This window comes from Schistocerca gregaria, chromosome 7 (genome assembly GCF_023897955.1).
Source record: "Schistocerca gregaria isolate iqSchGreg1 chromosome 7, iqSchGreg1.2, whole genome shotgun sequence".
Classification (NCBI taxonomy): Eukaryota; Metazoa; Arthropoda; class Insecta; order Orthoptera; family Acrididae; genus Schistocerca; species Schistocerca gregaria.
This window is the reverse complement of record NC_064926.1, coordinates 242,526,317-242,598,405: the sequence shown is the minus strand read 5'-3', so window position 1 is coordinate 242,598,405 and position 72,089 is coordinate 242,526,317. Positions and strand designations below refer to the sequence as shown.

The 72,089-nt window shown below is 43.0% G+C and overlaps 3 non-coding genes across 3 annotated transcripts; all 3 read left to right on the top strand.

Moving 5' to 3' along the window:
• The first annotated feature begins 26,823 nt into the window (after positions 1-26,823).
• LOC126282688 (U6 spliceosomal RNA) lies at positions 26,824-26,930 on the top strand. Its single transcript, XR_007551373.1, has one exon. It is a non-coding gene; the product is annotated as a U6 spliceosomal RNA (small nuclear RNA).
• A 7,483-nt stretch (positions 26,931-34,413) lies between these two features.
• On the top strand, positions 34,414-34,488 carry Trnas-cga (transfer RNA serine (anticodon CGA)). Its single transcript has one exon. It is a non-coding gene; the product is annotated as a tRNA-Ser (tRNA).
• Positions 34,489-34,713: 225 nt separating this feature from the next.
• Trnas-cga (transfer RNA serine (anticodon CGA)) lies at positions 34,714-34,788 on the top strand. The gene has a single exon. It is a non-coding gene; the product is annotated as a tRNA-Ser (tRNA).
• Positions 34,789-72,089: the final 37,301 nt, after the last annotated feature.

The following is a 72,089-nucleotide window of genomic DNA, read 5'->3' as shown; positions in this document are numbered from 1 at the left end:
CCACATTGTCCGAACATCCCGCTTTAGCTATTTGACATATACAGTGACTGATGTGAAGTCAGATTTCGCGCGTCCACCTACCGTGTTGTGCATTTTGGGACATTAATCTCTATTGCACAGTCAACGCAGGCCGTATATCATTTTCTTGTTTGGAATAAGCCCGGTGAGCCATAAAACTCAAGCCCCGCGCACGCCTGTGGAAAAAGCATTAGCTTTTCAGTGTCAATACCAGCTTGCTGCGAGGGTGATCGGAAGGCAGGTGATCAGTTTAATTCTGTCTGTCATTATGTAGACTATCGCCATCGCCCGCCGCATTCCCGATATTTCTTTATGGTTCCTAAATCAAGGCATACGGACTGTGACACTTGAAATAAATATGCATCTTTATTGATCACATTTCCGAAATCCAACACTGTCAGCCAGGACACGACCTAAATATCGTGCATAACGGACTGAGACAATGTTATCCTGATACCTGCATTCGAAACATTTTCATCTGACGTCCTTGTAGTCGGAAAGTTTCAGATTTGACAACGACACAATCGTTAATCATTGTTTCACCAGCATATAAGCGTTATGTACAGCATTGATCACACGTGGGGATGTTGTAAGTAATCATCAGAAATGTTCTTGGAATGAACTCTGCACATCTTAAACCTATTATTTTTTGTGTTGATAAATGGAACGTTTCGTATGAGCCGATAGATTGTTCTAAGAAGTCCAGAAAATATCTTAAGATGTAACAGTGATAAACGTGGATGTCACCAGTACAGATTATTTGAAACAGATGTAAGTATATATCATTTTCGGCAGTTAAAGATTATTTAAAACAATAAACACTTTTTTTCCAGTTGTTTTATCATGCCAGTGTACATCTCATAAATCTATTTTCTGATCTTTATTTAACCTATTGATTATCTTAAGATTTGTGTTCATTGGTGGTTGTCCAAGCTGTGTTGAATGACTGCTGCAAATTATGTATGTCAGTTGCAGATATTATACATCAATGTTTTCAGTTTTATTTGTATCAAAAGTTTCTCCCAGTTTACTATGATGATATGTTTCTATTCACAACCTGCCACTCTTTGTAAAATTTATACCTGCAAGTTGAGAATAATTATGAACTCGGTTTCGCACAGAAATTCACTCCAAGATATTGAACAAGACTACTGATAACGCAATCTCGTATATACCTACTTCCGAGATTGCAGAAACTTTCGCATAGCAACGAAGTCGACTGATCTTAAGTAATTCTGAATTATTTATATTTTGATACTGTTTACCACCCATGTATATTTGTTGCGAATGAAACAGTGCCTTATAAACGAGACGAGTTGCGACCTTTGTGCTTTCCATTTTTGCCTACACTGAATGAAAAGCCTATTAAACTACAGAATGTCGAAGAGAAACACCTTTCAGCCCCAAAAATTTCCAATTATTATTTTACTTAGGAACCAAGTTCTGCGATATATTACGCCATCTTCACGTCCCCTGACGGATATGTGGGTAGATTCCCACCTCTGGTCCTGTCAAAACAGGGCCCAGCATTCAGTGACTCGTATCCGTAGATTTGTGGTTCAGCCATCCCTTCGATTATCACTTGCCGATGGTTACCTGAAGACGGTGTACTATATAGCCGAAACTGTTTGCTCAATAAAATAATAACGGGAAATTTAGGCGGCTGGAAGATGTTTTTTTGATTCGACATTCTGAACTGAGCAACCGAGATCATGCAACCATCTGTACAGAAATGAACATACAGAGACTATTGAACTATGAGCCGATGTGATTGGGAAAATGATATGTGGTTATATCTGTGTAACAACATGTTTTGCAGTACTGCACTACATACCTGAAAAATTTTACGGAAGTCAAACAGTAAGAGCGCTGCGTTACCTCTAAATAACCTAAAAATATATTTAAATGGGCACACCTACATAAAGCAATTTTAAAAATGCACGTAGGTAGGTGAAGGACACACGGTATCATGACACAAAACAAAGTATGTGAATATTAAATTTGACTAAGACCTGAAGCACTGTAAATTTAGTATAATAATTAAAGAGAGAGTGTGCAGCATGAGTTACCCTTCACGGCTGATCGCAACGTAGCAAATAATTATATTTTCAACTTACCAGATTCACATCGCCATACAGAACAAAAACATGATATTATCAAGTGACAGGTCGCGATTTTATGAGTCAGAAAGAATGGATATATGTCACCAGAAATTGTCAACGTTCGAAATTGAATCAGATTCTGAATTCCAGGTGCTCTGCTGAAACAGAATGATTATAACTGCACCAAGTTTCCCAGGGAATTCGAATAAAAAATGGACAGCGTTGAATGACAGTTTTACATGGGTTGAAGCATAAGCACGCTACAGAAATGCAAAGAAACACGCGAACGCACTAAGCAAGCTGAGACTTCACCAAATCCTTCGTAGCAGCAGGTTGAATGCGCCCATCATTATCACGCAAGACAAGCATCTAGAACAACGAACGAAGCGGAGTGCAGCGGAGAGCAAAACAGAATCCAGAATACGGAATGCAAATTTATAATGCTCCTTTGTCCTCTGTCGTCCGGTAACTTTGGCGGCCTGCTACCTCAATGGCTGTGACGGGTCGAAGCTCTGGAGCGACGACTACAATTCACCGACAATTCACTACAGTCTGCACAAAGACACTGCACTACCAGATGGTGTTGCCTAGCGACAGATACTGTCTGCGAGCAAATGACCTTCTTCTGACGCTAAGTTGCGTATGATTTAAAGCAAAGAGAGCACGAAATCCGCCATGTTTCACTACATATGGATCAGTTTTGCAGTTAGTGTGCCTGTCAGTGTCTGCCGCAGCTTATTTCTAATCGAGAAAGGTATTCTGGCTTGTTTGCGGTCTTGAATGAGAAATAATCTACCAACAGAATGCTAAATGTGTTTATATCCTACTTTGTCTTTATTATATGTGTCTGGTTCTATTTTATACTTCACTTTATGTAGCGTAGTCTCACATAACCAACTACCTCTAGTAACTTCCTTAACTATGTTTATTTTAAGCTGGCCTCTTTCTTCGTTTGCACGCAGTTTACTCAAACTGTCAAGTATTTACTTCCAGGGTGGCAAAAATAGTTACATGCTTTCCATGACCACTATATTTTTAATGTTTGGAGCTCTGACCTTTAACTATTTAATATACAATAGCAGGCTGATGAAAGAAAAACAATATATACTGGAGGAGTGCTTGCAGAGAGGTAGGTGCTATTTACTTGCACGGTAAGTTGTCCAGATGTTACATATGGTAACTGGATTATGAGAATCATAAAGATCAATCGTTTACAAGGCACTTTACTGAGGAGCATTTTAATTTTGTCACTGTATCTGTGACTAGTCACCCAAACAAGAAACAAGCAGGCCCCTATAAGTACGATTCTGTTAAAGAAACGATATAGCCACAATTGGAGGAGACTTCATGCAAGGAAATTTAGGAACAAGCAAGGTGGGGTAGTAGTTAGTGGCCAGTTATTCTAGCGATGTGTTCAGCAGTAGCATACGCCTCCTCAAGTTTACGTCACGTTCGGAGGTCTCCTGCGCACCTTCAGCAGAAGCCAAACCCAGTGGCTTCCCACACTTTGATGGCAGAAGTAACACTGCTGTGTCTCTCCAAAACATTGTAATATGACCTCCACTGAAGTAGCCTCAATATTCACCGACTTTTGTCACTGGAGGTTGTGCATAACTCAACACAATGCGCTATTCATTCATATTTCTTAGCCACGGTACTACACCAGACGCAGTAGTTTGTATAGTGTTGACTGCAGTTTACGCGAAGTACCATAATACCCTAGTTGGGCTACTGCTAGTCTCCGACGAATGGTGCGGGGGGACACAGGCTGTTGGAGGCAGTCCATTAGTTGTTCCGAATCACGTGCACAGATGTAAAGCGTTTAGCACACAATATGGCCATCTTCTCTAGCGGTAGTCAGAAATTATCTACAGGAGACTTCACGACGGATGTATCTGCCCTAAAGTTTCCATGCTGTCCAACATCAGACAACTCTCAGATACGTTTGCTCAACAAATATGGATACCGCACGTCTCGACCGTAGTGTAGAGATATGTCTGGAGTAAGCATTCAGATCCGCAGAATAGATGTTGTGTTGCCAACAAAAATTTCCAGCCTGGTCCCGTAGTTCACTGTAGGGTTTTCCGTAACGCTCCCTGTAAATTTTAAATTTCACTACTTTGCTATTACAGATATATTACCTTCTAAGGCGTTATGCGTTTATTATAGACGTTTTGTATGTACCATAACCATTTGTATTTTATGCTTAGAACAAACTGCGCTTTTAGCTTGTTTTGAAGAGCAAAATAAACGGGCATCTCTTTTCTTGCGGCAAATACCACAGGTCAGACGTTGCTACTTTTTTGGTTTCCGGAGAGCAAACGCCATTTTTTGGTTTTGTATGAAGCTTTATTGTATTTCCGAATATGTTTTAATACACTTATTTGTGATGGCATCGCGAACGACCTCATAGTAAGTCTTTCCCTTTAAAATGCCTCAACAACAAAAAATCAGAATTGATGATGATACAATTTTATTCTTCATCACTATATCTCGATTTTTTGTATCTTTGTCTTTTTTTAGCCCAGCGTATAATTTTGCCAAATGGAGATCCACAATTTGGGCACTTTCAAACTCCGTGATGTGCTGACAATGCTGTCTCACATGTGTATGCGGTATCTCCGTGACCTCCACAGTGATTAGTCACCAGCTGACGCTGTTCACATGGCTTTTATATCCCATCAGCCCTGGTAGCTACACTAAAGACGGCAACCGATGATGCACTTTGATGACCGTTCTACGTGTCACAGTGAACAGAAACTCTAATCATTTACACATCTGTTAATGGCGTCTTACGTGTACGAAGTTAACTCTCGACCTTGTCTTCAGTGTCGAAGATGTAGTATGGTTGCACATAACAAGTCTATAACAGTCGGAATACTCCATAAGTTAACACTAAAGCGTCACTGTAAAAGTGTACGCAACTGCACAAAAATGGCAACGTTGATACTGATATTAGTAACTTTGAGCAGGGCTTCACGCTCACGCATCACCGGCCCTGTCTCCTTTTCTTCGCGATGCTCTATGATCTGCTGCTAGATTTATCCAGTATAGTTCATTAAACTTGTTGAATGTGTATTCGTGTGAATCAGCAATGTGACCGCACATACTGACACTCTCGCCAGTTAGGTGCCCGCTACAGCTATTTTGTACTGCCGTCTAGCACAAACACTCGTAATCTCAGACCAGAGAAGGTTTCGTGGTGTTACGGGAAATCATCTGAAAACAGGTCGGCACTGAAATCCAAGCGTGGTATTCGCCGTATTCCGTTCCACTTTATCAATCTCATATGAAGTCACTCGTACTTCTTACCTATTTCTTCTCGTGGTTTGCGTCTCCCCTTCTCCGAGACGTTTTGTCGAATGATATCATTACGACCTTAATTTGGTTGATTGGTCGGTTTGGGAGAGGAGACCAAACATCGAGGTCATCGGTCCCATCGGATTAGGGAAGGACGAGGAGCAAGATTGCTGTACCCTTTCAAAGGAACCATCCCGGAATTAGCCTAAAGCGATTTAGAGAAATCAAGGACAACCTGAATCAGGATGAATGGACGCGTGTTTGGAGCATCGTCCTCCCGAATGCGAGCACCAGCACCAGTCCATGATGGGAGTGTCAGCTGGGTGGGAGTAAGGAGGAGACGCGTTTCAGAACCTCAAAATGAGCTGTGTACTGATGCTGACGGTTGACCCACCGTCTCCATACTTTGTACAAAGGTTTTTCTTTCCATGCCTCATGATGGGATGTCCCAGAACGGCGGAAATGAATAAAAGTTTTTGATCAAGTGACGAATGATCCCAGTAGCCTATTCACCAACGGCATAAATTTCATCAAGTATGACTTCAACTCACAGCTGGTAGCGATTGACGGCACTTTGATAGCACAGTGGTACATTGCAGACATTCTGCATCCTCATGTGTTACCTCTCATGCGAAGTATTGTGTAGTCAGTTTTGAGCAGGACAATTTTCGTCCACCATGACACGTGTCTCTATGAATGTGGTTTGAGGCACTCCCTTGGTCTTTGACTGAGTGCGTGCGGGAAACAGAATTTTTTCCGTTCTATTTGACAGCAATGAATACTTGAGCGCAATGTAGGCTGAAAACGACAACGTAGTACTGTATTCTGGGAATGAGTGTTGCAGAGCAGATTCAGGAAACCTGCATTGCTGTTCTAGGCAAGTTCCTTTCGAGGTGGTTTGCCTTTGGCTTCCTCCAGATTGTTATGAAGTATCAAGAATGCATGTGTTACATGCGGATGACTGATGAGTGCTTCGTGAGGACAGTGGAGGATCTGCGTTGTTGTGGATGAAAGAAAGCGAGAGGGTGTTCCCCGAGTGGCACTTAGCCTACTAATCTAGCACAGCACGAAACCAGTAGCCGAGTTTAATGTCCCCATCCGACGCACGCATCACCAACAGTAACAAATGGTCTCGCTTTATTATACTCAGTGGAGAGGTTTGCAATTTACCTTACACCATACATCACCATATCTCTTCCCCTTGGCGGCCAAATACTGGCAGTCAAAGTTTTTCACAACAAGTATTGGAATAGAAGTACGTACGTTCCAATGGTTCAAATGCATCTGAGCACTATGGGACTTAACATCTGAGGTCATCAGTCCCCTAGAACTTAGAACTACTTAAACCTAGCTAACCTAAGGACATCACACACATCCATGCCCGAGGCAGGATTCGAACCTGAGACCGTAGCGGTCGCGCGGTTCCATACTGAAGCGCCTAGAACCGCTCGGCCACAACGGCCGGCGACTACGTACATCGAGAGCCACCACTCAAGCATGTGTTCGGTCGCAGAGGTTAGTTATGTGTATGTAGCACACTGAAAATACACACTTGGTTAGCGAACATGCTAAGGAGGAGCTAAGCAGCATGTTGGTGCTTCTCGACCTCGAGACCGCTTCCACAGGTTGCTGCTTTTGAAACATACGCTACATGATCAAGAATAATTAGCTTACGAAAATTTGTGATAACCAAATGCAGTTACATGAGTTACTGATTAAGCAATTGAAATCAGAAAATGTTAAGTTGCTGGCTGACACAATAATCATGCATTGTTGTTATAGAAATTTCGTAAAGAATTTCATGACCTATTGCTAATATTTTCGAGTAACGATTTATAATTATTCTGGAATGGCATTACCTGAGTGAAAGTAAGAATTTGTTAACTGGCATCTATGGTTTTTTTCAGCATATAGGCTATTATCTTGTCACTGTAACTAAAAAACAAAAATAAACTGAAAGCTCATTAAATTAACTTTTGGTTCCTGGTTTATTTTATTAACTTACTCCTATAAGTCAATTGAAACTCAGCAACAATGAAGGATGAAATCACGTTGTGTTCGCTAGTGCTGCATGTGAATTAAAAATATTAGTTTCGTCCAAAAACGTTTTGTTTTGGTGTGACTCTGCAAGATGTCACACCTTCCAGGCTCTTCATACACTTATTAGGGACCATCAAAACACCCTACCCCAGCAGTAACAAGAGTAGAAGAATGAACCAAGGCAGAAACAGGAGTAGGAACAGCTATAGCAACAGGAAGTCAAGAAGACAAAGGAATCTGAGCTCTCTTAGTTACAGCAGCAAAAACAATTAATATAGTAATCAGCTTTATTTCAAAAGAACTCGAAATGAAGTCATAATAATAAATATACACTCCTGGAAATTGAAATAAGAACACCGTGAATTCATTGTCCCAGGAAGGGGAAACTTTATTGACACATTCCTGGGGTCAGATACATCACATGATCACACTGACAGAACCACAGGCACATAGACACAGGCAACAGAGCATGCACAATGTCGGCACTAGTACAGTGTATATCCACCTTTCGCAGCAATGCAGGCTGCTATTCTCCCATGGAGACGATCGTAGAGGTGCTGGATGTAGTCCTGTGGAACGGCTTGCCATGCCATTTCCACCTGGCGCTTCAGTTGGACCAGCGTTCGTGCTGGACGTGCAGACCGCGTGAGACGACGCTTCATCCAGTCCCAAACATGCTCAATGGGGTCAGATCCGGAGATCTTGCTGGCCAGGGTACTTGACTTACACCTTCTAGAGCACGTTGGGTGGCACGGGATACATGCGGACGTGCATTGTCCTGTTGGAACAGCAAGTTCCCTTGCCGGTCTAGGAATGGTAGAACGATGGGTTCGATGACAGTTTGGATGTACCGTGCACTATTCAGTGTCCCCTCGACGATCACCAGAGGTGTACGGCCAGTGTAGGAGATCGCTCCCCACACCATGATGCCGGGTGTTGGCCCTGTGTGCCTCGGTCGTATGCAGTCCTGATTGTGGTGCTCACCTGCACGGCGCCAAACACGCATACGACCGTCATTGGCACCAAGGCAGAAGCGACTCTCATCGCTGAAGACGACACGTCTCCATTCGTCCCTCCATTCACGCCTGTCGCGACACCACTGGAGGCGGGATGCACGATGTTGGGGCGTGAGCGGAAGACGGCCTAACGGTGTGCGGGACCGTAGCCCAGCTTCATGGAGACGGTGGCGAATGGTCCTCGCCGATACCCCAGGAGCAACGTGTCCCTAATTTGCTGGGAAGTGGCGGTGCGGTCCCCTACGGCACTGCGTAGGATCCTACGGTCTTGGCGTGCATCCGTGCGTCGCTGCGGTCCGGTCCCAGGTCGACGGGCACGTGCACCTTCCGCCGACCACTGGCGACAACATCGATGTACTGTGGAGACCTCACGCCCCACGTGTTGAGCAATTCGGCGGTACGTCCACCCGGCCTCCCGCATGCCCACTATACGCCCTCGCTCAAAGTCCGTCAGCTGCACATACGGTTCACGTCCACGCTGTCGCGGCATGCTACCAGTGTTAAAGACTGCGATGGAGCTCCGTATGCCACGGCAAACTGGCTGACACTGACGGCGGCGGTGCACAAATGCTGCGCAGCTAGCTCCATTCGACGGCCAACACCGCGGTTCCTGGTGTGCCCGCTGTGCCGTGCGTGTGATCATTGCTTGTACAGCCCTCTCGCAGTGTCCGGAGCAAGTATGGTGGGTCTGACACACCGGTGTCAATGTGTTCTTTTTTCCATTTCCAGGAGTGTAATTCCAACTACCGAAAATTAATATTCAAGTAGTAGAAATCGAAATAGCAACATCACCAATCAGATTAGAAAAAGCAGTTAATATGCCACCACTGTAAGACTTTACATTTTGATAATAAATAACTAAACAATTAATTTCACTGAAAAACTTTTTCTTTTGGTGTGACTCTGTAAGACGGCAAACCTGCCGGTCTCTTTATACATTTATTAGGAGCCATCGAAACAATGTATCTCGCATTTCAAAATTTGCATACATGCGAATTAATGTCATTTTGCTAATATTACACTATGATGCAAAATAGATAATCGTGTGCTATGTACCGGCATGTATATGATCAGGAGTAGGATGCATGTATAACGTATTTCTGTCATTTCACATGAAAGATGAGCGGGAACGTTTGGGCTGTGAGGAGGCCAACAGCTCATAATAGCAGCGAACGGTGAGCAGTGGTGGGGGGATGGGGTGGAGGGGAGACATCTGGTCACTGTGAATTGCGGAGTGAGTCCCAATCCCTGGCTGGCGGCTTTCTCTTTTGATGTTGGGTCTCACGGGTCAGAGCGATGGGCAGGAGCGCGTCTACTCGGCGCCATGACTATCCTATCCTTTCGGACATCGCCTAGTTTCACGGAATAGCTGACAGAACGGCGTCACAAGAAGCATCTCAATTATCCTATTCCGTTGGCGCCCATCGCTACAGAGCTTCCCGTACAATGTCTGATGGAGCCTATGATAGGCTGCTCGTATGTTACGTCGGCACACGTTTGCAGTCTCCATCGGGATTTGGCGGGATGGAATGGTATAGTCACATGGGTTGACGGAGTACTACAGTATCAGTCAGTATGAGTCTTGACGTATTTGTTAAAAGGCCATAACTAGCGAAAGGTTTATTAATCGGCGACGATTGGCCGATTTCTAGCACAGTGGAGCCGTCACCTCTGGGCATTGGGAGTAAGAGAATTTGAGGATTGATTCCCGGCCGCCACAAGAGTCGGTCGTATACTTTGCCGCCCCCACTGCAGAGTAACTTCATTCGCAGATGGAACTTATCGGCCACCCGGACAAACAGTTTTTCTCGCGCTCGCGCTGCGAGCGATCTCCTTGGCAGAGCCCACATCCATACAGAGGAGCCGACCACGAATAGTAGCCGTCATCAGCACGCCTCCTTGCGCCGCAAAGTATGCAGCCGAAGCCTGTACGATTTCAGTTGATTTTTCAGCTGCCCAGTATTCGAATTGAGATTTCTCAGCCGTGGTATCCTAGGACCAGTTTGCCTCCTTACGATATATCGTGGTACTGCAACTGGTTACTTCCTTGCTTACCGATTGTACGTTTCTCCCGTTCATTTTGCTTCTCCCTCGAAGTAGAGAAGGGCACTAGATCTCATGCAGTAGAAGGGTACTGCCAAAACGTCTAGCAATTGAGTACTGTTTACATGTTTGGCACACGTTAATATACGTCAGTGTTCCTTGTACAAATCCTTGATAAATTTTGTGCTCCATTTAAAGAATATAAATGTATTATTTTTATTATTTTGAGCATTTCCTCATTACAGAGGCTTATCTCCAACATAATAATTTATTTGTAAATTACAATACAAACAATAACCGTTCTTAAACTATATTCTCAAAATATTTCTCCAGGTGTTTCGATCTTGTGTCTCTACTTCCTCTGCGCCCATTCTCCTCATTGTGTGCTGTACATTTTGGATCCAGGTGGTCATAGGGCGTCCTCTTCTTCTTCTCCCCTCCAGTTCCCACTCCAGTATCAATTTTGGTATTCTGGTTTTCTCCATTCGTCGTACATGCCCGTACCACTGTAATTTCTTCCTGTCCATTACGTCATATATTCTTTCTTTTATTTCCATTCTCCTTATTACTTCGGTGTTCCTTATCTTTTCTATCCTGGAGATTCTTGCCGATCTTCTCCAAAAGTCCATCTCTAGAACTTGTAATTTTTTAATGTGCTTCATGTTAATTGTCCAGGTCTCCGTTCCATACAGAACCACACTCTCTAATATGGATTTGTGTATCAATATTTTAGTTCTGCTCATTACGTTCCTGCTCCATAAGACTGAGTTAAGCATCCCAATGACCCTCCTTCCGCTACTAATTCTTTTATTGATTTCTGTGATTTTCCCTCGATTTCTAAAATGGATCCCAAATAACAGAAAGTGTTTATCTTTTTGATTTTCATTCCTTCAATGTATCGCTCATCTAAATCATTAGTCAAGTATTCTGTTTTTTGGTAATTAATCTTCAAACCCCAAGTTTTGTATGCTACTGCTAGTTGATTGCACATATAGTCAGCATCCTCCCCATCTTGTGCTACGACTAATTGATCATCAGCAAATAATAAATGATGTAGGTAAACTCCATCTCTTATTTCTAATCCCATACTATTACATTTACGAGACCATGTTCTAAGGCTAATATCTATATAGATTTTAAATAATGATGGTGACATGGGACAGCCCTGTAAAAGGCCTTTGCTTGTTCTAAATTTCTGTGAAAGTTTATTACCAACTTTCACTTGGAAAATGTTATCTTTATACATCTGTTGTATTATTTTAATCAAGGAAGGGTTTATGTTCGCCATATGTAGTGGTCTCCAAAGTAATTTTCTTGGAACAGTATCATACGCTTTTTCTAGATCTATGAAAATTTATCCTATATTTTTCCCTATGTTTCTCCAGAATCTGTCGTAATGTGACAATATGGTCTACACATAATCTCCCAGCCGTGAATCCACATTGTTCTTCTTGGGTCCTAAAATTTTTTTCCAGTTTGTTTTTAATTACTTTCGCAAAAATTCTCATTAATGTGTTTTTAACACAAATTCCTAGATAGTTTGAACAAATTTTGCGATCCCCTTTCTTAAATATTGTATTAATGTAACCTAGCTTCATCTCATTGGGTATTGACTCTCCATGTATCATTTTGTTGAAGAGCTGTGTTATCAGTTTCACAATTTTGTCACCACCATATTTCAGACACCCTAGATTGATATTGCCTGATCCGTGTGATTTACCATTCTTTCCTGTTCTCAACGCCTGAAGTAATTCACTTTCGAAAACCTGGATCTCATCATCTTCATGTCCTTTATCTTTCCCTGTTCCTTCTTCTAGACATTCTTCTCTGTCCTCATTTAACAATTTTCGGAAATGCTCTTCCCATTCCTTTTGTGTTATCAGTTGGAGATTAGTTTTGCTTTTTGTATCTTGTTGAAGCCCTTTCAATACTGACCATGCTTCTTTAGCTCTCCCAAAATGCTAATTTGCTATTCACCTTGGCACATGTTCTTTCCCATGCTTCATTTTTTTTGCCATCCTTATTTTTTATCATCACTTCATTCTTCATTTCGTTGTACATTGATCTTGTTTCTTCTGATTTATCATTCAACCACTGAAGGAACGCATTTCGTTTTTCTCTGACGAGGACCTCTAGTTCCTCTGACCACCACTCTGATGCACGGTCGTAGTTGCTATCTTTTTTTACCCAACACCTCTGTTGCTATGATTTTCACATTAGCTTTTATATAGTCATATATTTCCTCTAGTGGTACCCGTGGTCTAGGGGTACCGTCTTAGATTCATAATCAAAACGTTTTCGGTCCCGGGTTCGGTCCCCACCATTGCCTAAATTTCGATAAATAATCAGCATTGGCGGCCGAAGACTTCCCGCATAAGAAGTCAGCCTCATTCTGCCAACGGCCTTGTCAAAGAGGGCGGAGGAACGGATAGAGGTTCAGGGCACTCTCTTGTCCTAGGGGTGGGAAATTGCCCCTAAAGGCGGAAGAATCAGCAATGATCAACGACATGAGGATGTAGAAGACAATGGAAACCACTGCATTAAAGACACGTAACGTGTATCCACAGGACATGTGGCCTGTAGTTGAAGAAGTGTCATGATCATCTCTCCATTGGCAAAAGATTCCGGAATAGTCCCCCATTCGGATCTCCGGGAGGGGACTGCTAAGCGGGAGGTTACCATGAGAAAAAGATTGAATAATCAACGAAAGGATAATGTTCTACGAGTCGGGGCGTGAAATGTCAGAAGCTTGAACGTGGTAGGGAAACTAGAAAATCTGAAAATGGAAATGCAAAGGCTCAATCTAGATATAGTAGGGGTCAGTGAAGTGAAGTGGAAGAAGGACAAGGATTTCTGGTCAGAGGAGTATCGGGTAATATCAAAAGCAGCAGAAGATGGTATAACACGTGTAGGATTCGTTATGAATAGGAAGGTAGGGCAAAGGATGTGTTACTGTGAACAGTTCAGTGACCGGGATATTCTAATCAGAATCGACAGCAGACCAACACCGACAACGATAGTTTAGGTATACATGCCGACGTCGCAAGCTAAAGATGAACAGATAGAGAAAGTGTATGAGGATACTGAAAGGGTAATGCAGTATGTAAAGGGGAAAGTTGATTAATGAAAGGAGGAAGTACAAACATGTTCCGGGAAAATCAGGAATGCAGAAATACAAGTCGCTGAGGAATTAAATAAATAGGAAGTGCAGGGAAGCTAAGACGAAATGGCTGCAGGAAAAATGTGGAGACATCGAAAAAGATATTATTGTCAGAAGGACAGGCTCAGCATACAGGAAAGTCAAAACAACCTTTAGTGACATTAAAAGCAACGGTGGTAACATTAAGAGTGCAACGGGAATCAAACTGTTAAATGCAGAGGAGAGAGCAGATAGGTGGAAAGAATACCTTGAAAGCCTCTATGAGGGTGAAGATTTGCCTGATGTGATTGAAGAAGAAACAGGAGTGGATTTAGAAGAGATAGGGGATCCAATATTAGAATCGGAATTTAAAAGAGCTTTGGAGGACTTACGGTCAAATAAGACAGAAAGTATAGATAACATTCCCTCAGAATTTCTAAAATCTTTAGGGTAAGTGTCTGGCGACATACCATCTGACTTTCGAAAAAGCATCATCCAAACAATTCCGAAGACGGCAAGAGCTGACAAGTGCGAGAATTATCGCACAATCAGCTTAACAGCTCAAACATCGAAGCTACTTACAAGAATAATATACAGAAGAATGGAAAAGAAAATTGAGAATGCTCTAGGTGACGATCAGTTTGGCTTTAGGAAAAGTAAAGGCACGAGAGAGGCATTTCGGACGTTACGGCTAATAATGGAAGCTAGGCTAAAAAAAAATCAAGACACGTTCATAGAATTTGTCGACCTGGAAAAAGCGTTCGACAATATAAAATGGGGCAAGCTGTTCAAGATTCTGAAAAACATAGGGGTAAGCTATAGGGAGAGACGTGTTATATACAATATGTACAACAACCAAGAGGGTATAATAAGAGTGGACGATCAAGAACGAAGTGCCCGTATTAAGAAGGGAGTAAGACAAGGCTGTAGCCTTTCGCCCCTACTCTTCAATCTGTACACCGAGGAAGCAATGTTGGAAATAAAAGAAAGGTTCAGGAGTGGAATTAAAATACAAGGTGAAAGGATATCACTGATATCATTCGCTGATGACATTGCTATCCTGAGTGAAAGTGAAGAAGAATTACGAGGGTCAGTCAAAAAGTAATGCCTCCTATTTTTTTTCTACGTTTAATTGTCAGGAAATTTAAATGCAATTACATAGGTTGAAAACCACAACATTGAGGATCATTTTGTCATTTTTCAATGTAATCTCCGCCCATCTCTACAGTTTTGGTCCATCTTTGAACAAGGGTATGTATCCCAGCACGGTAAAAATCACAGCTCTGCTTCCTAAGCCATTGACGCACGGATGTTTTGACGGCCTCCTCATCTTCAAAATGAATCCCACGATGAGATTCTTTTAGTGGCCCGAACAGATGGAAGTCTGATGGTGCCTGGTCAGGGCTGTATGGGGGATGAGGCAAAACTTCCCATCCAATTTTGACAATCTCGTCAGAGGTGTGCGACTGGTGTGTGGTCTTGCATTGTCATGCAAAAGAAGAACATCTGCCATTGATTTTGTTGGGCGAACTCGCTGAATACGTGCTTTAAGTTTTTTGAGAGTTGTGACGTATTGAACAGAATTTATTGTGCATCCCTGCTCCAAAAAATCAACCAGAATCACACCCTCTGTATCCCAGAAAACTGTTGCCATAACTTTCCCTGCCGATCGCACAGTTTTGATTTTTTTCTTCCTCGGCGAGCTTGTGTGACGCCACTCCATTGACTGCCTCTTTGATTCGGGTTCAAAAAAATGCACCCATGTTTCGTCCCTGGTCACAATTTTTTTCAGAAACTCATCTCCCTCCAAACGGAAGCGCTGCAAGTGTTGGGAGGCTATTGTTTTCCTTGCCTCTTTATTCTGATCGGTTAACATTCTTGGAACCCACCGTGCACAAACTTTTGAGTACCCCAATTGTTTAATAATCGTGATCACACTGCCTTTACTAAGAGAAATAATGCGACACACTTCATCTGCAGTCACCCGACGGTCACCACGAATGATGTCATCAACTTGCTGAATGTTGTGTGGAGTCACTGCACTCACCGGCCTGCCGCTCCGCTTTTCGTCAGTCAACGGTGTTTGCCCTTCAGCTTCCTTACAACGACGAACCCATCGTCTAACAGTGCTGACATCCACTGTCACAACACCATACACTTTCTTCAGTCTTTCATGAATGCGTATGGGCGTTTCACCTTCTGCATTCAAGAATTCAATCACACAACGCTGTCTCAAACGAACATCGATGTCGGCCATCTTACAAACTTCTGCTGTGCTGCCACCTGTTGACACAGAAAGTTACTACTGCAGTGGATTGCAGAAGAAGGTTTGAGGAATGGCGCCAAATTCAAATTTTTCACTTAACTTAATTTTTTTAAGTAGAAAAAAAATGGGAGGCATTACTTTTTGACCGACCCTCGTAAATGATCTGCTGAACGGAATGAACAGTCTAATGAGTACACAGTATGGTTTGAGAGTAAATCGGAGAAAGACGAAGGTAATGAGAAGTAGTAGAAATGAGAACAGCGAGAAACTTAACATCAGGATTGATGGTCACGAAATCAATGAAGTTAAGGAATTCTGCTACCTAGGCAGTAAAATAACCAATGACGGACGGAGCAAGGAAGACATTAAAAGCAGACTCGCTATCGCAAAAAAGGCATTTCTGGCCAAGAGAAGTCTACTAATATCAAATACCGGCCTTAATTTGAGGAAGAAATTTCTGAGGATGTACGTCTGGAGTACAGCATTGTATGCTAGTGAAACATGGACTGTGGGAAAACCGGAACAAAAGAGAATCGAAGCATTTGAGATGTGGTGCTATAGACGAATATTGAAAAGTAGGTGGACTGATACGGTAAGGAATGAGGAGGTTCTACGCAGAATCGGAGAGGAAAGGAATATGTGGAAAAACACTGATAAGGAGAAGGGACAGGACGACAGGACATCTGCTAAGACATGAGGGAATGACTTCCATGGTACTAGAGGGAGCTGTAGAGGGAAAAACTGTAGAGGAAGACAGAGATTGGAATACGTCCAGCAAATAATTGAGGAGGTAGGTTGCAAGTGCTACTCTGAGATGAAGAGGTTAGCACAGGAAAGGAATTCGTGGCGGGCCGCATCAAACCAGTCAGTAGACTGATGACCAAAAAATATTTCGTCTGTACTTCCTTCAAATGATTCAACCAGTTTCCTTTCCATCCTGGCCGCAAAGAGTGTTCTCATACTTTCGTCTTGTAGGCTGTCAATTTTAAAAGGCAAATTTTCATCTTTCTCACTCTGGTTCGTTTTATTTATGTTATTTGTACCACTCCTTGCATTCTTCCATGGCCATAAAGACTTCATTTTAACTAGATAGTGGTCTGATTCACACTGAGCTCCTCTATAAGATCTGACGTCTACTGCTTTGAAACCACTTGTTTGCCTAATGATAATATAATCTATTATAGAACGAAGTACTTCGGTGATCTTTTGCCAAGTATATTTATTAATGTCCTTATGTTTGAAAAATGTGTTGGTAATTTTTACATCAATTTGTTCACAAATTGCAATCAATCGTTCCCCATTGTCATTATATTCGTCCTCTCCATGTTTTCCTATTATTCTACAAGATTCTCTAATTCCTACCCTTCCATTCAGATCTCCCATTATAATCAGTTCCTTTCTTCTTGGGATTTTTTCAATAGTCTCTCTGAGGGTGTCCCAAAACGTATCCTTCTCCTTATCTTTTGTGTCGTTCGTGGGTGCATATACGCCAATAATCACAACTTCCCTAGCAAATAATGTCATTTCAACAGTTATAATTCGTTCATTGATGAATGTCCAATTTATGATTCTTTCTTTCCATGATTTATTTATCATAATGGAGACTCCTGCTTTGGCTCTTACTGATTTTGATACCCCACTCCAGATATGTACATAATTATCCAGTTCTTCTTCTCCTTGGCCTTTCTTCTTTGTTTCAGAGAGTACGACCACATCCATGTTGAACATGTCAAGTTCTGCAGGTAGTAAATTTATTTTAGTGGAAATACCTTGCACATTCCAGCATCCAAACATAATTTTCCGTTTCTCATCGCCAGTTCGTCGTCCAAAGTTCCAATTTTTCCGAGGCATATTATTAGGTTTTTTAGCATTTTTATGTTTTTATGTGAGTGAGGTGCTGGCCCACTGCACAACCCCCAACCCGGAGTACCAGGTAATTTTTACTCAAGGTTTACTTCCTTTAGCCTTTGATAAGCCAATATCATACTACAAGGCAGCAGTTGCTAGTTTTGGTCCACCCCGAGTATTTTATTTCCCCGGTACCCACCATATCTGGTGAGCATTCCCCTATCCGCCACCTGGAGAGGCGCCCGATGGGAGACCAGCCAAATTGTCAGTTTTTAGGATGACTTTCCTGTATTAAACACGCTCACCAGAATCCTTTCTTATATCCTCTTTGGAGGGGAACTTTCATCAATTAATTCAATGAATAAATTAGATGACAGGCTAGCCACCGCACGTTTGATATTTATAAGGGCCTTTATGAGCTTGAATCACACACCTTGTACAGATTCAGTATAAATCCACCTAGGTGTAATCTGCATAACATCGTGATTCTGCCCACTAACTTGCATATGAGTTAAGAGTCTCACGATAGTAAACAAGCGGCTAGTTTCCAACTTCCTGTTTCTCTTGCCTTTGAACTATTATGACTAGGGTTTTTCTTTGCTGTGGTTGTCCACTGGATAGCCAGGAACCATTTGCTGTTCAAATGGAACCTACTAGTGTTGTATTCTTCCGTTCCAATCGTGAGACCTGGGAATAAATGAGTGTGTAAACGGATTGTTACGGGCTAGTGAGATGTAGTGCCTGACTTGTAGCTATGCCAGTTGTCTCACAGGTAAAGGAACGACGGCCTCTTACTGAAAACTATTTAGTTAATACAATAATGCAATAAATTGATGCAGACCCTCTGATCCGCTATTGCTTTAGCAATGATGGTTCCTTTGCGCGGTGTAGTGAGACAGCTGGAGCACATGGATTCCAGCACTGACATGCTTTAGCATTCTCGCGCAGCTAGGAAGTCGGTGAAACCCGACTGGTTCCGCCTAGAATAGTTTCATTGATGATCTCACATGAGGCTGTCCTGTCTTACCCAACGAGACACGCTGATATAGATAGGGTCCTGCCACAATCTAATACATACAGTGTGTGACACTCGCCGTTACTAAAGTTGTTATCGCTTGATACCTAGAGTGATACTGGTGTTCCGGTGATGAGAAAGCAAAGAGTTCCATGCATCATAAGGATATTTGCAAATGCCTCAATCCCTTTATACGTGATTTAGAAAATTATCTTCTTCTTTTTATTTTTTTTACTTTTTTTATTTTTTTTCTCTGCAGGAGTTTGTGTAATATCGGAAGAAATGGAAGATTCTAAAGTAAGCTGTAATTGTGGTATCGATAGCTACGATGCCACTGCTTAGGTGCATGTTCTTAGGTTGGCTCTATGACGGACACCGACGATAGCGCCCTCTAGGCGGCGCTGTGCAGCTCTGCTAGGGCCGGTCCAGATTCAACCCATTTGATTCCGAGCCGACGACCAAGCAACTTAGCTTCTACTTCATAGGGGGCTAGCCATTACGGACTTTGTTCTTTCAGTTTCTTTAATGATAGTTTGTTCTGCTAGTGGCTATTAACGTTGATGCCTTTCCAGCTTCGCACCTACGTGGTCTTCAATGCATAGTTACGTATGTCATTTTCTACTATTCTCTATAAAATATTCTGTTAAGTTAAACGCAGTACCGAAGCATTTAACCTTTTTCTTCTCCAACTCACTTCCTACATTCGGCCTACTCTTACAGGAGCAGACCCACGCGCCGCCTTCCAGGCGGGATACGAAAGCAATAATGTTAAAATTCGTGAATCCAGTGGAAACCTACGATGTATTTCTGAAGAAATACTCGTACAAGCGACGTTGAATAGAACTTCAATCCACTGCATTCATACCAAAATAACATAAACTCACAGATTCACGTGTAAGAAGCACGGACATATACCAATAAAACTATCGGAAGAGCTGTCATGTGATAAGTTTGTCACGAGACATAATGACACATTGACATATTGAAGTATTCATCAGTGTCAGAGAACTGCTATACCTTATGCTTTAAAATGTGGAAGATACTATCACTAATACAACATTTCATTTGTACTCCTTCCTTAAGAGTCCAGGGGCATGTAAGGGAAGCAGTGGTTGGGAAGGGAGTGAGACAGGGTTGTAGCCTATCTCCGATGTTATTCAATCTGTATATTGAGCAAGCAGTAAAGGAAACGGAAGAAAAATTCGGAGTTGGAATTAAAATCCATGGAGAAGAAATAAAAACTTTGAGGTTCGGCAGTGACATTGTAATTCAGTCAGAGACAGCAAAGGACCTGGAAGAGCAGCTGAATGGAATGGACAGTGTCTTGATAGGAAGATATTAGATGAACATCAGCAAAAGCAAAACGAGGATAACGGAATGTAGTCGAATTAAGTCGGGTCATGTCGAGGGTATTAGATTAGGAAATGAGGCACTTAAATTAGTAAAGGAGTTTTGCTATTTGGGGAGCAAAATAACTGATGATGGTCAAAGTAGAGACGATATAAAATGTAGACTGGCAATGGCACGGAAAGCGTTTCTGAAGAAGAGAAAATTTGTTAACATCGAGTATAGATTTAAGTGTCAGGAAGTCGTATCTGAAAGTATTTTTATGGAGTGTAGCCATGTATGGAAGTAAAGCGTGGACGATAAATAGTTTAGACAAGAAGAGAATAGAAGCTTTCGAAGTGTGGTGCTACAGAAGAATGCTCAAGAATAGATGGGTAGATCACATAACTAATGAGGAGGTATTGAATAGAATTGGAGAGAATAGAAACTTGTGGCACAACTTGACTAGAAGAAGGGATCGGTTGGTACGGCATATGGTGAGGAATCAAGGGATCACCAATTTAGTATTGGAGGGCAGCGTAGAGGGAGATCAAGAGATGAATACACTAAACAGATTCAGAAGGATGTAGGTTACAGTAGGTACTGGGCGATGAAGGAGGTTGCACAGGATAGAGTAGCATGGAGAGCTGCATCAAACCAAGTCTCTGGGCTGAAGACCACAACAACAACAACAAGAACAACCTTCCTTAATGTACACAGTTACGGGTGCATGAAGTATTCTGGCAAAAATCTGTATGCCTCAGCTCTGTAATATAACAAATTTAGAGCAAACACTCTATTTTCGTCTATCCGCCTTGCGCGACTTTCTCCTTCAGTGTCATGCTGAGCTGGCTTCATACATACACCAAAAAAAAGTTTTCCATCACCTCGATTCCGGAAACTGTATAGAAAATTGTAGTAAAGATTAACATAAACATCATTTCCGCCCTTTTTATTGCTCATGCAAACCACACATTCCATGTAGTACCTCCATACAGCATCTTCAGAGATGATGCTTCAGATTGCTGTACACGCCGGTACCTCTAATACTCAGTAGCACGTCTCTTGCACTGATGCATGCCTGTGTTCATCTTGGCATACTACCTACAAGTTCATCAGTGCACTGTTGGTCCAAACTGTCACACTCCTCAACGGCGTTTGGGCGTAGATCCCTTAGAGTGGTTGGTGAGCCACGCCGTCCATAAACAGCCCTTTTCAATCCACCTTGCTGCACTCTCTGGGCAGTTTGTCTAAGGTATTCCGCCTGACCAGGTTGCCTTCGTCTCCGACGATTTCTAGTTGAAGGCATTTGCGACACTTATCGATGAAGAGAACGTGATTCCAGTCTTGAGCGGTCCATTCGGCATGTTGTTGAGTCCATCTGTTCCGCGCTGCATGGCATCGTTGTTGCTTTTTAAAGATGGACCTCGCCATGGACGACGGGAATGAAGTTGCTCTTCATGCAGCCTATTGAGCACAATTTGAGTCGTAACACGATGTCCTGTGGCTGCACGAAAAGCGTCATTCAACATGGTGGCGTTGCTTTAGGGTTCCTCCGAGCCATAATCCTTCGGTAGCGGTCATCCACTGCAGTAGTTGCCCATTGGCGGCCTGAGCGAGGCATGTCATCGACGTTTCATGTCTCTCTGTATCTCCTCCATGTCCGAAAGACATCACTTTGGTTCATTCCGAAACGCCTGGACACTTCCCTTGTTGAGAGACCTTCCTGGCACAAAGTAACAATGCGGAATTGACCGTCTAGGCATGGTCGAACTACACCGAGCTGTTTACCTCCTTCCTGGTGAAATGACTGGAACTAATCGGATGTCGGATCCCCTCGTCTAATAGACGCTGCTCATGCATGATTGTTTACATCTTTGGGTGCGTTTAGTGACAACTCTGAACATTCAAAGGGACTGTGTCTGTGATGCAATATCCACATTCAACGTCTATCTTCAGGGGTTCTGGGAACCGGGGTGATTCAAACTTTTTTGATGTGTGTAGATCAAATAAATCTCTTTTTTTAATTATCAGGATCCAACAGTCTTCAATATTTGTTTGTCCTTCTTCGCTTGGTTCTTCTGATATATTTTCGGTTTCTGTCTGTTCGTACAATGGTAGGCACTCTCCTTCTTCCATGAGAGCTTTTCACCAAGTCTGAAGATTTGTACATTCTTACAGCCACACACTTTTGCAAGATACGACTAACTCCCTTAATTTGATTATTTTATCTTCAAAGCAAGTCTATGTTGATGGATCTGGAGTGACAGGCACTGATGTAGTGAGAGTTGGCTGCTTCTGTGTCACAGAAGCGAAATGCTTTCGACAGATTATCTTATCTTTTTGGTAGCTGCCTCACCATGGATAGATTAAGTGGGTTATTGTGTATGTCATATAATATGGGTACTGCATCCCATATGAGATTATTCTTTTCTTATATACTTACAGGGTGTTTCAAAAATGACCGGTATACTTGAAACGGCAATACAAACTAAACGAGCAGCGATAGAAATGTACCGTTTGTTGCAATATGCTTGGGACAACAGTACATTTTCAGGTAGACAAACTTTCGAAATTACAGTAGTTACAATTGTCAACAACAGATGGCGCTGCGGTCTGGGAAACTCTATAGTACAATATTTTCCACATATCCACCATGCGTAGCAATAATATGGCGTAGTCTCTGAATGAAATTACCCGAAACCTTTGACAACGTGTCTGGCGGAATGGCTTCACATGCAGATGAGATGTACTGCTTCAGCTGTTCAATTGTTTCTGGATTCTGGCGGTACACCTGGTCTTTCAAGTGCCCCCACAGAAAGAAGTCACAGGGGTTCATGTCTGGCGAATAGGGAGGCCAATCCACGCCACCTCCTGTATGTTTCGGATAGCCCAAAGCAATCACACGATCATCGAAATATTCATTCAGGAAATTAAAGACGTCGGCCGTGCGATGTGGCCGGGCACCATCTTACATAAATCACGAGGTGTTCGCAGTGTCGTCTAAGGCAGTTTGTACCGCCACAAATTCACGATGAATGTCCAGATAGCGTGATGCAGTAATCGTTTCGGATCTGAAAAATGGGTCAATGATTCCTTTGGAAGAAATGGCGGCCCAGACCAGTACTTTTTGAGGATGCAGGGACGATGGGACTGCAACATGGGGCTTTTCGGTTCCCCATATGCGACAGTTCTGTTTATTGACGAAGCCGTCCAGGTAAAAATAAGCTTTGTCAGTAAACCAAATGCTGCCCACATGCATATCACCGTCACCAATCCTGTGCACAATATCGTTAGCGAATGTCTCTCGTGCAGCAATGGTAGCGGCACTGAGGGGTTGCGGCGTTTGAATTTTGTATGGATAGAGGTGTAAACTCTGGCGCATGAGACGATACGTGGACGTTTGCGTCATTTGGACCGCAGCTGCAACTCGGCGAACGGAAACCCGAGGCCGCTGTTTGATCACCTGCTGCACTAGCTGCGCGTTGCCCTCTGTGGTTGCCGTACGTGGTCGCCCTACCTTTCCAGCACGTTCATCCGTCACGTTCCCAGTCCGTTGAAATTTTTCAAACAGATCCTTTATTGTATCGCTTTTCGGTCCTTTGGTTACATTAAACCTCCATTGAAAACTTCGTCTTGTTGCAACAACACTGTGTTCTAGGCGGTGGAATTCCAACATCAGAAAAATCCTCTGTTCTAAGGAATAAACCATGTTGTCCACATCACACTTGCATGTTGTGAACAGCACACGCTTACAGCAGAAAGACGACGTACAGAATGGCGCACCCACAGACTGCGTTGTGTTCTATATCTTTCACGTCACTTGCAGCGCCATCTGTTGTTGAAAATTGTAACTACTGTAATTTCGAAAGTTTGTCCGCCTGAAAATGTACTGTTGTCCCAAGCATATTGCAACAAATGGTGTATTTCTATCGCTGATCGTTTAGTTTTTATTGCGTTTCAAATATACCGGTCATTTTTGAAACAACCTGTACATTTTCTTTGAGACATGTAGGTCTCAACGTTATCTGCTATAATGATAGAAGCTGAAGAAATAAATTAAAATCTATGCCACGGCTATGACTCGAACCGATGTATTCTGCTTGCTAGGGAAATGTGTCAGCCATTGCTTCACAGTAGCAGTGTAGATAACTTATCTGCACAGACTGCCTGCTGTGACGCAGCATGTGAAAGTTGTTGTATTTGGACGGGTTACTCCTGTAACTGAAATATCATATCTGAAGATGGTTCTAAAGGAACCGAAACCGGTCATATAAATAAACATTTTGCAATCAAGACGGATTAAAAGTTATACTTGACATTCCAATTGAAAATGGGACTTTTTGTGTAAGAGATTCCGTCACGTGTCCACCTTGACTGGAATATCGGTACATACTATTATCATTCATGGTCATGTTACCTTCTAAAACGCCCTGTAGGTCATAGCATGCCTGATAAATTATTTGATATAATTTTTTAATGTACTGTAAAGTAATGAATCTCTTTTCTATTCAGTGTGAATTTCGTTGTTGATTCAGAAGGTTCTATATACGCCTGAATACCATACAAAAGAAGACTTTTTTTTGTATAGCACTTCGTTTACAAGTCTAGTGTTGATTTACCTGTTTCTTTTAAACATTTCTTTTTCCTTACGCAGGCACATGGTTATACACTGAGGTGACGTGCGATATCGATATGTACAGATAACATGGCGGCAGTATAGAATACACAAGGTATAAAAGGGCACTGCATTGACAGAATTGTCGTTTGTGCTAAGGTGACTCGTGTGAAAAGATTTCCGACGTGGTTACGGCTGTACGACGGGAATTAACAGATTTCGAACGGGGAATGGCGGTTGGAGGTAGACCTGTGAACATTCCATTTCCGAAATTGTTAGCGGATTCAATATACCAATATCCACAGCGTCAACATCGTGCCGAGAATACCACATGTCAAACTTTACCACTCCCATGGACAATGCAGTGGCCGACGGCGTTCACTTAACGACCGAGAGCAGTGGGGTTTCCATAGAGTTGTCAGTGCTAACAGACAAGCAACACTGCGTGAAATAACTGTAGAAATCTACTTGGGACGTATGACGAACATAACCGTCAGAACAGTGCGGTAAAATGTGGCGCTAATGTGCTGTAGTTGCAGACGAGCGACGCAAAGTGCCTTTGCTGATAGAATGACATCGCCTGCAGCGCCTCTCCTGGACTCGTGACCATATCGGCTAGACCCTAGACGACTAGAAACTGTGTTCTGGTCAGATGAGTCGTGATCTTTGTTGGTAAGAGTTGAAGTCAGGTTTCAAGTGTTGGGCAGACCCCCACAAAGCCATGGATTCAAGTTGTCAACAGGACACTGTGCAAATTGGTGGTGTCTCCATAATGCTGTAATCTGTGCTTACAGAGAATAAACTGAGTCCTCTGGTGCAACTGGCCCTATCACTAACTAGAAATGGTTATGTTCCTCTACTTATAGAGAATTTGCAGCTATTCATTTACTTTATGCTCCCAAACAACTATGTCATGTGAGACGACCACAACGGTTCGTGATTAGATTTTAGGACATTCTGGACAATTTGAGCAAATGATTTTTGGTCACCCAGATCAAAGACATGAATACCATCGAACATTTATGGCGCATAATCGAGAGATCAGTTCGCACACAACGTCCTGCACCGGCAACACTTTCGCTATTATGGAAGGCTATAGAGGCAGCGTGGCTTAGTAATTCTGCAGAGGACTTCCAAGGACTGGTGGAACCCAATACCACATCTATCTGCTGAAAAAAGTGATTCGGCACGATATCAGAAAGTATCCCATGACTTTTGTCATCTCAGCTTATGTGCTCACTGTCTGCAACAGGCCACATAGTGACTGAATTCCCTGTTTAATTGCCTTGGCACTCAAAACTTGGTGGTACATTTCACTGCACCTTGAGTATTATTTTATATTACTTGATTTTTAAGCAATTGTGGATATGTACATCTACAATGTACTGATGGCAAATGTAGAAGTACGTACAGCACACGCTGCAAATCGACATTCGACAAATACTCAGAGGAAAGCTCTCTTTTGTGTGTTCAGAAGTCAGAGTATTTTCTCATTACGTAAGACTGAGAGTTGTTTCACGTTATGCATATTGCATTAACATATGCACTGCACGGTAAATCGTCTACGAGGCGAATTTAATTACACCAACGGCCTCATAATCTTTGCTTCGCCTTAGTTACGTTTATTCCTCTTCCATTAATGACTAGTTACCCCTTTCTCGTACGTATGACTTGGTTTCCGTTGCAGTTGCGAAGGATAAGTGTTGTCGACATAATTTATAGCCAGATGCGTTTATATTAGGGCATTTTGCTCAAAAGGCTGTAATCAACAGTATGGTTCAGTGGCCACGTGGCAACTCGAATTTTTGTAAATTTTTATGTTTATAGTACGTGACGTTTAGCACTCAAATGTCTGTTACCTAATGGTGATCGATACAACTCTCAAAAATGTCGAGTACGTCGATTTTTAAGTTTTACGAACGTGGTTAACATTCCCAAGGACGGTTGCATTAGCACTCAAATATCTGTTACCTAATGGTGATCGATACAACTCTCAAAAAATGTCGAGTACGTCAATTTTTAAGTTTTACGAACGTGGTTAACATTGTCAAGGCCGGTTGCATTTTTCGGCAGACAGCTTGCTCCTCTGGTTGCATCCGCTTCGGAGGTACATCTACCAAAACTAAAATGATGCAGAGAGGATTAGCATGGTCCCTGTACCTGAATGATATACAACGACATGAAAAAAGTGGTATAATGCTCGCCTGGTATGTGGCCATGTAAGGTGAAGCGATTTTTCATAAAAATGGCGGATAGATAGGAATTAACTATCACATATTTGATGAATTTTGTGTTTAAATTACGTAGGTATTCCAACTGAACGAAAAAAATTATGACAAACGAGACTCGAACCAGCGGTCTAGGGATGACTAGTTTCGAGTACTAACGATTTTCTTCCATCTTTATTTATTTTACACTTCGCTTAAAAGCTTATAGAACATGCATGTCTGTTTAAAGATCTGCAACAACAGGTATTCGTGCCCTCCTCCCCCAACCCCCCCACCCTCTCCAGGGCAGACAATCATTTTACTTTAGAGTGGGCTACACTGCATGTCGAAACATCAGCCAGAACTTTAGGGTATTAAAGACGCTCTCGGATCGTCGAGGTCTACATTCTCGAGAATTTTTTAGAGTTGCATCGAACTGCTATAGTCGATTGATATTTGAATTATGAACTGCAGTTACTATAAATATTAAAGATTAGAAAATTTAGATTGCCATGTGGTTTTCTTGTCACTGCTAAGCGTGATCAGTCATTAGATTGGTAATTATGTGTGGTAAATGAACTTAGTGAAGTTTTAAATCGTTGGAATTTGAGAGACGAAGAGACCCAGGACAACAATCGAGATTAATTTAAGGAAAGCAAGTGGAAGGGTGGCCCAACTTGATGCGTCATTTACCATTTCCAAAGGAATATATTTATTTAATAACAAGCCTGTCATTAGCTAACTTACAGTTACCAAGATTCTTGCCACATTCATACAGATTGTTGAGCTTTATAAATTAATGTCACAATGCATAAGGACATTTGCATTATACATAATATTACAAATGGTGCTCGAAGAACATATCAGCTGTGCAACACAATGGTGTCGCGATTACAAACAGTTAACCGATTAAATAAATCTGAAGCACTCTGTCTGCGCCACTAGCATTACAAGAGTGGGATAATCCCACAACAGGATTTGAATGTGCCGGCCGGGATGGCCAAGCGGTTCTAGGCCCTACAGTTTGGAACCGCATGACCGCTACGGTTGCAGGTTTGAATCCTGCCTCGAGCATGGATGTGTAGTGATATTCTTAGGTTAGTTAGTAGTTCTAAGTTCTAGGGGGCTGATGACCTCATCTGTTAAGTCCCATGGTGCTCAGAGCCATTTGAACCATTTTTTATTTCAATGTAAGTTCAACAAACGTTAAACAAAAGACATTAAAAAGCATACAATTTAGCGACAACCTTGCCGCGGCACGATACTAAAATAATGGTAAGAGACTACTCAAATTGAGGCTCTAAAGGGAGTCCCGCATAAGCGCGTACGACCTGCCAACAACCAGGCCTATCCGCGGAAGCAGAAAGAAAACGCTTCCCTGGCCCAGACCAGCAGAACAGCAACGCGTCAACCGCTGTCAGCATACACCACACAACAAACAGCAAACAAGTTTCATAGAAATTAACACACACAACTATACATAAACGAGCAATTAAATATTACTTTCAAGGTAACCAACTATTAAAACTTCAGTATAGTAAGGGCCAGCTCATAAACATGCGAGTCAACCTTCCTAGCAATAACAAGAAACAATGTACAAAGTCATTTAAAACAATAATTGCATAATAATTCAAACAAGATTAAATAAATTAAGGTATACCTTTATTGGGGCCTCTTAGGAACTAATAGACGCTGCAATTTGAATACGCACCAAATCGCACATGGCCGGTTGAAATGTACGCCTGTAACCCAAAGAGCCGACCGTGGTGGCCTTGCGGTTCTAGGCGCTTCAGTCTGGAACAGCTCGACCGCTACGGTAGCAAGTTCGAATCCTGCTTCGGGCATGGATGCGTGCGGTGTCCTTAGGTTAGTTAGGTTTAAGTAGTTCTAAGTACCAGGGGACTGATGACCTCATCTGTTAAGTCCCATGGTGCTCAGAGCCATTTGAACCATTTTGTAACCCAAAGAGCTCTTCAACACGGAATAAGAGACACATGACACAACTTGCGTACCTTTAGGCTGAGCGCACTCAACTTTAATTACAGACAAAAAGTAGTAACTCACCCCAAGGAAGGTCCGCAACGTCTACAACATACAGAAATTACAATCAGTAGTATCAAATACTCAATGATAACAAACAATGACTTCAAGTACCAGCTTAACGTTGCAAAATACTAGCTTGGCGCTTAGACAAACATCTGATTGACACACGACAGCCCCAGAAGGGCTCAGTGAAAAACATAAAGGAACCGAATTCCTGGCAGATCACACCGGGTAGAATTAGCAATCTTTAAATAAAATAATTACTGAACGTTCATTATACATAATTTCAAATAAATGCCAAGGAGGCCAATAGCTTCAGGTCTCCTGGTAGGTACCAGATAATATTACTGTCTTGCTCGTAGTTGCTAACGAGTTGTCCAGTACATCCTGGCGTATTTAGTACACCACAACTGACTCACGCACTCCATATACTATAATTGACTTCAGTGAGGACGCGCGCGCATTCGCGATCCTATTGGCGCCACTTGTGCACACAGTCCATCGATTCTGACCCTCGTCGTATCATCTTTGCTTGGTTGTGTGTTCCTTCTGGGGTGTGTGGTAGTGAGTGGTGTGTGGGACACGGAGCTGGAAGTGTGTGCCTGAGTAGTCGGAGTTCTGGCGATTGCAGCGAACTGAAACCATTGACCGCTGGCCCATGGAGGCCCCTTTTTCCTACAGCGCAATGGTGTTTCGAAAAATCTATGCGGATTCTCCGGTGCCCAGAACCTGTGATGCTGTGAGTTGCCATAATCACTCAGGTGAAATCAGGCTTCCACAACGACCACCCGCTGCACCACTGTAAATAGCATTGTCCCATTTCCACTGCCCTACTCACACTGACACATTTCGCACTAAGCTCTGAACCAGTGTGAATCACGTGGAGGTCTTACATATGGTGTATACAAGGCGTGCGCGCCATGGGGTGAGATTATATATGTGCATTCACGTCCAGCCGTGTTCATTCGTCCAGGCTCTGTATTCAGGAATAATTCTAACAATTCGATAATAACAGCTGACAGTAAGCAAGAAATATCGAATACCCTTGTGTTTTGGTTGACAGTTACAAATAACGGTGGATGGTATATGCGTTCTGGGTTGACAACCTTTTCCTGTTTCAAACTGTAGGAGGTTCAGAAGTGGATTTCCAGTTGAGATAAATAATAAAATAACAGGTTTCACAAACCTGTTTCAAAGTATAGCAACCACAGTAAGGTGAACATTCTTACCAAAGCCAATAACAGCAGCACTTCGAAATTTAGAACTTCCCTGGGACTGAGTAGAGTGTGTGAATAATACGAAGTACATGAAACTCGGAGGATGTTACGTCATGCTACGTGCTTGGTTCAAACTACAACGCTGGATAAAATTTAGATGCGATATGGTTACAGATATTTTTTTTTTAATTCCTTACCTTGTTACACAAATTGTGTCTAGCTAATATTCTTCCTATTAAATAATGACCGATACAGCATCCCTGCCCTAAATATAGAAATTACTACGAATTTTCCAAGTGTTACGTTACAGTAAAAGAGTTCATTACTATTTCTTCACTATAACTTTCACTTTACTTAGTATTTGTCAGAGAATTCTATCTTATGCAGTATTTTTCATTGCGTGAGCTGGATAGCTTTGCTTCGTTTATACTCTAAAATGATCTACAAGGGTCCTTTAGAGCATTAGTTGTATTTACATTTAGCGACTTCTGCAGGGAACATCCATGTATGTGCTGATACTGTGAATAAAACAATTTTACTGGGAGTTTTAAGGTTTTCGTTTATCGTTGTTACAGGATTTCAATGGCTGAAGTTTTTGTGTTTGTTTTGTAAATTAACTCGTTAGAGATATTTTTACTTAACACTGAGATGGAAGTAAGTATTTATCATGACTCTTACCTCGGTAAAGAACATTATCTCCTGGATTTGTTTCTAGTTTGTTCTAAAAACATTCTCGTACAGGACTGTTGCTTCTTACCAAATGCACAGACAATACAGATGTTTCTACGTAATTACGTAATGTCAAAAATTAGTCATATTGTAAAAAACAAACATGATTTTGGGATACGTCATGAAAGTGCAAAGTGCCTTGGAAGTGAATGAGACGCTTCATATACTACTTTTCAGTGATATAATTGCTATATACCGTCTAGAAACGTTAAGGAGAATTAGTTAAGAAATGATAAAATTGAAGAAAACCTAAAATAACCTGTGTAATGAGTCATAAAGTTTTTATTCTTATTAAGATGAACTTCAATTAACAAGGATTCAACCTGAAGGTTATCAAACGTACTTGGTCAAGTCAGAAGCAAAAATTACGTTGCACATGTCCTTCATTTTTGTCTCTCACGAAACCGTCACAGTCATCACAAATGGCACAGTATTACTACATACTGATTTCGTGTTTTATGACAGTCGCACTGTAGCAACTGTAAACTCGACCCAACGCTGTCTGGCCAAGTTCGTACAGGTGTTGCACTATTTCTTGTATGCAGTAATTCCTCAGTACCAATCTGTCCAAGAATTCAAATTATATTGAACACTTTACGCTTGATATATCATGAAACATGAACTAATTTTCTTTCGTACTTAACATCATGTAACTGTTACTCAAAACTGACAGTATGACTAACTCCAAGATATAAATGATTACACCGCACAACAGCCATTTTGAGTCTGGTATGTGATATATCAGTCAGTACGTATTTTGGTGTCTAGAATACGAATATACATTTCATAATGTTCTATCACGTAATTTTTTAAATCTTTAAGGGGTTTTTGTTGTTCATCTGCTACATTTTAATGATTGCTATTCTTTTGTTTCTTCATCCAATCTTTTTCTTTTTCAGGAGTGCTAGGAAACCTATAAAACGTCATAGATAGCAGATGTGATAAAGAAAAGATAAAAAAATGAACAGAACATTTTTCAAATACCAAACAATAATAAGTACATATTAAATAATGTTAAGTTTAAAGTTCCGAATATCTATTCCTTGTTTGTTTTAATTCTGTCAATGTTCATCTGCACTGTTTTCGATTTTGCTGTCTATCTAGACAATGTGATTTTACCAGTGAAATAAGCACCTCAGAATTAGGTAAATCCACACCTTTACAAACCAGATGCAGAAAAAGTGGTTATATTTTATGACTAGCGTTATTGCAGTACCATATTAGTCCGCTATCTCAACAGGCAACACAGATAATACGTTTATTAGTTCTCTTAGTATAACAAGTAGCTCTTTCTCCCTTAGATTACCGTCTCCACAAGCTGTTAGCTGAATAATTTCATCCTCTGTCCACTGTGTATTTTTTTATTCACCTTACGTCCCAGAATGATAAAACTTTTGAAACACATACTACGTTTGGTTGTCTCGCCATCGTACAAAGAGCTCTGAAAGTCTTCCATAGACCGTATCTTTATTTCGAGCAGTTTCGTTTAACTTCGTCAGAAAGATAAAATTGTTTCCAACCTAAGCTATAAAATCTCACACAGTAGTTTGAGTGCTCTTAAACGAACCTTCCCTTAATACCGTGATTTTAAAACTTCACTTTATTAGAGATGCAGGGTATTCATCGCATGCTGGCATCGAAAGATAAACTGTTTCTACAGCTCTTCCTCGGCCAGTCGCCGTCTGAAACGTACTTGAAAGAGAGGTCCTCAATTTTACGGCTTGTCTCCAACGTAAAGTACAACATTTTACTACTGCTGTTATCGTAAACAAAGATGTCAACTTCGAAGCTGTGTGGCAATAACGCCCTTGTCCCGTAATCTATTTACCGTTGATGGAGACCTGTGCAGATTTTGATGATAACAAATAAAATTGAATGAACGTCCGCATCTACATAACAGCGTTGCCGGGGAAGCTTTACTGGGCTTAAAACTGACAATAAAGTAGCAGTACTATCTGTAACGTCGGAAGCAAGACAGAACAACAATATGCGTTAACGATTACGCACGTAAATTTCAGTATTTTGTACATTCTAACATACAAAAAATTTACGGGAGGAAGAACATTAAATTGGAAAGCTTTTTTTAAAAAATATAGTTCAAATGGCTCTGAGCACTATGGTATTTAACATCTGTGGTCATCAGTCCCCTAGAACTTAGAACTACTTAAACCTAACTAACCTAAGGACATCACACACATCCATGCCCGAGGCAGGATTCGAACCTGCGACCGTAGCAGTCGCGCGGTTCCGAACTGCGCGCCTAGAACCACTACACCACCGCGGCCGGCTTTAAAAATATAAAGACACCGATACCATTAGGACTACATATACTATAGCAACAGCATAGTTTAGAGTCTTTTAATGTAAATTTTTCAACATCATTTTATGACCTAATGTGAACATTGGGCGCTACACTCGAAGATGTTATAGCAGTAGAACATCGATCACATGTTTTCCCGCTGCCTCTCTATAACTTCTGTTGCTGGGACAAAAATTATACGGCAGGAACACATGTGGTGAAAAATGTAAGAAGGTAACAAAGCTCAGTACTAGTGACCCGTCGACACTAAAGTCACTGCAGTCGAAGCACAACCTCAACTTGGTAACGACTAGCGACGCGAAAGGCAGTCGATGCCTCGGTATTCACCTGATGACGTATGGAAAAGAATCAGTCATTTTTGGAAGGCAGAACGAGAATCGTAGCTCAACTACTTCAGAGTACGAGTCCAGTATCTCAACTGCTACGAGATCTCACCTGTTGAAATAGCAAAAACACGATGTAAGTACTACTGTGTCGCAAAAACTGTGTTTTCGGAAGATATTTAACTTGATAATATTCTCCTAACTTTCAGGCATACGACATGGGTCGCTAGTCGTGTGAATAAGATTGACGTACATCATACTGGAAACTCTCCGAACGATCTGAATTGCGCTTCATCTGATTGGCATACACTCCACATCATTTCCTTGTATGTCCTCTAATATCTTCTTGGTACGGTCGTTTGACTATACGGTTCCCACAAGAGACAGCGAAGGAGCTCTGTATAATAAGCAACCCACATATATCCCCCAGAATGAGATTTTCACTCTGCAGCGGAGTGTGCGCTGATATGAAACTTCCGGGCAGATTAAAACTGTGTGCCCGACCGAGACTCGAACTCGGGACCTTTGCCTTTCGCGGGCAAGTGCTCTACCAACTGAGCTACCGAAGCACGACTCACGCCCGGTACTCACAGCTTTACTTCTGCCAGTATCCGTCTCCTACCTTCCAAACTTTACAGAAGCTCTTCTGCGAACCATGCAGAACTAACACTCCTGAAAGAAAGGATACTGCGGAGACATGGCTGTGGCTAAGCCATGTCTCCGCAGTATCCTTTCTTTCAGGAGTGCTAGTTCTGCATGGTTCGCAGAAGAGCTTCTGTAAAGTTTGGAAGGTAGGAGACGGATACTGGCAGAAGTAAAGCTGTGAGTACCGGGCGTGAGTCGTGCTTCGGTAGCTCAGTTGGTAGAGCATTTGCCCGCGAAAGGCAAAGGTCCCGAGTTCGAGTCTCGGTCGAGCACACAGTTTTAATCTGCCAGGAAGTTTCATATCAGCGCACACTCCGCTGCAGAGTGAAAATCTCATTCTGGAATCATCCCCTAGGCTGTGGCTAAGCCATGTCTCCGCAGTATCCTTTCTTTCAGGAGTGTTAGTTCTGCATGGTTCGCAGAAGAGCTTCTGTAAAGTTTGGAAGGTAGGAGACGGATACTGGCAGAAGTAAATCTGTGAGTACCGGCCGTGAGTCGTGCTTCGGTAGCTCAGTTGGTAGAGCACTTGCCCGCGAAAGGCAAAGGTCCCGAGTTCGAGTCTCGGTCGAGCACAAAGTTTTAATCTGCCAGGAAGTTTCATATCAGCGCACACTCCGCTGCAGAGTGAAAATCTCATTCTGGAAACAACCCCTAGGCTGTGGCTAAGCCATGTCTCCGCAGTATCCTTTCTTTCAGGAGTGCTAGTTCTGCATGGTTCGCAGAAGAGCTTCTGTAAAGTTTGGAAGGTAGGAGACGGATACTGGCAGAAGTAAAGCTGTGAGTACCGGGCGTGAGTCGTGCTTCGGTAGCTCAGTTGGTAGAGCACTTGCCTGCGAAAGGCAAAGGTCCCGAGTTCGAGTCTCGGTCGAGCACACAGTTTTAATCTGCCAGGAAGTTTCATATCAGCGCACACTCCGCTGCACAGTGAAAATCTCATTCTGGAAACATCCCCTAGGCTGTGGCTAAGCCATGTCTCCGCAGTATCCTTTCTTTCAGGAGTGCTAGTTCTGCATTGTTCGCAGAAGAGCTTCTGTAAAGTTTGGAAGGTAGGAGACGGATACTGGCAGAAGTAAAGCTGTGAGTAACGGGCGTGAGTCGTGCTTCGGTAGCTCAGTTGGTAGATCACTTGCCCGCGAAAGGCAAAGGTCCCGAGTTCGAGTCTCGGTCGGGCACACAGTTTTAATCTCCCAGGAAGTTTCAAGTTTCAACCCACATATAAATTAACGATAATTATAGATACCCTACTGGCCATTAAAATTGCTACACCACGAATATGACGTGCTGAAGACGCGAAATTTAACCGACAGGAAGAGGATGCTGTGATATGCAAATGATTAGCTTTTCAGAGCATTCACACAAGGTTGGCGCCGGTGGCGACACTTACAACGTGCTGACATAAGGAAAGTTTCCAACCTGTTTCTAATACACAAACAGTAGTTGAGCGGCGTTGTCTGATGAAACGTTGTTGTGATGCCTCGACTAAGGAGGAGAAATGCGTACCACCACGTTACCGACTTTGATGAAGGTCGGATTGTAGCCTATCGCGATTGCGGTTTATCGTTTCGCGACATTTCTGCTCGTGTTGGTCGAGATCCAAGGCCTGTTAGCAGAATATGGAATCGGTGGGTTCAGGAGGGTAAAATGGAACGCTGCACTGGATCCCAACGGCCTCGTATCGCTATTAGTAGAGATGAGAGGCATCCTATACGCATGGCTGTAACGGATCGTGCAGCCGCGTCTCGATAGCTGAGTCAACAGATGCGGACGTTTACAAGACAACGACTATCTTCACGAACAGTTCGACGACGTTTGCAGCAGCTTGTACAGTCAGCTCGGAGACCATGGCTGCCGTTACCGTGGACGCTGCATCAGAAACAGGAGTTCCTGCGATGGTGTACTCAGGGGCCAACCTAGGTGCACGAACGGCAAAACGTTATTTTTTCGGATGAATCTAGGTTCTGTTTACAGCATCATGATGGTCGCATCCGTGTTTGACGACATCGTCGAGAACGGCCACTGGAAGCGTGTATCCGTCATCGCCATACTGGCGTATCACCCCGCGTAATGGTATGGGGTGCCATTGGCTACACGTCTCGGTCACCTGTTCTTCGCACTGATTGCACTTTGTACAGTGGACGTCACATTTCAGATGTGTTACGACCCGTGGCTCTACCCTTCATTCGATTCCAGCGAAATCCTACATTTCAGCAGGATAATGCATGATTGCATGTTGCAGGTCCTGTAGGGCCTTTCCAGGTACAGAAAATGTTCGACTGCTGCCCTGGTCCGCACATTCTCCAGATCTCTCACCAATTAAAAACGTCTGGTTAATGGTGGCCGAGCAACTGGCTCGTCACAATACGCCAATCACTACTCTTGATAAAATGTGGTACCGTGTTGAAGCTGCGTGGGCAGCTGTATCTGTACACGCCATCCAAGCTCTGTTTGACTCAATGTCCAGGCGTATCAAGGCCGTTATTACGGCCAGAGGTGGTTGTTTTAGGTACTGATTTCTCAGGATCTAAGCACCCTAATTGCGTGAAAATGTAATCACATGTCAGTTCTAGTATAATATGTTTTTCCAATGAATACCTGTTTATCATCTGCATTTCTTCTGTGTAGCAATTTTAATGGCCTGTATTGTAATTGTACACCATATCCTGGGATATAGGAAGAACTATTTAGAACTCAGTCTTTGATTTGAAACATTTGTGCAGTGTACAGAATGTGTGCCGTCAAAGATATTACATCCAAGCAGGGTAGTGTTGACGTGAATTAATGGACACATTCGGGAAGACAACGAGCTTTGATGAGGTTATTTTTATGATTTACTTTCATGGTCAACGGCAGTGGACCTGCTAAATGACAGATATGATGATCTGCGACCATTTAACCTCACTGCGACACTTTAATTCAGTGGACGAAAACGAGGATGCGAGGAAGGAAGGACGCTTCTGGTTAAATTACCCGTCGTCGGCGATATCATTTGTTACGAAGCAGAAGTTCGGATTGAGAAGAATAGATACGGGATTCGGTTATGCTCTTTCTATGGATGGTTTCCAGCATTTGCCTCAATCGATGTTTCTAATCTCTGTCTACCTCTACAGTTATTATCGTCCATATCTCTCTCTAGTACGATGGAACTTATTCCCTCATGTCTTAACAAATGTCATATAAACCTGCCTCTTCTTCTTGTCAGTGTTTTGCATATATTGCTTTCCTGCGGAGAAACTCTTAATTCCTGAATTTATTAGTACACAAAATTTCCAACATTTTTCTATATCACCACATTTCAAATGCGTCGATTCTCTTCTGTTCTGGTTTTCCCACAACCCATGTTTCACTAACATACAATGCTGTGCTCCAAACGTACGTTCTCAGAAATTTCTTCAAGGCCTATGTTTGATACTAGTAGACTTCTCCTCTCTGTGATTGCCCTTTTCGCTAGTGCTAGTCTTATTTTTATGCCCTCCTTGCTCCGTCTGTGATGCGGTATTTTGCAACCTAAATAGCAGAAGTCCTTAACGTCACCTACTTCGTGAACACCTATCCTGCTGTTAAGTTTCGCGTTTCTGCTATTTCTCATTAATTTCGCCGAGCTTCGGTTTACTCTCAGATTGTGTTTTGACCTCATCAGACTGATCATTCCAATCAACAGATCCTGTAATTCTTCTTCAATGTCACTGAAGACACCAGCCGGCAGGAGTGGCCGTGCGGTTCTAGGCGCTACGATCGCAGGTTCGAATCCTGCCTCGGGCATAGATTGTGTGTGATGTCCTTAGGTTACTTAGGGTTAAGTAGTTCTAAGTTCTAGGGGCCTGATGACCACAGCAGTTAAGTCCCATAGTGCACCAGATCCATCTACGAATTTTATCATTGACATCCTTTTTCCTTGAATATTTATCCCTCTCTAATCATTTCCTTTAATTCCTATCATTGCTTCTTTGTTATATAGATTCCTGTCCTGTCTTTCTTATATAGATTCCTGTCTTGCATGTTTTTTAATTCGCGCACTTCGTTCTTGGTCTTCCAGTCTTACGTCTTGGTTCTTGTACATACTGTACAGCGTGTTTGAAAATTTCCGGTACAGACTTGTAGGTCATGTGGAGGGGAAAGCGTACATAACATTTTGAATAGGAGCCCAGATCAGGAAACGTGCCGTTTCCGTGTTACAGCCTTTTGAAAACATGTTTGCTACGTAGACATGCAACGGGGTAGTCATAGTGCGGGTGGTTACAGCGATGTAGGTGACGCCATTTGATCTCTGTCCTGCCTTTCTCACCTGGTTCGAGCCTCATTCATGTATCTGTGAGTGTTAGAGCAACATGGTTGAATACACGTTTGCGGCATATACCGACATGATCCTTCCGAATGGCAAAGGTCACATAATGGAAAAGGAGCTCTTCGTCTTTATGAAGATCGCTCTCCACAATGTTCATCTTCATCGGATACCTTTTCTGTCACAATTACAAAACGGCTTCAAGAAAAGGTACCTTCACCATCAGCAGGCGCGACTGTGTTGCTCCAAGGAGACGCCACACACCCGAATTGGAATCGACCGCCCTGCATCACATTGAAGAGAACCTGTCAACGAGAACACAAGCAATGTCTTCAACTATCAATGAGTTAAATGTAAAGCAAGTGATGCACTGGGTCACGTCTAATCAATTACCTGTAAAAGCAGTCGCGTTATTAACACGTTTTCAAATTTAGTGTTTTATCCACCCTCAGCAACTGTAGTTGTATGTAACGAAATAATAAGCAGTCAGCTGCATAAAATAAATTTTATTTCTTTGCCAGTATCGGGAACTTAGTGCCCTTACTCAGAAGATTCTAACCATCGCATTATTTGCGAATGTGAACAATAAGAGGCACTTTGCTGCATGCCTGCAATTGTTGACACACACAAATAGAGTACGTTTTTCTCAGAATTTTGAACATTTTGCTCCATTTTACACTGTCAGACGCCCTTTCTAGCTCGGAAAATGCTGTGAATGTTTTTGGATTTTTCTTTAGCCGTGCTTACATAGTCAACACCTACGCCAGAACCATCTTACTTGCGACTTAAGCTTTCTTTGAGCCAAAATAATGGTCATCTCAAAGATCCTCAAATTTCTTTTCGGTTCGTCTACATATTAGCCTTGTCAGTAGCTTCGTTGGATGAGATGTTGAGCTGTAACCGTAGGCTTCCGCGGCCGTTGTCAATGTCAATAAAATTCTTCTGGGTTAGAGACCGCATTGTCATTTATAAAATTCCAACGTTTCGGCGTCTGTTGTAACACACCCTGAGGAAGGCGTCTTGCAACAGACGCCTAAACATTGGAATTTTATAAATGACAATGCGGTCTCTAACCCAGAAGAATTTTATCGAGATGTTGAGCTGACTGCGCGATAACTCTCGCACTCATTGGCTCTTGCAATCTTGGGTATAATGTAGAAGATGGTTTTAGGCGCTTCAGTCCGGAACCACGTGGCTGCTACAGTCACAGGTTCGAATCCTGCCTCGGGCATGGATGTGTGTCACGTCCTTAGGTTAGTTAAGTTTAAGTAGTTCTAAGCCCAGGGGACTGATGACCTCAATGTTAAGTCCCATAGTGCTTAGAGCCATTTGAAGCATTTTAAGTCTGCAACACTGCATATAATATAAGAAAGGCCCCCAGTGGATAAGTGCAAATAATCGTAGGCAAACTTCATAGATCATAGCAAATGATATTTACAACAACTATTAACTTCTAACAGTTCATTGAATGGCGTGCTCTGTCTAAGGCAGCCCTGGACGATGATCCATAAATAAGTGAGCGAGAGTTGCTCTTCTATCTTCCGTGTAGGCTTCTGTCCGTTGTCGCCTGGTTATTGGCGGATTGTACTCGGCCGAAAATTGGTTGAGGCGAAGTCGATACCTTCATCCACAGCGCCGCCCGTGGCGCTGGTGGAACTAGCGCAAGTGACAAGTCTCTGCGGCACTAGGACTAATTCACATCTTTGCGCCTGGGGTGCTTTTTCCCTGGCTATGTTTTGTTCGGACTGCCTAGAGGCAGCTAATAGCCCTAGACAAAGACTATCATGTTGCCCGGGGTCCTCTCGTGGATTCGGTGTAGAATGTACAGCTCACACAGTGCAGTCTGCCCAGTGTTGTGGCAGGCAGCAAGGAATTAGCCCTCACACGCGAGGGTGGTTGAATCATTGCTCAAATCTGGACGAGCCAGAGACGTCCAGAGAACAGCTGAAGTTGGGCCCCCAAGAGGCTCACTGGTTAGTGGCATTTGACTTGGCTCCAGTAATAGGGACTGATTGTTAGCAGATCGCGACACTTTTGATTAAGGATCTTCGGTACTAATTAGTCCTTTATTATTGGATCGCTACCGGTTTAGTGGCACGAGAAGCCACATCTTCAGCTGCACATACGAGCTCTTTTAACTAAAAGTATAACATTAGAGCGGAAGAGCTCGGAAATTTGTACCCAACATTCGTTGTCTGTCAGAACCAAAAACACATCTACGATGCGGTATGTTATAGAATAAAACAGCAGGATTCCAGTACAGCGGATGGGTCAGATGCTCCGATCCACATGGAATCGCGAACCAGCGCACGCTGCCGCGTTAGGACAATACAGCACGCTGCCGCGTCCCCTGTTCTCGATTCCGCATGTATCGCAAAAGCGGACCCATCCACTATTGTGGAATCCGGCTGTTTTATTCTATAACATACTGCCTTTTATCGGTGTTTTGTTCTGACGAACAACGAATGCTGGGTACAAAATTCCGAATTTTTCCGCTCTAATGTTTCAGTTATATGCTGATCTGAAGATGTGGCTTTCGTGCCATGAAACCCTTATTGATCCAGTTATAAAGAACCAAATACACCTGAAGCGGTTTACTAATACCAAAGATGACTACTCATAGCTGTGATTGCTCTATCTGCAATGTTGTCTGCAAAATTAACAGTGTTGCTCCACCAAAGAAAACTTTTTAACAACAAAATGCGGCATAAAATGTGACGGTACGTGGGAGTGGTGGGCCGAACTGAGAGGAATGCCAACAACATTCCAAAAACAAAAACTAATAAACATTTTTATTATCAGCACAAAATCATGCAATATAAAACAAAACCCAATCAAGAGAGTAACTCACAGTTAACTACACAGTTTTATCACTACAATGTAGTAACGCCAGCGCCCACTCATTAAAAAAGTACAAAATATCACCAATTACATGGGTGATGAAAGAATTCACAGAAGCTTGAACTTTCACAACGGTTAACTGCCAAGGATTAGCTGAGCCATGGTGAGCTGAAGCCAGTATTATTTTGTTCATGTGTCGTTGAGATCGATTGTGGTTGAGGTAGGCTATCTTTGCTTTTCGCGTGTCTTATCTTGACACTTCGCAGGCGAAGCGGGTTGGTTGTTAGGCTTCGACAGGTAATCCTCGAGATCTCGTGACATTCGCGGGAAGACGAGTGTCAACGGCTGCCGAACGAGCGTGATGACCGTTACACGTTGTGGTGTGAAATTGGATGGTCGTTTTGCTGACATGGGCACCCTGGAGTTCTGCACGTCCGTGGACGTAAATATTTATTTTTTAAGGATCAGTGTCTCTGTTGTAGTTTTTTTTTATTTAAGTGATGCTCTCATGTCATGTAATGGCATCGTAGCTTGGCACTAGTGGTCAAGTGTTATTACGTCACCCTTTACCTGTAATTGTTTCATTATATCTGTTTTGAGAAAAGACCTATGTGGGAGTTTGAAGTTCTCAAGTTTGTCGGTAACCCGGTTTTCTTAATTTGGAATTGTTTGTTAGAATACTGCGTACGTTGGGTTTCTAAATGTATTTCCAGTTTTATCTAGTGGCTCGTCCACAATTTGAAATTGTCAATTTTTTAAAGGTGTAATGTAAATGAACTGTCTTGTGACTACCAACTACGATTCCATCCCGCTTCCTCTTTTATGGTGCACTCCTGGAAATGGAAAAAAGAACACATTGACACCGGTGTGTCAGACCCACCATACTTGCTCCGGACACTGCGAGAGGGCTGTACAAGCAATGATCACACACACGGCACAACGGACACACCAGGAACCGCGGTGTTGGCCGTCGAATGGCGCTAGCTGCGCAGCATTTGTGCACCGCCGCCATCGGTGTCAGCCAGTTTGCCGTGGCATACGGAGCTCCATCGCAGTCTTTAACACTGGTAGCATGCCGCGACAGCGTGGAAGGGAACCGTATGTGCAGTTGACGGACTTTGAGCGAGGGCGTATAGTGGGCATGCGAGAGGCCGGGTGGACGTACCGCCGAATTGCTCAACACGTGGGGCGTGAGGTCTCCACAGTACATCGATGTTGTCGCCAGTGGTCGGCGGAAGGGACCGGACCCCAGAGACGCACGGATGCACGCCAAGACCGTAGGATCCTACGCAGTGCCGTAGGGGACCGCACCGCCACTTTCCAGCAAATTAGGGACACTGTTGCTCCTGGGGTATCGGCGAGGACCATTCGCAACCGTCTCCATGAAGCTGGGCTACGGTCCCGCACACCGTTAGGCCGTCATCCGCTCACGCCCCAACATCGTGCAGCCCGCCTCCAGTGGTGTCGCGACAGGCGTGAATGGAGGGACGAATGGAGACGTGTCGTCTTCAGCGATGAAAGTCGCTTCTGCCTTGGTGCCAATGATGGTCGTATGCGTGTTTGGCGCCGTGCAGGTGAGCGCCACAATCAGGACTGCATACGACCGAGGTACACAGGGCCAACACCCGGCATCATGGTGTGGGGAGCGATCTCCTACACTGGCTGTACACCTCTGGTGACAGTCGAGGGGACACTGAATAGTGCACGGTACATCCAAACCGTCATCGAACCCATCGTTTTACCATTCCTAGACCGGCAAGGGAACTTGCTGTTCCAACAGGACAATGCACGTTCGCATGTATCCCGTGCCACCCAATGTGCTCTAGAAGATGTAAGTCAACTACCCTGGCCAGCAAGATCTCCGGATCTGTCCCCCATTGAGCATGTTTGGGACTGGATGAAGCGTCGTCTCACGCGGTCTGCACGTCCAGCACGAACGCTGGTCCAACTGAGGCGCCAGGTGGAAATGGCATGGCAAGCCGTTCCACAGGACTACATCCAGCATCTCTACGATCGTCTCCATGGGAGAATAGCAGCCTGCATTGCTGCGGAAGGTGGATATACACTGTACTAGTGCCGACATTGTGCATGCTCTGTTGCCTGTGTCTATGTGCCTGTGGTTCTGTCAGTGTGATCATGTGATGTATCTGACCCCAGGAATGTGTCAATAAAGTTTCCCCTTCCTGGGACAATGAATTCACGGTGTTCTTATTTCAATTTCCAGGAGTGTATTTAAGATATGGTGTGTAAGTGTGGTACGATTAAGGAAACACGTACCATTATCTCTGATATCGTAGGTTTACAATATCAACTACATTCCTTCTAAAACAATTTGTCATATGTGGTTTCAAATTGAGTTGAGGCTGCCAGTTACATAAAAGCCACGTCAAATCATAACTACCAAAGGCGTGAAGGCTCACTTTAGTTTGAATGAGGACCCACAAAATAGATAATAGTTAAAAGAAGGGCTATAAAAAACAGTGCCTGAATTACTTCTTGAAAGAACCCACAGCAACGGCCATTCAGTAGGACACACAAGTTAACACAGCGTCTCTCACTACCTATCAGTAATGAATAGGAAGCATCTGTATCAACATAATCACCTTTTAACCTGACAAAAGTTCAACAAATGACCGTAGCCCAATGCACCTTGACATGCAGCAAGTGTCTAGCGAGACGATAATCCAGTACACTTGAGAGCCAAACTGATAAGACTACGTCTCAAAGACATAATCCGCTGGAAATTCCAGTAGTAGGTCCCACTTGTCGCTGGGTCGAGACTCGTACCAAACTGCGCCGTGGGGAAGTGGAGCGTGGTGTTGGTTATACGGGACTAACGGCAGTTCACCATGTATTAATAGAAACACGATTAGAACATCATACTTCATTGTAAGAGTAATTTCATCACAGTTGATCACAACACATTCATACTCCAGATATATTTCTTCTCATTTGGCAATAGGAAAACAATGTAATATTTGAAGCACGTTATGAAAAAAATTTTAAAAAACACTAAGCCATATCTATATTGTTAAGGCTCAATAGCTCATCACAATGGATTCAAAGCTCAATCAAAACTGAATGCTGATGACAAATTGTAAAACAACGACTGTTACGACAAATATTTGAAGTTACAGTGACAGCACCTTCGCAGTCAGTGGTACTTCCTCCTTAAGAATCAGGAAAGACATTTACGAAAAGTCTTCAAGTTTTTAAAAATAAATCTCTTATACAAAACTCTCTAGAGGTATTTGTAACAAATACATAACCTAGGCGCCACTCGCACTCCAAATTTTATACATTTAAACGGTGGCTACCTTAGATGAATAGCTTTCACATCCATCGAACTATTTGTTACATAATCTCGATGCTCCCAGCGTAGTAAATATTAAAATGTAATTAAACAATGGCAACTTTTATAAGTTCACCTCTTTGCATCATGCACTTGCAAGGATATGTAAGCAATAGACAGGCTAAACTTAAAACTAATTTTAAAATAAGGACAAACGAGAAAGTTTCTTGGCATTAAAAACAAGCCCCTAACTTATATTATGAAACCAACGCACAAATACACCCAGCTTCACAAGGACACGAGCTCACACAACGAGACAACATTAACAGCCCAACGAATGACACGAGCATGATGGAAGAGACAGCTAATGCATCGGAAGAGACAGCATTGCAAAATGACAGCCAAAAGAACGCTCATACACTGATCCATGATTTACAGTACGGAGGGTTCCCTTGTCAGTGAAGTGTCGATAATGGTGACTTTGTAGCCGTAAAGGCATTCTTGACTAACACAAACTCACCATGTCCAATCTGAAAAGTGACTAACGCTCACGACACTTACAGCGTGTAATTAAAACAAACCTGATTTATATCCTCATGTTATGCGAATGGCGTGAAACCTGAATAGACATCTTCTTTCAGATATGCAACCACGTCCAACAACTTTCGTTTACGTAGTACAACTCCATCTTGATGCTGCGATTTTTTGCCTGTCACTGTGTGTTTCATTAACTGAGTCAGATAAAAGAAAGACCGTTAGAGATTTGAAGCGTCAGCGTAAGATCATGATTGCAGAATTTCGACCACTACAATTTCTTAATGGTAATCTGCTTTCTATAGCCGTACAACATAGTACGCAAATTGATAAATGTTTCAACTATTTTAAAATAATATCCATTAAATTATCAAATGTCCTCACGTCCACGCATTCGAGTTCTTGACTTACGAAAATTCTTGAATTTTTAGTAGTGTATGGAGCTTCGGTAAGATACTGACAAAATGGCGAGTTTGAAAAATGCCATTTTATGGTCCTGAGCTGTTGATAAAATTCTTTACTTACACTACAAGCTTAGGTCAAAAGACCATCATCAACTACACAGAAGTATTTACAACATCATTTTAGCGAAATATAAAATCGTGAATCGGTTCACAGCGTTAACGACGATTGGGGATACAACATCATTGAGTGCATTACCTAGCACAGTTTCTACATGTTGACGATGTAATTTGTGTGAAGATATGATAATGTCTAATTCATGACTTTTTTCTGACGTTAATATATTATATTTCGTCTAACACTGATGCTGTGTCCCCCACGGACTGTTACCTAAACACTGGAGGGGAGGTTTGTGCGTGTCAATGATCCACTGAGCTATCCTGGCGGCAGCTGTGCTTCTGATATGGCCACCCGTACCAGACTGGACAGTTGGTGGGATTCCCGGCGAAGTGTAGTCCACTTAAAAGGGCTCCCTTTTTAGGAGCATCTGGGTGGCAACCACATGGACCCTTAGCTAAGAATTACATTACTTCCACTTACATGTGTCAGGTTTCTTCTGTTTTCTTTCCTATCTGCATCCCATGGTCTACTCCTTATTTTTTCGACCCAAAAGGTATTAGGTTTCTACGTTCATTTTCTACTGTGAGGGGAGGCGGGTCTCCGCGAGCCGCAATGAAGACAGCCTTTCCAGGACAAGGGGACCTCAAAGAACTGTGGCCCTTGATGTTGAAGGTTCCTGGGTTAGGTTATCATCCTGCCTGGGGGAAAAATAATCCTAAGGTAGCTCATTGATACAATATTAGCTGCGGAATATGGTGAATAAAATCGCCATGACCACGCCACAGAAAAGAACAAAGAGTATGAAAATAATGTACCTAAGAGTTTGCGATATCCCACCCATATCTTTACATCGATCAGTTTTCACCTATAAATGACCGTGGTTGGTGATCGGACTCGTAATTATAGTTGGCTGACACTCGCATGTAGTAAGACCGCAGTGTTGATTTCACTGATCGCTCTTAGCACTGCAGAGCTAAGTTTTTACCACACAGTCATTAATTTTGATTAACTGGAACCGACATAGTAACTTGACAAGTGCACACATAAGTCATAACCACTTTGAAATAGCAAAATACACTGCATATGACAATACGCATTATACCGCATCAAAAGACACTTTCATCAGTATAGAATAAATCTGTTTTAAACTTGACATACTTTTACTTAAAATAACACTGAAATGTTGAGTGAATAACACTGCTTGTATTGAGTATGGGTAGCTACTGTGGTGGTGTTATTTATTACTTTTGTAACTAATAAACATTTTTCTTTAACATTATCCTTCACAGAATTAACCACTGACTGAAAATCAACTTTCTCATTTATGTTTCCTGATAATTTTCAACGTAAGAATTTTTGAACTGATAGTACTTCGATACAACCTAACAAAAACAGTTTCCTGCACTTTTGTTGAAGTATAAATTTAGGTTGTTACACACCATGAATCAGTAAAATCGTATAATCTGAACACGACATTAATAATCTTTTTTGTACTAATGAAAATTTTTACAATACTTTTTGTTGTCTGTCTTCTGCAATCGCCTTTGTTATGCTTGTCAATGTAATACAATAGTTAATACTTTCTACACAATCTGGAGCTTTGCTTAATACGACAATAATAATACTTTATACAGACCTACCTACAACCAGCCTATGTTCTGAATATGTTGCTGATCAAATATCACAGTATGTGAAAAGGATAGACTAAACATCTGCTGAAATAACAACAATGATATAAAGCTTGTTGCTTTTAAACACTTAACTTCTATTACTTAACTTGTACAAGAGGACAAAGAACCATGACTTTTACAATATGTCCGTCCCTTTGTGGTGTTGAGCAACGTATTGCAACCCCCGACGAGATTTTGCTTCCGATGGATGGTTTAGCAGCTTTTACACATTGGCTTCCAAGTCGTAATTTCCATTGTAATATTTGACCAGTACAGTGGGCAATGCTGCCACACAATGTCTGCCTCCTGTACCACAGTAAAAGACGACTTCCCACTGGCCCTCATAATAACACTGCCACTTCTGCTTGGTTGACAAATAGCTGCTTAATAATGTGTAGCAATACTTTCCCGTCCATCCGAGGTCGTTTAACAATGATTGTGCTTCTTTTAAACACACACAATACAGTACATGGGCATCACACCACACGTTGCTCCACAATCCTTCCGACTCACAAAGAGAACTGTGCTGGAACTTTCTGTCGGAACGTTTATACCCCCTTACCCTTTCGCGGGAAAATCCCTTTTGATTTTAACTTAAGCCTAAAGCCATGACTCGTTACAGCTTTGATTAGAAAGGTTCAGAATACATTTAATACTAAGATCTATTTAACAATATACAGAGATTAGGACAAAAACATAACTTACAGCTAGACATTCAAAACGCAGTTACATATTATTGATTGCATATTTCGCAGGCTGGTGGCAGCACTTCAAAGCAGCGAGATGCCTTACTCTACCCTACTGATGGCTTATACGCCCTCAACGCTCTATCATCTCACTGCTTGCGTAGTACAGGTTTTTACAGCTGCCCTGCTACTGGTCGCATTTTGTAAGTTACAAGTTGACACTTGGGATATAGCATCATGAAATACTAAAGAGCATGAAATTATTATGGAAACTGAAGAGCATAAAACAATCATATGTGCTTCGACCGAGGTAAAAAGAAAAGGGAAACGTTCAATCATAAGTTGAAGTTACACACAACTCTACAACTCTTCTGTGGTGTTGACAAATATCTGCGAGCACATGCAGCATTGGGGATGCTTATTCAAAAAATGATTCAAATGGTTCTGAGCACTATTGGACTTAAGTTCTGAGGTCATCAGACACCTAGAACGTAGAACTACTTAAATCTAACTAACCTAAGGACATAACACACATCCATTCCCGAGGCAGGATTCCAACCTGCTTGCGTAGCGGTCGCGCGGTTCCAGACTGCAGAGCTCACAACCGCTCTGCCACTCCGGCCGGCCGATGTTTATTCAAAAGAAATTTAGTAAAATATTACTGATTTTGTCTGTGTTAACGAAAGGGTAATAAAGGTGACTATACTGGAAGATGAAACTATACTTTACATACTTTTCTGTATACGCAGTTGAGTGGGAAGACCTAAGCTAGACAGAGAAATGTTTTACAACAGTGTTCAAGCTGTAATTGACACAGTGGATGTGTTGGCGATTCCTCGCATTAAATAAATATTTAATGGAACAGAAATAAAGGAAAGCAGAGAAGACCTAATTCATTTTTGTGCGCTGAATGAGTTTAGTATTAACAACACATACTTAGGCCATAAGTCGCAGCATAAATATAACTGGAAAAATAAAAGCGATCAGTGCGGGGTTGTTCTTTACATCATAACCAATAGAGCCCCGTTCATCCAAATCAAATAAGTCAAATATTAGATTTTAGAATGTTAACATTTGTCAGAGTAGGATCGGAGCATAAGTATACATGGAGAAATACAAAAGGTCAGTGCTCGGTTACTGATTACACCTCCCCCCTCGGCATGTCCTGACCGTGTACTTGGCCCTCATCCGGCCGGTACTCGAGTACGCCGCGGTTGTGTGGGGGAATGCCGCTCCATCGCACGTTGCGATGCTCCAGCGTGTCCAGAATCGGGCGCTGCGACTCGCTCTCCACGAGCCGCCTCGTTACTCCACAAGGCTCCTTCATGAGGAAGCTGGCGTCCCGTTGATGCGGGATCGCTTCAAGCAGTCCGCCAGGGTGTTCTATGCCTCTGCACAACACTCTGGCAGTCGTCTTATCCGCAGACTGGGACACCAAATCCACCGCAGGCCAACCACGCGTTGGCCTGATCTGCTGCGGGAGTAGTTTCTTCCGCAGCCTCTATGACGCATTTGACGCAGCGTCCGCCCCCACGCGGCTGCTCCCATAGGCCAATCCTAACCATGAGGCCCCACAATAGTTCATGAGGTCCACAGAGGAACAGCAGCTTCACTGCTTAGCCTGTCTCCCTCCTGGTAGATGTAACCAGAGATTTGCAGTGCAGTGCAGTGCAGTAATGATTACACCGTAACCAACAGAACCGTTCATCTAAGTTAAATATTAAACATGAGAAAGTTAACACTAGTCAATGTAGGATCGGATCGTGGGGTGATGCTGTGTAAATTGAACCTGAAACTTATACTGAACAACAACAAAAACAAAACAAAAAAGAAGTGAGAGGCTTACTGAAGAACGAATAAAAATTGAATTTATTTAGGATGAGAGTATTGAGGTGCTTAATCAAAGTAGATTAAAGGAGAAAATCCCTAATAACACATGTCCACACGAATATTAGAAGCTACATGGATTACTCTCAGATCGAATATGCAAGAGGCAGCTCCAGAAGCTTTAGGTGCCAAAAGGGTGAGTATAATAGAATTACTTACAGAACACCATGGTTTAAACAATATGTTAAAGAATTAGCTACTCAGAAGAAGGAAGTATTCCTAAAATATAAGGCCTGTCAAAGTCAAAATGATCGTACGAAGTATAAGATCATTCATAATAGGGTGAACTCGGATATTTGTAAAATAAAAGATGGTTATTAGGAGCGATATACGCAAGGTGTGGAACGAGGCCTTTATGGATGATAAAACAAAGTATGGTAGATGCTCCAAAAGCAAAAGAAGGACATTAATGAACACATTCAGTTGCACAATGTAAGTAAAATTCTGTGGGAAAATTTCGGTTACAGTGTGAGGACGTAGCAACGTTGGAAATTGAAACTAGTCATCAAAGCACAGAAACTGACAAAAAAATAGGCTTCTCAATGCCACATGACATATATAATGAATTAATAAAATACGGGGAGGGGGCAAGTATTTTATCAACAGCTTCATACTTTGTGTAATAGTATCATGAAATAGGACAGGACGCCAAGAGAATCGAAAGAAAGTAGTACAAAGCCAAAGTATAAAAAAGAGATAAGCAAGTATCAGATAATTATTTGGGAATTACCCTGCTCGACACCACCTTAAAACTCTTAACGTACGTAATTAGAGACAGAATGTAGAATTATATAGAAATAGCAGAAGAACAGCAAGGAATCAGCAAAAAACAGGAGCGCAATAGACAGATTGTGGAAAAATCCACATAATTTAATAAACCAGCCAATCTGTGCTTTGTTGACTTGTCAAAAGCCTTTGACAGAATTAGAAAAATTAATCGACAAGAGGCACCAATGAGTTTTGCGAAAGTCATAAGATATACGTACATAAGTAAACAAATAGAATGAAAACACACAAAGGATTCGCCAATGACAATATGCTAGATAAAGGAATCGGAGTAGGAGCCTCATTAAGCCCACTCCTGTTCAGCTTAATAGTGGACCACACTACTGATGATGTAAGTAATAAACTCGGCTATAAAAGTGGTATGTACTAAATGTTATGCTCATAATGCTGTACTGACAGCAAGCTAAGCATTGCAGCATGTATAAAAATCTGAAAAACTAAGAATGTGGTAATGTCAAATGCACCTGTACGATGTAATTTAGAGGTAGACACTGTGTCAGTTAACATATGATGAGCTTTAGTTATTACCTAGTGACTCTTACTTTCAGCTATAAATACTTAACTTTGGAAGCGAAAAATCTTGAGCAGAAACGAAAAAAGATAAAACAAATGTTAACGACAGGGGAAATGAATAGAGTAAGATAGATCCAAGGAGTAACCAGTGTTGGAAAAAAATAAAAGTGTAGATAATAGAACAGTGTGGAATAGCAAATATACATAACAGGATGAAGAGAAAGAAAGAAACTGGGAGGAATATATGGGAAGGATGGACCTTTGAAAAGGAGCTAAATTTGTAAACATGGACGACCGCAAAGTAAATGACTAACCAGAGACCACACAACAGCAGTTGGTCAAATGCAGGCATGGAATGTGGCAGACAAATGCTGTGAATACTTAAATATTCCTCATGACGATCAGTTGACCAAAACGAAACCGGCTGTACAAATAGAGAATTTTATCAGCAGCTCAAGGCAGTGACATGAAATTATTCAAATATTTGCGAGGTGTACGGCATTACTTCCTGAAAAAATGGAATGTATCTATATACAGAGGGTGAGTCACAAGTCACTTGTCAAAAACGATTGTGGTGCAATAATACTAAATAAAGGAAAATACAAATATATTATGAACATAGAGATACATGTAGAATTTAATGACTGTACAAAAGATGCTCATAATATTTCTATGATGTTCTAAGGAAACATCGGATCATTTGAAAACGGATTTGCGAATTTTGTCACAAATCTTCCAGGAGTTTAGGTTTTCGAGTTCTGATTGTATTCGTTCCTTCAAATCCTCAACATCACAAATCTTGGTGGAAGAAAACCCATTTTTTTAGCTCACCCCAGACTGAAAAATCCATGGTTGTGGTATCTGGGGATTATGGTGTCCGTTGAACAGTACCCCGTCTGCCAACCCATTCCTCAAAGTTTTCATTTAGAATGGGTCTCGCAGTTACTCAACAACTCGTTGGTGCTTCACCTTGTTTCCATATCAGTCTTATCTTAACGGGATGCAAAAGCTAAAAAAGTGGACACATTCATAGTCGAAGAATATCTAGGTAATTTACATAATTGGTGTTGTGGTTGGCAGGAGAGCCAACCGTATTGCTAAAGGAGGCCGAAATGCACGCGTTTTAGCTCACGCAGGCTGGCGTGAGGTCTGGAACATGACAAGGGAATTAGAATTGAGAAAAACGGACGTAGCTGGTGGAATACTTAACTTCAACCCATTAACGGAGAACGTCGCTCTTTATGGTACATGATTCACAATATCAATAGTACGGATACTGGCCCTTGCTAGGTCGTAGCAAATAACGTAGCTGAAGGCTATGCTATCGTCTCGGCAAATGAGAGCGTAGAAGTCAGTGAACCATCGCTAGCAAAGTCGGCTGTACAACTGGGGCGAGTGCTAGGAAGTCTCTCTAGACCTGTCGTGTGGCGGCGCTCGGTCTACAATCACTGATAGTGGTGACACGCGGGTCCGACGTATACTACCGGACGGAGGCCGATTTAAAGGCTACCACCTAGCAAGTGTGGTGTCTGGCGGTGACACCACATTCCTCCCCCGCAAATCGGCGTACGGTTGTGGCATAAGGCTTCCGCCCGCCGTGGGGAGGACCGCATGTTGTATGCGACGAGGTGGGGAGCCTAATAACAGGGGAGGCTGCGCCACCCGCACCCTGCCATTCGGACCGCGGCGAGCTAGGAAAAGCCTGAAAACCTGCTCCAGGGTGCACGCCAACATGCGGTGTATGCGCCAGTAGAGAGACAGGAGGGGCCGTAGGGTCGACCTCCATCGGGCCGGGGCACCCGACGGGCGAAGACGACATATGGTCCGGAGCAGGCAAGAGTTCCATGTAGGAGGACAACAGGTCACGGGAAGCGATCGGCGGCGCGTGACCCAGGGAGGCGCCTGGCGGTTGCAGCGACGCGTCCACTGCGGGCGTCGCCGGCGGGAGAACAGGCGGCGGCGGCGGCGTTGGCAGCGGCGCGTCGCCATGGGGCAAAATGGAAGGCAGCGTCGGTAACACCTGGGGCTGAGGCGAGCCAGTAGATGGGTCCCCGGGGCGCTGACCGGACGGCATCGTCGCTGAAAGCAGACGACGAGCGGCAGATCCCGTGCGACGACAGAGGCGCACCTGATTGAGATGCCGACGCACCTCACCAGAAGTCCCCAAAACCAGATACATAGCGCGTCCAAGGGAGCGAAGAATGCGCCCTTCGAGCCAACGCCGTGAACCTCGATAGTGGAGATAGTAGACAACGTCGCCTGGAGCAAAAGCAGGTGTCCGCCACTGCACAGGAACCTGATGCGGCGGATAGAGCAAAGACATCAAGGTTCGATGATGACGACCGTGGAGCAACTCAGCCGGCGAGCGACCATCTCGGGGCTGAGAGCGATACGAGGACAAAAAGAGGAATAACGCGTCCTCCCGAGAATGCGACTCTTTCAACTTCAACATCTGTGACTTGAAAGTCCTGACCAGTAGTTCAGCGGCACCGTTTGACTGTGGCGAAAACGGCGCGGACGTCAGATGTTGAATAGCATTGGCCTTGCAGAATGACTGAAATTCTGCGGACATGAATTGTGGGCCATTGTCGGAAACAATAGTCTGTGGAAGACCTTCAATGCAAAAGAGAGCGGATAACGCTTGGATGGTGGCAGATGACGTCGTGGAAGACATCCGGACAGCAAAAGGAAAATTACTGAATGAATCTACCACAACCAACCATCGAGCATTCCAGAATGGACCAGCAAAATCGCTGTGTAAGCGTTGCTAAGGGGAAGTGGCTTTCGGCCATGCAAAGAATTTCCGCGGTGGTGCTGTCAGTTGTTCGGCACGCACCATGCAAGAAGAGCACATATTCGTAATCGCGGCATCGATTCCGAACCAAGTACAGTGCTGACGAACAAGTTGTTTCTTTCTCACTATACCCCAATGTCCTTGGTGGAGAAGCTGTAAGACAGAGGACTGTACGAACGTGGTACCCCGACCCTGGACTGATCATTATCAGATCGCAAAAGCAAAACACCACGTCCTACAAAAAGTCGCTCCTTGTGAGCAAAAAATCGGCGAACCAATGGGTCACCGATCCATGACTTTGACAAGGGCCATTGCGTAGCAACAAAACGCAGAACGGGAGCAAGGACAGGGTCGGCAGCTGTGGCTGTAGCTACACGACGAAGATCAATCGGAAACGATTCGACCACGTCATCGGTTTCCGCATCAATGAACATGCAAGCAAGTTCGGAGGAATCGAATGCCCTATCCTCAGCAACAGGCAAGCGGGACAACGCATCGGCGTTTCCGTGCTTAGCTGTGGACCGATACACAACCAGTTTGTAGATATTGCTCAAACAATGCAGGGGCGGATGCACACCCGAATGGCAGTCGTTTGGATCGATACAGACCAAGATGCGTGTTAACCACCAAAACGCGCTGGGATTCTTCGTCCACCGGTATTTGCAAGTACGCATCTGCTAGGTCCAACTTCGAAAAATATTTACCAGGGCACAGTTTGTCAAAAAGATCTTCCGGGCGGGGTAAAGGAAAAGTTGCAATCACTAGTTGTGGATTCACTGTTGCATTGAAGTCCACACAAAGTCTCAATTTTCCGGAAGGTTTTGGCAAATTTACTAATGGTGATTCCCAGAGAGAGGCCTGCACATGTTCAATTACACCTTGTGATTCCAAATCGTGTAATGTTTTTGCGACCTCATCACGCAATGCGTGGGGAACATTGAGCGCTCTGAAAAATTTCGGTTGCGCATTTACTTTCAGTTCCAATTGTGCTTTATAGTTCTTAGCGCAACCGAGGCCCGGTGCAAAAATCTCTACAAATTCTTCACATAGACGAGAAACACTGTCTGAAGGTACAGTCTGGTTCACTGATAGGACCTGATTTACTATAGACAAGTTAAACAACTGAAATAAATCGAAACCAAACAAGTTCACTGCAGAAGAAGAACGAAGGACGTAAAATGACACAAGTTTTGTTTGTCCTTTGTATGTTGCAAGAAGGCTGCACTGTCCTAACACAGGGATATCGGTACCGGAATAGCTAGTTAACATTTGCGGCACGCAACAGAGGTGTGCCCAGCAGTTTGTAAGTGTCTTGATTGATCAGTGAAATTGCAGCTACGGAATCGAGCTGGAATGGTATCATTTTGCCGTTAATGTCCAAGTCTACAAAAAGTTTATTGTCCTGCTGATGACAAGAGCGACTGTCTCGTGCAAAGTGAACTGACACTGATACATAATCACTTGCGACTTGGAGTTCCGGCTATTTCGCGAGCCTGAGTAACCTTGGTTCGATTCCGCGAAGCAAAGGGCCTGGAACGGTTTTGAGCTTCCGATCTGAGCTTTTTCTGGCAAACACTCTGAACATGTCCTTTTTTATTACAATAAAATCAAATAGCTTGGCGTGACGGGCAATTCTCACGCGAATGTTTAGTAGCACACCGCGGGCATGATTTAATCACTGCATTTGCTTGCCGTCGTGGTACACGTGGCTGAGAGCCTGACGGTAGCGGCGCGGATGGGCGCGAGGACTGTCTACTGCTCCGTGCAGCTCGCCCGGCGGGCCGGTTAATCTGACACACTGCTGGCAAAGTTTCAAATGATTCCTGAGCAAAGTCAAGTGTGTCCTGTGGATCCAATATCTCCATCACTTGTTGAAGGGAGGGATTTACTAGTTTCAAAATTTGTTCCCTTATACGAACATCAGAAACGTTCTGTGCAATTGCATCACGTACCATAGTATCTGAATAAGGGAGTCCACATTGACACTCAAAAGCACAATCCCTAGTAAGGCCTTGCAAGGTTGCAACCCACTCCCGATTAGTCTGACCTGTCGTACATTTTGTTCGAAAGAAGGTATACCTTTTCGCAACTACATTGACTGATTCTTTGAAATATGCATCTAATGCAGACAAAATTTCTTCGTAGGACAGAGTTGCTACGTCACGACGGGGAAATAGTTTGACTATCACACGGTACGTGGTCACGCCTACGGAAGAAAGGATAAAAGGCTGCCGCTCGTTACCTTGAATTCTGTAGGCGGCGAGATGGAATCCAAATTGGCGTGACAACTCCGTCCAGCTTTCCAGTGCAGCATCAAAAGGTCGAAAAGTGGGTGCAACTGCGTGTTGTGGCTGCGTTAGCGGTGAAGCGGTTGCTGCCGCATCGTTTTGCATAGGACGTTGACCCTGGACGAGCTGTCAAAGGGCATCCAGTAAGGCCTGCGTCTGCTGACTCCGTAAGCGATAGAATTCAGTCAGTACATCTGGAGATTGTGGCGAAGCCATTACACAAGTAAATCAGGGCAATATCGATAAGAACGTTGTTGAGCCTCGTCGCCAATGTTGTGGTTGGCAGGAGAGCCAACCGTATTGCTAAAGGAGGCCGAAATGCACGCGTTTCAGCTCACGCAGGCTGGCGTGAGGTCTGGAACATGACAAGGGAATTAGAATTGAGAAAAACGGACGTAGCTGGTGGAATACTTAACTTTAATCCATTAATGGAGAACGTCGCTCTTTATGGTACATGATTCACAATATCAATAGTACGGATACAAGCGCCTTGCTAGGTCGTAGCAAATAACGTAGCTGAAGTCTATGCTAACTATCGTCTTGGCAAATGAGAGCGTAGAGGTCAGTGAACCATCGCTAGCAAAGTCGGCTGTACACCTGGGGCGAGTGCTAAGAAGTCTCTCTAGACCTGCTGTGTGGCGGCGCTCGGTCTACAATCACTGATAGTGGCGACACGCGGGTCCGACGTGTACTACCGGACGGCGGCCGATTTAAAGGCTACCACCTAGCAAGTGTGGTGTCTGGCGGTGACACCACAATTGGCAGCACCGTAAAAAAAAAAAAAGTCCATTTTAGCCCACCGCTGAAATCACTGACCATATGTAATCACCCGGAGGGTTTAGCTCTTTCTCCATCGACACATGGGAATTCGTTAAATCTCTCGTCTTTTCACTCTGCGTTCACTTTAAAAGTCGCGACGCCGCTTCAAGGAAGGCACTTTTAAAACTTGGGATCAGCTTCTAGTGGGATTGTGTGCAAGTCGCAGTATTCCATACGCCTGTTCAGATTATCGTCACTTAGGCCTTGAGATAAAGCAGGCTTGTATGAACTTCTCTAAACCCTTCGTAAGTTTCTTCGGCAATTCCATGCTCCTTGGGCACTTCTTTTCAAGTTTTAGTCTGTGATTGTACAAATCACTGCCTCACAAGATTAAGATCTCCTTCTCTACTAACAAACTCCACTATCGACACAGTCTCTACAAATCTTATATTTTATTTCTGAATACCTTGTCAGACAAACAAATCACAAACATTGCTGTAATCAAGAAGACCATTTTTGCAAAACAAAAACACACTCTTATGTGCTTCACTGCAGCTGCGTCTGTCAACTGCGTTAAGGATACTATGCACAAGTAAAGTGCGCAATTGACTATTATTTCGCTAGTCAGAACAACATCTAATATTTATTAGTAGCAACTGAGCTACGGCGCACTTCGTATTACAAAATATATGTATGTGTGCATGAAACCTCTCATCAGATTAAAACTGTGTGACACATCGAGACTCGAACCCCTGGAACGGGAAAGCGTTCCACAGAATGAGCTATACAGCACGACTCATAACCCACTCTCATAGCTTTACTTCCACCAGAACCTCATCTTTCACCTTCCCAGAAGTTCTCGAGCACTCCCTGATTTTTAGAACTCAATGAACATAGCATATAGCGTAGACGTCGCTTAGCTACAGTTTGGGGTATGTTCCACATCTCATCCTAAACTACTACATCCGTTTCAACCAAATTTGGTACACACGTCTTTTACTATCGGAGAGAACAAGTCTAGGGAGTGAGGGTGGGAATGAAAAAGGGTGTAACATACACTCCTGGAAATGGAAAAAAGAACACATTGACACCGGTGTGTCAGACCCACCATACTTGCTCCGGACACTGCGAGAGGGCTGTACAAGCAATGATCACACGCACGGCACAGCGGACACACCAGGAACCGCGGTGTTGGCCGTCGAATGGCGCTAGCTGCGCAGCATTTGTGCACCGCCGCCGTCAGTGTCAGCCAGTTTGCCGTGGCATACGGAGCTCCATCGCAGTCTTTAACACTGGTAGCATGCCGCGACAGGGTGGACGTGAACCGTATGTGCAGTTGACGGACTTTGAGCGAAGGCGTATAGTGGGCATGCGGGAGGCCGGGTGGACGTACCGCCGAATTGCTCAACACGTGGGGCGTGAGGTCTCCACAGTACATCTATGTTGTCGCCAGTGGTCGGCGGAAGGTGCACGTGCCCGTCAACCTGTGATCGGACCGCAGCGACGCACGGATGCACGCCAAGACCGTAGGATCCTACGCAGTGCCGTAGGGGACCGCACCGCCACTTCCCAGCAAATTAGGGACACTGTTGCTCCTGGGGTATCGGCGAGGACCATTCGCAACCGTCTCCATGAAGCTGGGCTACGGTCCCGCACACCGTTAGGCCGTCTTCCGCTCACGCCCCAACATCGTGTAGTCCGCCTCCAGTGGTGTCGCGACAGGCGTGAATGGAGGGACGAATGGAGACGTGTCGTCTTCAGCGATGAGAGTCGCTTCTGCCTTGGTGCCAATGATGGTCGTATGCGTGTTTGGCGCCGTGCAGGTGAGCGCCACAATCAGGACTGCATACGACCGAGGCACACAGGGCCAATACCCGGCATCATGGTGTGGGGAGCGATCTCCTACACTGGCCGTACACCTCTGGTGATCGTCGAGGGGACACTGATTAGTGCACGGTACATCCAAACCGCCATCGAACCCATCGTTCTACCATTCCTAGACCGGCAAGGGAACTTGCTGTTCCAACAGGACAATGCACGTCCGCATGTATCCCGTGCCACCCAACGTGCTCTAGAAGGTGTAAGTCAACTACCCTGGCCACAAGATCTCCGGATCTGTCCCCTATTGAGCATGTTTGGGACTGGATGAAGCGTCGTCTCACGCGGTCTGCACGTCCAGCACGAACGCTGGTCCAACTAAGGCGTCAGGTGGAAATGGCATGGCAAGCCGTTCCACAGGACTACATCCAGCATCTCTACGATCGTCTCCATGGGAGAATAGCAGCCTGCATTGCTGCGAAAGGTGGATATACACTGTACTAGTGCCGACATTGTGCATGCTCTGTTGCCTGTGTCTATGTGCCTGTGGTTCTGTCAGTGTGATCATGTGATGTATCTGACCCCAGGAATGTGTCAATAAAGTTTCCCCTTCCTGGGACAATGAGTTCACGGTGTTCTTTTTTCAATTTCCAGGAGTGTAGAATCACCTTGCCCCTTCAAAGGAACGAACAGCAAGCCTCATAGCAATGCTATACTGCGGGTATCAATTAACAGCCAAGCAGGCAACTGTCGACAGCGATACGTGAAGGTAACTTTGAAATGTGCTTCTCGTCTTTACCTACGCTAACAGTATTTTCTGCCTCAGTTTTTACCCACTGATTCCAAGCAGTTCTCCTGTTGGCGATACTGCTGTATTTTAAAATAACGTTAAATATATTAGAATATTCGTTTTACAGGACCGCATACTAAAAATCCTAATGTCTCCTCCTATCCACTAAATTTGTTTCAACCAAACATCTAACAGATATAGATTACTACATGGAAAGAAGCAATGCGTCATTAAAAACCACCTACTTCCCATTCGGGTTAAGGGTGGAGATGAAAAGGGGTGACACAGAACTTTTTGTTGCAGTTTCTACCAAATTTTATGTGGTCTGCAGTTAATATTTGTATTATTTGTCTAGAAAGATTGTTTGGGTAATGTACACCTACAACCTATACTAGTGAGAGATGAGAGCCGTTCGCGTAAAAATATTTGATAACGTTTGATATTGATAGCGAGGGTATACATTTCATGGTCTCCAGACTCATTGGCGAATGCCCCAGTGACGTGTCACCGGTGGCGTTGGAGAGCGGTGTGCAGCAACAGTGACAGCATATCTACGTCGTAGGACAAGCAATTTGTCCCAAACCTGGCACATCTTCTGTCTGAAAAAAATTGCTGTGACAATACACAGCCCTAGCACCCCTGAAGGTTGAAGGTGGGGATGAATAGACGACACACAAAAGAGTAATTCAGGAAAGCCTGGAGGAATTTCAACCACATTTGGTACATAAAGATCTCGTTATTTGTATAAAATACTGAGGGGACTAGCAAGGGTAGCTCTTACCCAGGCATTTGGCATATGAATATTTCGTTATTTGTAAAAAAAAAGTACCATGGGGATGACAAAGGGTAACTCTTACCAAGGCAGAATTACAAATTTCTTCAGAATTCAGGTGAAACTGCAGATGGAATTTCGTTCCAGGTGGACATGTGTCAAAAGAGAAATTCCAACATCAGCTGCATTCGGGCACAGAAATGTTCCCAATAGCGATAAGAGGAATTGTGTGCCAAGTCGGGACTCGAACCTGGATTTCCTGCTTATCGCAAGCGGCTGCCTTAACGACTTCGATAATTCGCACACGCTCTCGATCTATCAAAATTCTCGTATGTCGTACATTACGCATGTAGTATCTCATGTTGATTATATTCATTGCTCGCACCCTCATCTGATTTGTGAGAGGACCAACGAAGAATCCATTCACACTAAAGGTATTATTACGAGGGTAGGAACTTTAACTGTAGCAACTATTTATTTACAGCTCATACAAAATAGACACGTGTTTCAAAGTTTTACTGACCAAAGCAGTCCCCAGCATTGTGTATAACCCGTTGCCAGCAATGTGGAAGTCGTAGGATACTCTTAGTAGTGCCAGTTGCGTTGACAGTTCGACCGGTGCGGTCTATTGTCCGACGAATTTGTAGCAGTTCTAAAGCGAATTCTGTGAAGTTTTCAGTTCAGAAATCGAGTTAAACTCACTAGGGCTTAAGTTAGGGGAGTGCATTAGGTGCTATAGCACTTAGCATACCCATCAGTCAAACAAATCAGTAACAGCTTCCACTGTACGTGCTTGAGCATTGTCCTGCAAAATGATTGGCAGATCCTGCAGAAAGTGGCATCACTTCTGTTTCTAAGCTGTTGTGTTCCAAAAATGAACAGCATAGAGAAAGAGGTGATGACACTTTCTGCAGGACCTGATCATCATTTTGCAGGGCAATGCTCAAGCACGTACAGTGCAAGCTGTTACTGATTTGTTTGACTGATGGGTCTGCTAAGTGCTATACCAGCTACTGCTTTCCCCTGACTTAAGCCCTCGTGAGAACTCGATTTCTAATCTGAAGGAAACACTTTACGGCATTCGCTTCAGAACTGCTACAAATTCGTTGGGCAATAGACCGTGCCGCACGAACTGTCAACATAACTGGCACTGATAAGAATATTCTACGACTTCCACATCGCTGGTAAGGGGTAACACACAATGCTGGTGACTATTTTGAAGGTCAGTAAAACTTTATTTTGTACGAGCTGTGAACAAATAGTTGCCACTATAAAAGCTCCAACCCTGTTATTTGTCATTGAGGCGCATATATTCGGACAGCCGAAGTCTGTATGACTACTACTCACAATTAGCGAAAAACCTAGGTTCGAGACCCGGTCCGGCTCAAGTCTTCACTTGTCTCCATAAGTTTATTTCAACGCCCGATTCCAACTGATGTCTGCTACAGGTTCATAAATGTCTGTCCTTTCTGACTTTGTTCTGAAGGAACAGACGTCACAAATGTATAAAACAAAGATACGTATTAAGATAGATATCTGAACAAGTATGTGTGAAATATGTTAAACAAATGTGAAATATTGATGTATGTGAGATATACATTCAGGTACGTGAGTGAAGCTCCAGGCAAGGAGCTGGTGTATATACACGGCGCAAGACAATGAATGGGTCACTTTCTTAAACGCTTTAACTGTCTCCCACTGCGACTCATTAGTTTGGATAGTGGCTCAAAGGTATCTACACACTTTTCCTGTAACAGAGCAAAAGATTGGGGCCCTGAGGTGTCAACCACGGCCTAGACGACCAGCCAGGGTCCGACACATGCGAAAAACAGACAGTGTTTAATGTGATGGATAATGTGGGTTAAAGATGTCCCATTGGCACCTCTTCTCACCACAGTTCTACACAATGCCACCGTGGACACATCTTACCCCTTCTCTTGATGCTATGAGAGCGATGAGAACCATGACGCCTAACATTACAGCCCCACTGTTTTCTCATGGGTTGTTGTTGTTATAGTAGTTATTGTTGTTGTCTTCAGTCCCGAGACTGGTTTGATGCAGCTCTCCACGCTACTCTATCCTGTGCAAGCCTCTTCATCTCCCAGTACCTACTTCAGCCGACATCCTTCTGAATGTGCTTACTGTATTCATCTCTTGGTCTCCCTCTACGATTTTTACCCTCCACGCTGCCCTCCAAAACTAAATTGGTGATCCCTTGTTGCCTCAAAACATGTCCTACCAACCGAACCCTACTTTTAGTCAAGTTGTGCTACAAACTCCTCTTCTCCCCAATTCTATTCAGTACCTCCTCATTAGTTATGTGATCTACCCATCTAATTTTCAGCATTCTTCTGTAGCACCACATTTCAAAAGCTTCTGTTCTCTTCTTGTCTAAACTATTTATCATCCACGTTTCACTTCCATACATGGCTACACTCCATACAAATACTTTCAGAAACGTCTTCCTGACACTTAAATCAACACTGGATGTTAACAAATTTCTCTTCTTCAGAAACGCTTTCATTGCCATTGCCAGTCTACATTTTACATCCTCACTACTTCGACCATCATCAGTTATTTTGCTCCCCAAATAGTAAAACTCAATTACTACTTTAAGTGTCTCATTTCCTAATCTAATTCCCTCAGCATCACTCGACTTAATTCGACTACATTCCATTATCCTCGTTTTGCTTTTGTTGATGTTCATCTTATACCCTTCTTTCAAGACACTGTCTATTCCGTTCAACTGCTCTTCCAAGTCGTTTGCTGTCTCTGACAGAATTACAATGTCATCGGCGAATCTCAAAGTTTTTATTTCTTCTCCATGGATTTTAATATCTACTCTGAATTTTTCTTTCATGTCCCTCGACTCTTATAACTGCCATCTGCTTTCTGTACAAATTGTAAATAGCCTTACGCTCCCTGTATTTTACCCCCGGCACCTTTAGAATTTGAAAGAGAGTATTCCAGTAAACATTGTCAAAAGCTTTCTCTAAGTCTAGAAATGCTAGAAACCTAAGTTTGCCTTTCCTTAATCTTTCCTCTAAGATAAGTCGGAGGGTCAGTATTGCCTCACGTGTTCCAACATTTCTACGGGATCCAAACTGATCTTCCCCGAGGTCGGCTTCCACCAGTTTTTCTATTCGTCTCTAAATAATTCGTGTTAGTCCTGTTGGCCAATGCCCGTTTTAGACTGCGTAGAGTGGCTTCGAATGATGACTACTTTTTCTATCCTCTGTATCAGAGCGAAAATTGTTGACATCGTAAGGTTCCAAAGAAATAGTATCATTTTCAATGGGGTTGCAATTCTATAATGTCGTTAAGAAAGCCGGCCGCTGTGATCGTGCGGTTCTAGGCGCTTCAGTCCGGAACCGCGCTGGTGCTACGGTCGCAGGTTCGAATCCTGCCTTGGGCATGGATGTGTGTGATGTCCTTAGGTTGGTTAGGTTTAAGTAGTTCTAAGTCTAGGGGACTGATGACCTCAGATGCTAAGTCCCATAGTGCTTAGAGCCATTTGAACCATAGAAAAGGATTCAATCATCCAGGGGTATCATCAGCGTTTAATGTAATGAGAAAAGTAATCCTGTTGGCCATTGTCCATTTTCTACCACGAAATGTGTGCAAATCATCGTCCCAAGGAAAGGGCTCATTTCATTGATGCCCCTTGAAGGCTTCTAGTGTCGATTCTGAATGACGGTGTGTCAGAAATGTTGTTCTGACTGCCATCTCAGAGGCGTTAAAAGAAGAGGTGTGGTGTGAGCACAGCAGGGTGCGACGCCCATCCCATCCATCGTTTGACAAGCCCACGGTAGCATTGGTTATAAATGTCATAAAAGTTTGCACCAATATGACGTGATTAACCAACCTAACATCTTACATGAACTTATGAGCTCTGCGTCGATACCTTTTTGATTGAAGTGTCGCGGAGCCCGAGGGTGAAGCTGCGGGAATCACGATTTTGTACCATTACAGCCATTACAGAGGAAGGTTGTACACACCTTTGAGCCAAATTTCAAACTTCTGCACTGCAATGGAAGACAATTTTGCGGTTCCCAAGAAATGACATTTTGGACGGCTTAGGATACATACCAGGTTTCTGTCGTAAGAGTTGCCGGGTGAATGTTTTGGCAGATATTTGCACTTTCATTTTTCTAATGTAGTGACCCCATAAGAACACAGCTCATCAAGTCCTCCATGTGACACCCTTTGCAAATAGAGAGCGTCTGTTCCTTTACTGCTGCCAACAAAATTATTTAAAGCATATTTTCAGATGGCCATTCCGTAGTGCGATCACAGATTAGCTTGGTGCATATTCGTTTTACGACATATAGTAACAGAGAAAGCAAAACAGGAAGAATAACCAGTACTCTAGCAGCGACTGAGTACCTCTGCTGCATGGTGGTAGTGATAAGTTCCTATGGGACGAAACTGCTGAGGTCGTCGGTCCCTCGGCTTACAAACTACTCAATCTAACTTAAACTACCTCACGCTAAGGACAACACACACACACACACACACACACACACACATGCCCGAGGGAGCACTCGAACCTCCGACGTGGGAAGCCGCGCGAACCGTGGCAAGGCGCTACAGGCAGGGCGGCAGCAGAAAAAACAGGAGAGCACGATAGTCGCTGCTGGAGTAGGTTTATTCCTCCTGCTTTTCTATTCCTATTAACACTTATCAACACAACGAATATCGACTAGACTAATTTGGTCCGTTATATCGAATGGATGCGTAAAATTATCTTGTACTGCAAGGCAATGAGCCGGCCGCTGTGACCGAGCGGTACTAGGCGCTTCAGTCCGGAACCACGCGGCTCCTACGGTCGCAGGTTCGGATTCTGTCTCGGGCATGGATGTGTGTGATGTCCTTAGATTAGTTAGGTTTAAGTACTACTAAGTCTAGGGGACTGATGACCTCAGATGTTAAGTCCCATAGTGCTTAGTACCATATGATCCATTTTTGCAAGGAAATGCAGATATTTACTTGAGTGTCAGTATACATAGTGCTGCGATGAACTGATTTGTTTCCTTGCTGTACAGTACTTGATAACGGGATACCGTAGTCTCAAAACATATTGTGATAAATATAGCGCACATTGACAATTGGTAAGTAACGTTCTCAGTTCTGAATTGTTTGCAACGCTAGACAAACCAACACTTTCCGTTGACACAGCACGTTGCATGACACATGCGATGAGATGTATTTTTCTGTACCGTCAGTGCAAATATCTGTCGAAACACTTGAGAAAATGCTGCACACTACTCTCAGGACAGACGCCCTCTATATGGCATGTATTGATAACCTGTGTTTGACGTCATTTCAAACAAATTACTGTCTTGCTACGCAAGAAGTAAGGTAATTCGTTCTACTGCCCATTTCGTTTCCACTTTTGCGGCATACGTCATTATCACTTGCGAATCAGGTTTTAAATAAACTTCCTCCCTCTTGTTTCCTACCAAGTTCTCCTCAGTTATTCCATAACTATAAGTAATGGGTATCCGAAGTATTACATACACATATCAAAAAGAAATGAAATGAAACCGAATGAAATAATTGGCTACCGCGGTTGCGACCTAGTTTGAGTTTGGCAGCTTTCAAAGCTGCTCACAAAATTAGGAATGGCTTTCTCACTAGACAAATCGTTGCATACGATGTAATTGTCTGCCTTCCATTAGCTTGATTGACATAAAAGAGCCCACGTGCGTTTTGACCCTTTGTGCTGTTAAACGACCGTAGTGGGCGCGATAGTGTTCACAGCACGCGACCCGATCACATAGCGTAAATTTAAGGTTGTACTTTATTCCTGTCACATCGATGCATGCTTTGCAGTCGGCTTCCATTAGCCGATTAACAGTTTGCGCCCGCTAAATTTAACATGAAAAACACAGTAAGGGAGCACACTTTTTTGTCGTTTATGCACTTAATCGAACGATCTACTGCATTTCCACTCTACCAGCACGTAAATCGCGAACATGAAGAGAACGGAATTAACGCTTCGATGAGTTCACATAGCGGCATTACTGGCAGCAATTTATGCAGCTCCTGCGTGCATTCACACTTGCAACGCTGTTGTGGCTTACTCGACCAATTAGTCAGCGGACTCCGGCAATGGGACCACAATATGCTGCAACGAAAGCCATGAACAACACTTGCTACATTAATAAATTGGAAATAAAATTTAGGTGCTGTAGAACTGATCGTAACAGAAAATACTATTGATAAAGTAATTCTGGAATCAGTGGTTCTCAAATAGTAGGTATCTCATATACAGGGTGGTCAGCAACAGTTTGAAATGCCTGTGAGTGTATTGCAGGGTGTTGTGTTGAGAAATAATTGCTAAGAAAAACAATCGATACGTTGTGCCGTTTTAGAGTTAACTAGCTCTGAGATTAGCCAATCAGGCCGTTGTGTGCACAAATTCATGAGGCCAGGCGGAGACGGTGTCCCAACTCGTGTTCTTCGTTTGGTTTCCCAAAGCCGAACAGAGAGGGATACAAAAATTGGTCGTAGGACGATAATAAGGATCAAACCTGAGGCAAAGTCTGAGCAGTTACCGTACGTTGTCGTCTTCGCTAAGAGGACAACTGACACTAAAATATCTGGCGAACCGCAAAGGTCTGATTGGTTAACTTCAGTACTAATTAACATGGAAGTGGCGCAAAGCATCGAACTTTTTTTTTCTTAACAAGTATGCACACTGTAATACCCTTACGAGCTTTTCAGACTGACAACCGTGTACCTTACAGAACTTCAATTTCATATTAGGAAAGCTCAGTCGAAAGTACTTCACATTTACGAGTATAATCGTCGTACATATGGGAGATAAAAAAAGGCATTCCATATTAGGTATCAAAGACGAAAGCGAGACAAAAATGTACATTAAACATGGTCTCCAAAACGCGTACCTTAAGGGATATGAGCAGTTGCTCATCTTTTGCTACTATGATACACTCCTTTTCCACTGAAAGCTCATTGTTTTCCATATTCTGAGAGATGATAGTATGGGCCGAAACAAGACAAAAGTGTCCAATAAACATGGATTCTAATACTTGTGCCCTGAGAGTAATGAGCAGTTGTTCATCTTCGCTACTGTGAAATGTATCCCTTCTACTGAACAACTTGCACATAGCTCTTAAGGTACATATTTTAGAGCCCTTGTTTACCGGATACTTTGGTGTTGTTTTGGTCCACGCAACAACCTCTTACAATATGGAGTACGTTTTACAACCTGAATAATTTGTAAACAATAAGCACCTCATTCAACACTGAGTAATGATCACTGAAGCTAATATGTTCTGTGTTCACGTATTTCAATTCGCTGAATACTGAGATGCAGTTGGCAAAATCTCATTAACAATTTTGACAGTAACTATGCAATATTTACAAACGAACAGATCGCCACTGCATAAAAGTAAAGTACAGAATGTGGTAACAAAACTTACCGATTCAAAGAGTAAATAAAGAAAAAAAGTTTAAATTTCTCATTTCAATTTCATTTCTTGTCTTTCCTCCTAATTGTAAATTTAGTATTATAGGTTTTTAAAGATGGTATTCCATAACTGGCTCCATATTTTTTCTGTAAACTGAGTTGCTCGAATTGTGAAGTTCCGGTCGACTCTTCCGAGAATAGCAGTGGGTACGGCGACTACTTGTCGGTGAATATTCTCCTTCAAGTCTTGGCAAGGCTCGTTACAATATCGATAAATAATGGATGTGAGATATCTCCTCCCCCTCACCCCCCCCCCCCCCCGTCACCTCTCCTCAACTCTAATAGTGTACACTCTTTGAATTATAACCCGTACTGTACAACAATTATTTTCTGGAGAAATTGCCTGAATATGGGATATTTTATGTTGAAATTCGTCTCTGATATAGTACACGCAATTTCTTTCACCTCTTGTGGCGTCAGTGTGTCCTTAAAGGTGACACGATTCGGTGGTGATGGTTGTCCCAGTCGGTATGACGTGGAACGGCGTCCATCGCTCATGACAACGCCACCCTGTAACTAGTAGACAAACACAAACTTCTCGCGTGGTTTGATCATATTTCATATACCGTCTTTCGTGATTAATGCCAATATTTCGATAGAGCAACGTGTCAGAATGTGTCAGCCGCTGTTGTTTCTTCACTGATAAACGCGGCAATTGCACCACTCGATGACTTGGTGACTCCTTTGACCTAATGATGATCACCGGTTATCTTTATTGTGAGTCCGCGACAGACTTTTCAGTTTGCGCGAACTGGCTAACTTTAGTTCTTCTTTTTATTATACCTGGTTAGATAATGGATGTTGAATGTTAATAATATAAAGTCGTGAATCTTCAATCCATCACCCAAGCCGTGGCCACATTATGGAATTGCGAGGATGTTAAGTTGATAAATTGTTATTACGTCGTCAAGACGTCTCTACGTCGCTTCTTAAATAACTACACGACTTAATTCCAGAGATAACATATACTTAAGCAATGTTCAGAATGCGTCTTAATCTCGGGACAAATAGATGACTGTTCACTTTTAAATAATGATGAATGTACTTTTCACTTTATTATATTCTAATAATCAATTAATTGTCACTAATACACATGATAATGGTTATTCAATTATGAAGACGACACGAAGAATTAAAGTTAGAATCCAATTTTACTGTTATTTGTAATTAATTGTCTCTACACTGAGACCGCACACCAATTTCTCACTCAGGGAATTGCTTCCGTTTGCATCACTAATCCTGTCGTTGACGACAACTTCTGACAGCTCGGCGCAATTGTACGTTCTTCGTGTTTGCGCTTGCCTGTTACCTACTCGAGACTAATAATTGTTTTTCTGACAGTATCTTTCTTTCTTAATGTCCTTCGATGTTCGAGTTCATTCAGTATCACGAAGGCCAGGTCCCATCACAAATCTCACACGATTTAATTTCGTCGCGAATCTCTGGATCCCGTTATCTTGCTAACGGTAAAGGTGAATTTGCTTTAGTATGATTTCTGAATAATACTTCAGTCTATATCGCAAAAATTTCAAACTTCTGATTAGCTTAAAACAATCTAGTAGCCCTTACATGCATGCTGCTATCGAAATAGTACTAGATAGCGACTAGATAGCACCTGAAGATAACATTTCCATTTCCGAGTTACACTGTAGTCACATCGAACTTCCTTTTCGATGCGGCTACAACTCTCGTCTATGGTAAATGTTAACTTTGGCCAATTTACCATCTGGGCTTTAACCTTCGTTATTAATTATTTTTACAATTCTTTCTTTGATATTTTTGTTGCGTATCTTATCAGATCCTTTCATTCAGTCTCTATTTCACGTTAAATATTATTATTTACATGACATTCCTGTTGATCAAATTATCACAAGCGTAAAATTTGTCGTCAGTAGTTGCCGTCATTGTCAAAATGACTGATTTTCCTACTTCTTTTACAACAAAGGGTTGTTTATTAGGGTATCTGTAACTGGGGTGTTACACTCTGTCACGTACGTTCTCCATCAATGTTACTAATAATGCATCCAAAATTTGAGACAAAGATAAAGCTCTCTTGGAAGCCATTCAGTAATGAAATTTGAAAGTGATCCAGATCTAAGGATTTTATTTGCAGTTTAATGAAATGAAGATGCTATCCATTTAATGAAATGGACAGTTGCTGTCACATGTGTGAAGAGAACACATGCTCATAAGTTTCGGACATTACGGAACAAGATAAGAGTATTGCTTCCTTGTCTTATACACATACGATTGGTACTTGGTGTTATTCATGCGACAGACCTGAAGATAACGTGATCAGAAGTTATAGTATTATTACACAAATAGTTCGTTCTCAGTCATAATTTCCACGCTCTTGTAATATGGACTGCAATGTTATTGGCAACTGGCCGGCCCCTTCCATTACGGACAGCTATTTTCCAACTCTGACCATTCTTACCATGGACGAATGTATTTTCTTCATCACTGAAGATTCGGCTGAATGATCGGTTTGGCAATTAACCAATAACTACCGCAGGATCATCAGCATCGTTTGGTGTTGTTAGCTCTTGATCTGTTCAGTCAGGCACTCGGGCATATGATGGTGTACAACACTAAAGAGCACTGGCATACCGTCAGGCAACTTTCCAAGCATCTATATGCAAGTATTTTGCCTTTTGTACAGGAAGAGCTGTTAGAAGAATTAATCCATAAACGTTACGTAAATTATATTGTTGATGAAAGCAATTCTGATGCTGATGCTAATGTCGAAACCAGTCATTCTCCTGAATCTTAAGAGATGAAGAAAACACATTCGTCAACGGTAAGCATGGTCAGTGTATGCGTAGTTCTTGCACCATGGCCAATAGAGGACATAATGAAGAACTCGCTTCTCAGAACGATCAGCAAGTCGTTGGTCATTATGCAGCTGCATGTTTCCGTGCCGTTCGCCAAGGAGACTTCCCAAATTCTTGCCTTTCTGCGTCAGAGTCTTGCAGTGATCTCACTGGCTTTGGTAACACGTTCATTTTCTTCCATCTACATTTCTAGTTTTTCTGAAGGCTGTACATCCACGAAACACTTGAATGAGATTTTCACTCTACAGTGGAGTGTGCACTGATATGAAACTTCCTGGCAGATTAAAACTGTGTGCCGGACCGAGAATCGAACTCGGGACGTTTGCCTTTCGTGGGCAAGAGCTTCTGTAAAGATTGGAAGGTAGGAGAGGAGGTACTGGCAGAAGTAAAGCTGTGAGGAGTGGGCGTGAGTCGTGCTTGGGTAGCTCAGTTCGTAGAGCACTTGCCCACGAAAGGCAAAGGTCCCGAGTTCGAGTCTCGGTCCGGCACATGGTTTTAATCTGCCAAGAACTTTCATAATGCATTTGAGTTTTTGAAGAAAAAGAATGAGATTTGAATCGTTCAGTAATTTACAAAAGTTCATGAGTTAATCCCGCTACCACAGCCTATAACCTTGGTGGCAGTCACTGAACCCAGGTATAGTTCCGAGGAAGAAGACAACTATTCAACTTTCACTAGGTATGACAGACGACGTAGATTAACACTCCTGCGGCAGTAACTTAGGCCTCGGGCGTTGGGTAGGATGCCGCCAAGATAGCAGCAAGAAGTCACGGCTGCAGACACCAAGGCAGACTCACACATTCATTTCCGACTTCGAGGAATAATGAATAATTCATTAAATTTCGGGCATGCAGCCGCGCGATTAAATTTTCCTCCACTGCTATTTCGACCGTGTATCGTCCGGCCATCCTCAGAGTGAAACACAAGACTGACGACAAGTTTCTTTTTTCTTTTCTTTATTGTGATTTCATATGGGGCAGGGGACAGCTGTCAGCGGCACAATCCGCCGCTCTTCAGCTGAAAGACATGACTACTAAATTAAGAATAAAATGTTACATCATAAGGCGAAGAAAGGGGAACATAAAACAGAGTAAGGGGATAAAATGGAGGTAAAAATATACTGACATGGAGACGTTTATGGGGACAGTTAAAATGTCACCAGAAAGTTAAAAAACACAGTTGGCGATTCTTAAAACACAGAGAAGACACTGAATTGCGCATGCACAGTTTAAAAGTTGGCCACAGTATTAAAAACACTCTGAAAGAACACACTTAAAACCCACGTGGAGCACACACGGCGCAGAATAAAACTAC